The 60948-nt window shown below is 49.0% G+C and overlaps 3 protein-coding genes and 1 pseudogene across 5 annotated transcripts; 3 read left to right on the forward strand and 1 right to left on the reverse strand.

Moving 5' to 3' along the window:
• The first annotated feature begins 10859 nt into the window (after nt 1-10859).
• On the forward strand, nt 10860-60457 carry CYP4B1 (cytochrome P450 family 4 subfamily B member 1). 2 transcript variants are annotated; one of them, XM_088791123.1, is made up of 14 exons: nt 10937-11155; nt 21793-21934; nt 22117-22161; nt 22711-22838; nt 23633-23757; nt 24054-24205; nt 24359-24465; nt 25265-25455; nt 27195-27328; nt 28927-28991; nt 29092-29174; nt 58581-58699; nt 59401-59555; nt 60431-60457. In XM_088791123.1, exons 1-14 carry the CDS (start codon nt 10976-10978, stop codon nt 60440-60442), a joined length of 1638 nt encoding a protein of 545 aa, XP_088647249.1. In that variant the 5' UTR covers nt 10937-10975; the 3' UTR covers nt 60443-60457. The 2 variants fall into 2 exon arrangements, with proteins under 2 accessions (XP_074190785.2, XP_088647249.1); XM_074334684.2 differs by lacking the exons at nt 58581-58699; nt 59401-59555; nt 60431-60457 and adding an exon at nt 29606-29993 and having other exon boundaries at nt 10860-11155.
• On the reverse strand, nt 32515-46338 carry CYP4A11 (cytochrome P450 family 4 subfamily A member 11). 2 transcript variants are annotated; one of them, XM_019749370.3, is made up of 13 exons: nt 46058-46338; nt 41503-41644; nt 40729-40773; nt 40125-40252; nt 39019-39143; nt 38504-38658; nt 37933-38039; nt 37657-37847; nt 37424-37557; nt 36077-36141; nt 35856-35932; nt 33208-33398; nt 32515-32951 (listed from the first exon to the last, which is right to left on the reverse strand). In XM_019749370.3, exons 1-12 carry the CDS (start codon nt 46250-46252, stop codon nt 33230-33232), a joined length of 1533 nt encoding a protein of 510 aa, XP_019604929.2. In that variant the 5' UTR covers nt 46253-46338; the 3' UTR covers nt 32515-32951; nt 33208-33229. The 2 variants fall into 2 exon arrangements, with proteins under 2 accessions (XP_019604929.2, XP_019604928.2); XM_019749369.3 differs by having other exon boundaries at nt 32515-33398; nt 46058-46337.
• Nucleotides 45688-45758, forward strand: LOC141572518 (U6 spliceosomal RNA; annotated as a pseudogene).
• Nucleotides 50170-58136, forward strand: LOC141572094 (cytochrome P450 4B1-like). The gene is made up of 7 exons (XM_088791125.1): nt 50170-50311; nt 50494-50538; nt 51088-51215; nt 52010-52134; nt 52431-52582; nt 52735-52841; nt 53649-58136. Exons 1-7 carry the CDS (start codon nt 50170-50172, stop codon nt 53841-53843), a joined length of 894 nt encoding a protein of 297 aa, XP_088647251.1. The 3' UTR covers nt 53844-58136.
• Nucleotides 60458-60948: the final 491 nt, after the last annotated feature.

Raw genomic sequence — 60948 nt, forward strand, 5'->3', positions numbered from 1 at the left:
TTACCTCCATCCCTCGTTGATCCTGTTGTTTGCGACACCTCCACCCCTTCTATCATTGCACACCACTGTCCTGTCAAGATCAAGCTGGACGATCCACCCTTGTTTCTGAGCCAACCCCAATACCCCATCTCTCTCACTCATCAAAAGTGCCTACAGCCCATCATCGACCGACTCCTAGCTAGGGGTCTTCGCAAGCGTACACACTCCCCATATAACACGCCTATCTTGCCCGTCAAAAAACCCAATGGATCCTATAGACTCGTTCAAGATCTTAATCAAGTAAGCTGTTCTCCTAACACATCCCATCGTTCCCAATTCCTATACCCTTCTTTCTCACATCCCTCCTGATACCTCTCACTTCACTGTCCTGGACCTCAATGACTCCTTCTTTACCATTCCCTTACATCCTCACTCCCAAGAACTCTTCTCCTTTACCCGGACTAACCCTAACACCCTATCTTCCAGACAACTAACATGGACAATCCTTCCCCAAGGGTTCAAGGACAGCCCCCATTTATTCAGCCAGGCTTTAGCGGGTGGCCTAGCCTCTCTCGACCTCACTGCCAACACACTCCTACAGTATGTGGATGATCTCTTTTTATGCAGTCTGTCTCACTCAGTCTCTCTCCACCATACCACTACCTTTCTTAACTTCCTCGGTAGCAAGGGCTACCAGGTATCCCCACACAAGGCACAACTCTTCACCTTCTTGGTTAACAATGGGAGTCCAACTCACTCCCACCCACAGGGCCATCACGGCTGACTGTATCTCCCTTATGAATACCATACCTGCCCCCCCACGAAAAATGAAATCCTCTCCTTCTTGGGTCTCACTGGTTTCCTCTGTATCTGGATCCCCAACTGTGGCCTTCTAGCTTCCCCTCTATATGAAGTGGCTAGAGGCCCCCAGAGGAACCACTAGACCCCAGGCTAAACCTCAACCATGCTATACTCCTACCCACAACCACATGCACCTCCACCCACTCTTACTGGAGTCCTAGACTTCATCAAGCCTCACTTCTCCAACATAACCCCTGACTCTCTCCCCAATTCGGAACACACCTGGTCCGTTGATGGCAACCCCACTCTTTCTGAGGGTTCCTGTATAGCTGGCTATGCCATTGTCACACCCACCACTACCAGAGAGGCATGTCCCCTCCGATTGGGGACGACCTCACAAAAGGCAGAACTCTTTGCACTCACCCCAGCCCTAACACTGGCCAAGGGAAAGATTGTAAATACCTACACAGACTCCAAATATGCTTACCGTATCCTCCACGCTCATGTCTCCATCTGACAAGAATGAGGGCTTCTCACAACAAAAGGCTCTCCCATCTCCAATGCCCCCCTAATACTTCAACTCCTCAAAGCTACCTGCCTTCTTATTGAAGCTAGAGTCATCCATATAAGGGCCACCAGATGGAATCTGAGGTTGTCATGAAGGGCAATCGCAAAGCAGATGAAGAGGATGAAACAGGCTCCTACGTTCCCTCAGTTGCCAACCAATTCATCACTATCCCCTCTATGGATCCCAATAATACACCTAACGAGAGACAATCTCTTCTCTCTCAGGGAGCTCAACCCCAAGCCAAGGGGCTTCTTTCAGAGAGATGCTACATCCTCCCCAATAACCAGTCAAGAGACATTCCCCAATCCTTCCATATAGGCTTTAGGGTCCTAGGTCACCTCCTACAACCCCTCCTCACCTGTCAAAACTATCCGTCCCTTCTTCCAGACATCACTAACACTTTCTACATTTCTTCGTCAGTTTCTCCCCAGGGCGCTTTACGGCCCCCCTCCTTTCCCACACACCAGGCCAACTCCCAGACAAAACTGGCATATAGACTTTACTCATATGCCCCCGATCAGGAGAACCAAATACATCCTCATCTTAGTCGATACTTTCTCAGGGTAGGTAGTGTATTCCCCATTACCTCAAAAAAAAATCTTCTGAGGTTACTAACATCCTCCTCACACAAATAATTCTTCGATTTGGCCTCCCTATGTCCATTCAATCTCATAATGGCCCAGCTTTCATCTCCCAGATCACACAGCAAGTCTCACAAGCCCTCGGTATACACTGGAAACTCCTGATCCCCTACAACCCCAACCCTCAGGTAAAGTAAAAAAGCCAACTCCATCATTAAATTGCACCTTACCAAACTCTCTCCCTAGAGGTTCAACAACATTAGACGACCCTCCTATCCCTCATCTTCTGCGGTATCCATGCCACCCTTCAGGCCCCAACCTATCTCAGTCCTTTTGAGCTCATGTTTGGCAGACTTTTTCTACCAGACAACTTCTCTCCTAATAGCTCACCAATGGTAGAATACCTCCCAGCCCTTAGCCTCATTCATAGATCCTTAGGGAACATGCAGACTACATTCTTCCCCGACCCCAAGACACTTCTCTCTCTCTCTCTCTCTCTCTCTCTCTCTCTCTCTCTCTCTCTCTCTCTCTCTCTCCCTCCCCCCCACCTGGCCCCAGGAGACTGGGTCCTTCTCAAAGACCTCAACCGCTCAGACTTACAACCATGGTGGAAAGGGCCCTTCCGGGTCCTTCTCACCGGCCCCACTGCAGCCAAGCTGCTGGATCACCCCCCTCCCGGGTTCACTTCTCTAGGCTGAAAAAAAAGGGCTGGACTGCCTGTCCTACCACTCGACAAGACCACCATATCACTGCTCAGTCCTGAGCCCCACCCGGCTACAACTTCACAAGATCCCTGAGGAAAAACCGGAAAACTCATGAACACTGACCCCTACCCCAGGCCCTGTCCTCGCTGCACAAACCAGACACCCCCAACCTCACTCCTAGCTCCTTCATCCCCCCTCCAAATCCTCTCAGTTATTTCCACCTTTCCCCTTGACTTCTGCAGGTCCATTTTAGAACTCCTATTCGATGATTCTATCACCCGTCTTCTCAACCCCAGAGGAGATATAAGCCCCCCAGGGTCGTCTTCATAATATTACTCTTCCCTCTCATAACACTTTCCCTACCATTACCCCCTGATTTCCTCCGGACCCTCAACCTAACTCATCATGTTTAAACCAGTCATCCCCCTTACTGGCTCAAGACTGTTGGCGCTGCCTATTCACCTCTACTCAACTCTTCATTGCCGTCCCCATAACGGCTCAAATATGGACTAATAACCCCTCTGCCTTACTCTTCTACAAAGTCTGACATGGACCTGCCTTCCACTCTAAATCCACCACTCATTACAACTCCTTCCTGAGCCACTACCAGCTCAGAGCAACACAATACCTAAAAACCTTCATCGATGCTCTAGACCAGGCGCTAGACAAATTCAGGTCCATCATAGGACCCCTAATACCTCTATCCACATCCGCACTGGAGCCCCCAGTGCATCTCCCGCTCACAGGACCAGAGACAGCCCCATGGGAACCTTAGACCCCAATCTCTATAATATCACCATCACTATCTCACCCTCTCTTACTCATTCCACCTCCTCCACAGGTTCCTTCTTCCAACAACCTCTCTGCTTCTCCTCACATTCCAGCCTCCACGCCACCGGAACAACTAATATCAACACGCTACACTGTCAGGGGAGGCCTCAAACCCCAATAAGACTCCCTCTGGTTCCCCCATACCGGCAAAAAGGGATCCAACTGTCTCAAGCTACCTATTCCATCTGACCCAACTAAGTTTCACCTCAATACACTCAAATTTCATCTCTTTAGACATCAAAACTCTACACCCGACACTCCCATACAGCCCTTCACGGGGGCCAGAGGGTAGGGCGTGTTCGGTATTTGGGACAAGGAAGTCTCCCCCGAAAAATATGTGGGAACCCTAGCCCTTTTATTCTCCTTCGACATCTTCACCTGTCTTGTTCCCTCTGGCCTCTTCTTCCTCTGCAGAACCTCCACATACACCTGCCTCCTAACCAAGTGGACAGGCACCTACACCCTAGTTTTTTTTCTTTCTCCAGATATTCAGATCACCCCCAATAATCAATCTCTACGTGTCCCCATATACACTCTCACGCACCAAAAAAGGGCCGTCTCCCTTATTCCACTCCTAGTGTCACTGGGCATCTCTGTGGGGGTAGCGACAGTGTCAGCAGGGCTAGGAATCTCCTTACACACTTTCAGGCCTTATCACAGGACCTCGCCCAGGCCCAGAAAAACAGAGACCACCACAGGAACCAGTGGAGCTCCTGGTTTATGGGTGGCTTGGGCCTTTGACTTCTCCCCCTCATAGGGCCTCTAATCAGTATCTTTTTGGTCCTGGCTTTCGGTCTCTGCCTCCTCTGCCTTTTCATCCAATTCCTGCAGAGCTGACTCCAGGAATTCACAAATGGAACTGTCCATGAAATGCTTCTCCTACAACAACATTCCAGCTCCTTCCACAATGTCCCCTTCATCTCACCACCCGTATTCAGCCTGAAGCACCTATAGAAGAGAGACACACCGGCCCCTCTCCTTTTTTTATAACAAACAAGGCTGGAATGTTAGGTCTCCGAACGTCAGGTCTCAGACAGCTTGACAATAGACAGTCCCATGTCTCCAAGAAAATAACAAAATTTGGCCTGGACCTGCAGACAGAGCCAAACTTGTGATAACAGAAAACGCCTCAAAACAGCTACTGGCTTGCAGGCAGTCAGCATTTTCTGTTCACACAAAACTGTCAGCACTGCCCCTTTATAACCCTCCTCACCCCCTCTCTCGGGGCTGTAGTCTCTTTTAGACTCAGACTGGGCTGTAGCCGTCTTTGCTCAGGCTGATAGACTCTTTCTTAACTTGACTGATCATGTGCGTTCCTTTATCGGTCCACCTATCAGGAAACCATAGATGAGTTCTCTCTGGAGAACAATGACTAATACAGGATGCTTTTCTGCTGTCACATGAGGGTACCATGGCTAGAGCTCAACGTAAAGATACAACCAAGGGAGTGGCCAGCCACTGTGACCATCCCTACCAGACTCTCAGCTCTGATTCACTCAGTCTCCTGTGGGCTTTGTGGCACTGGCCATGTGAACTTTTACTCTGTCCTCACCTTTGCACCGTCCTCACCTCTCCATTGCTTTGTTGGAGCTGGAGGCTTGCTTTTCCCCTTTGTCTCTAGGTTGTACTCTCTCAGCAGACTAGAGAATTAGAGAAGGTCCTGGAGTTTGTTCCTAGGACCCCTGCCCTCTGAGCCACAGAACTCAGGACCCTCTGGCTGCTCTCAGTTGCCAAAGACCCTGTCCAGTGGGCCCTGCTTCCCCACTCTGGGCTCCATCCCCGGAATAGCTTAGACTTCACGCCCTCTTCCATGTGCATTTTCCTTGGGGCTTCCAGACCTACCAGGGACTCAGATATTGCTCAAATCTAGAGGGGAAAGATCTCTTCCCAGCTCTTTTAGTCACTTGCTGGTTAAGTCCTTCTCTTCTCTAGGATTTATCTATAAATGAGGACTTACCGCTAAGGTTCCCAGCTCTGAGCTCTGTAGTTCTGATGGCAGGACACTGATAAATTGACCATAGCCAAAGAACTGGGGTGTGAAGCTGGGGGTATTTTCCTGTGTGCTACAGGAGACACAGCACATTTGAGGGAGGGGTCTCTGATTTGGAAGAAAGCTTCAGGGGCTTCAAGGAAGAGAGAGGTGCCTTCGTTCCTCGAGGCTATACCTGGCAACTCTAGGCAATCTTCCCACCCCGTTGCCAAACCAGAACTTCCCTGATTCTGGGGCCTGTGCGCTGCTGGTGTTTGCTGAGCTGGTAGCAGTGGGTCAGCCAGGAGCCAGAAATGTGACCTCTCTGCTCTGCCCAGGTCCCTCTGGGTCATATCAGCCTGAGAAAATGGTTCTCAGCCTGGGGTCCTAAAGCCAGGAAGAGTATCTTCTAGCAATTTCCATTCAAAAAGAAAAGTAGAAGTGGCACTGTTTTCTTTATACCTCTTCTTAATATTCCACAGAGATGCTGGATTCCTGTTCCCCCGCCACGCCCACCCCAGCCTCCCTCCAGTCTGAGAATGCCCTTTGCTCCTCCTTGAGTTTTCTGCTACTATGATCATCTCAGGAAATCTCCATTAGCTTGCTGGGTCAAAGGACCACTTCTGGCCGTGATTAATTCAGATGGGTCCTCCTGGACCCAAATGGACACCATAACTATCACTGGAAGTTCAAGAAACCACCTCCTCGCTTCACTGCCGCTGCCGTTGTGGAAACCTGCCACAGCATCATGCCTCAGGCTGCTCCCACACGGCTCCAGCCCCTACCACAGAGCTGCGACCTGTCACCCCTTCCAAGCGATGTTTTAAATTTAGATTTTAAATTATGAGATTAAAGTTCAAGCAGACTGAAGATATAGACAGTAATATAACAGAACCTAAGAACTTACCTCCCAGATTTAACAGATGTGAATATTTTGCCGTATTTGTTTCAGATGCCTCTTTCTCTTTTACAATTAAATGCTACATACAGCTAAAACTCTACCTTGATCACCCCTCTTCCCCTCCTCTCTCCACTAAAGTCTGACCCCCAAATAAGCATGTTTCCAGATATGTTTTACAGTTTTAAGATATAGTATTGCTTTTTGTGTTTCACAATGATATTGAAACATCATATATGAAAAAAGCACAATTACAAATGAGTAGGAATAAATGAAATACTCACATGGGGCTATGATTACTGACCGTCCACATGGAAATGGGAAAATTAGACTTCTATCTGACATCATGCACAAAATTCCAAATGGATCAAAACCTTACATATCCCAAACTACTTCTTCCAGGGACCTGATCCTGGTCCTCAGCCAAAGTCCCTCAGGCCATGGCAGAGGCAGAACCCTGACTTGCCTTACTGGGTGATACTTGAATGGAACATGGAGTCCTTCCAGGCTTCCTGATCCCGCCCTGCCCGACCCACATTCCAGTCCTCTCCCTCTCCTTCACTTTACACTCGCCCGGTATTGGCAGCAACAAGGGGCAACTGAGATTACTGTGAAGCAAATCTATCTCAGTAGGACAAGCCATCGAGAAGACAAAGAAACCCCAGAATCCAGTCTAGAAGTTGTGTCATCCATTCTGCTTTTACTGATCACCATGCATCCAAAAGCAGCTGTGAGAATACTAAAATGTACTGAACACTCCATGTGAAAGCTGGGTACTTGACGTGTATTCTCTTATTTAATCCTTCCCACAACCTTATGAGGTGGACACTGTTATAAACTTTGTTTTACTAATTAGCATCCTGAGATTTAGAGAGGTAAAGAGATTTGCCCAAAGGTGGGTGTACATCTCAGGCCAGTCAGAAACCCAAGATGAGGTTCTTAACTGAAGCTCCTGGCTGGTCCAGGCAGCTGGTATGTCTGATGAGGTAGTAATGGGTGACGTTTTCTACTGTGCCCTTGAGGGCAGAACTAAGAGCAATAGGTGCAAGATCCAGGGAGGCACATGTCGACTTCTAAGAATCACACTGCCAAGGGGGAGACATGGGTAGCTGGTAGGATTAGGGCCTGAGAGTGGGCTACTGCCCAGTCTCCGATTCTGGCCACACAATGACCTGCCTTTGGATCTAGAAGTGTGTATGGCTGCCACATTTCAGTAAGTTATTGGAGAGCAGGGTGTTCAGAGGTGAATCGATTGTAAGTTGGGCCATGTTGCTAGCAGGTGAAGGTATGCAGAACCTCAAAGGCTGTAATCAACATCTATCCTGCTGGTTGTCCCTCTGACTTTCTCTTCCTCATTGTCAACCCAGGCTCTAGCCCCTTCAACATCAGGCAACCTCAGAGCCACTGCACACACGCAGAGGACGTTATCCTGGAACACACCCTTTGTTCCTTTGTTTAAGACCCCTCCATGGCCCCCTGCAGCACAGAAGACAAAGGCCACTCTCCTTACTTCTCCATTAGAGGCTCCATGCTAATTCTGCTCTTGATACTGCAGTTTCCTGACATGGTCCTTCCCTTGTGGTTTCTGCTTCATAACTCATACTTTGGATGTTTGCTTCTCCTCTACGCCATGCCCTTCAATTTCACCATAATCAGATTATCTCTTGCTCCCTCTTATGAGAGCTTTGCAAGGCTAACCTCACTTAGAATTACTCTATGAGCCCTCTCAGGACTTCCCAGCCTAGCCCCACTACTCCTAGCATATCAGGTTCATCCCACGTGTCCCTTCCCAGGTTATTCCATTCAGTTTGTCACAGGTTAGACCCCTAAATACATTTCAGCCCAACTTAATCAAGCCTTTCCCACTTACCTGGGCTTTCCCCCGTATACAACTCAGGAGTCCTTTGGTTTCAAGTAATTAAAAAAAACCCAACTCAAATGAAACTTAAACAATAGTGTGGATTTATTGGCTCCTAATGAAAAGATCCAAAGGCTTGACTAGCTCCAAGTGAAGCTTGATTCAGGAGTTCAAACAATATGACTGGTCCTCAGTCTCTCTCTGTTCAGTTCACTTCCTTTGGCATTGATTACCTTCCTGTGGGGCCCACCCCACATTCATGACTCCTGAGAGCACATGTTTTCCGGTTCAAACACAATAGCATAGTCTATTTACAGAGAGCTAAATTTGAAGGCCAAACACGAGTTTCATTAGCCATAATTGACTGACTTTGGTCAGTGCCTGTCCTTGAAACAGTTGATCACTATGGGCAAGGTGAATGCAGACTTTCTTAAGAAATATGGGCCCATGCTGCAGTTGAGAGTGAGGTCAATCCCAGTGTACCCCCAAACCAATAAATTCACGGTACTGGTTACAAGGCAGAAGCTGGGAATGGATGCTGGGAGTGATTCAACCAGCTCTTTCAACCACTACACCCACTTACCACCTTCTAGACTAACCCTACTCACTTCCCAGGTGAGTCCTAAATGGTCCTTGGCAGGAGCCATGGCTCCTCCATCATGTGGGAGCTTCCTCAGGCTCTCCCCAAACACTCTATCACAGCATCAGGCTGAGACTACACTGATAAATGAATTCACCATAAACGATGGAAGGCTACTGATAGCTCTTCATGCCCCTTACTCTCTGACCTGAATGACTTGCATTTAAATAGGGCACTCAGTGTGTTGGTCTAATGAAATGGAGTACAACTGCAGAAATTTCAGGAGCTCTTTTGGATTTCCTTTTATTGTGCTGCCATCTTGCCTTCTCTCTCTATGGGTAGGGCAGGACAGGGTATGCTTCCAGTGGAGATGGACACCATTTTGGCGTTTTACCATTCTCTGAGTCAATACCTGTGACATGAGTCCTGAGATCAGAGTTCCAGGCTCACCCGTTCACTGGTTTGCCCCCTACCACCTCCATGCCAGTCCCAGCCTTTGCTCTTCTCTGCTCTGCTGGGAAACAGACTTCTGCATGCTGACTTCCTCAGGCTCCTTTACCATCTCACTTCTGGTTGGGTTTTGCTGATAGGAGATACCACAAGGAGAATAGAAGGCGGGAGAGAAAAGATGCTGGGACATTCCTTCTCTCCTCCTTCCCTGCTCTGGCATCATTTCTCTGGCAATAGCTGCCTCTACCAGGGTCCAGACATGCTATTTCCTCCCCTTGTTCCTCCAGCCTCGGGATGTTGATGGGTTTCCCACTGATGCTGATCTCTAGAACTCCATCAACCTTGTTTGATTCCTTAACTCTGCCTACCCCTCTGAAAGGAGTCCTGCATCCACGTCTCTTTGATGTAGGAAATTTCTGTGAGTGTCGGGAACATGGTTTCCCGAAACCGAAGAATGGAAGCACGGACCAGGGAGAGGCGAGGAGTTGCAAAAGAGGACAGTTTATTAAAAGTAGAGTCACAGCTCTCAAATGAGAGGGGGTCCCGACTAGGGTGCAAAAGCTCTTATTTTTATATCTTCCCTTGCCTGATTGGAGAAGGTAGTTGGCACCTTCTAATGGAATTCATCTACTAGTTTTGTTGTTTGCCCATCCTGAAGGGATTAACAAAATAACCCATTTCTATCCAGTATCAGATCTGCTCCCTTTGTCTGGCCAAAAGGGATTCACGAGATAACTTACTAACCTCAAGGTGCCATTACAATTTGTGCAGGAGTGAATGAGCCATTTCAGAACCTGGAGTTTCAGGATGTGGCTGTCTTTGTTTATTCCACCAGGGACCTTCCTGTCTACCTAACAACATGCTAACTAACCTGTCTCATCTTCATCTCAAACATCTGCAGTGAATTCTGTTTCTGTGGGACCCTGGCAGGGGAGAAATAGCGCACTCTCCCCAGGCAAGACTGGGGCATGGCCAAGTTTGCTCTTCAACAGAACCCTGGGCTGGGCAATTGAGAGCTGCCACTGCCTTACTGTCAGGCTTTGGATAATTCCCTGCCCTCTCTTGACCCAAGTGGCTCATTCCATCAATGTAAAAGGAATTGAATTTGATGGTCTGTCATCTCCCTGAAAGTAATGTTCTATGTTCCTTAGTGTCAAGTTTGTACTATGGTCTTGAGGGTGGCGTTGCTCTTTTTCTGACCCAGGATCTCCTTCCTGGGGCTACTACCTTGTCCCTGAAAGTGCCTCACAAGAAAGGACTCGAAGTGGCCCATATTAAAAGAGTCAGTGGAAACACAGGTTAAGCTGAGCCTCAGTTTCACTACCTGGAAAATGGGTATATAGAGTGAGTACCTATGACCTCCTTGTTTGGGTTAAATGACATACCGGTAGTGTGTACAAAGCACCTGAAACATCCTAGGAGCTTATATGAAAAGGCAGTCCTTATACCAACAATTATACCAAGTATTGCCTTCTGTTTACTCCTCCAAGAAACCAAGGCAGGGTCCTGATTGCCTGGTTTCTTTGAAGCTCAGCACATGGTTTCTGTCCAGCTGAGTTTTGGAAGTGGTCAGCCAAGCTGTCTCCTCTGAAGTCTGTGATTTTTGTTGTTGTTTTCTCTGCCCTGTGAAGCTCAGCCCACTGTGAGCTGCTGCTGGCTCCAGGGCTTGGCTGGGGGAGGGACCTGGCAGGGTTCCTGGATCCAGAACATAAAGCCACCTAGAGGCACCAGGAGGCAGGAGCCTACCTCTCCAGCCATGGGGCCTGTCCTGTTCTCCCTGAGCCTATCCCGTCTGGGCCTGTGGGCTTCTGGACTGATCTTGGCCTTAGGCTTCCTCAAGCTTATGTGTCTGCTGGTGCGGAGGCAGTCACTGGCCAGGGCTATGGACAGCTTCACAGGACCACCCACCCACTGGCTCTTCGGGCATGCTCTCGAGGTACGCAGTGGGTACAAGGAGGGAGGGGTGGAGAAAAAGAACAGTCTCTTTCTCTTTAGAGAATCCAGTGCAATCCCTGGGAGTCATGGTTCCCACTCAGCTCTCCGACCGGTTCTCCCTCTCACTCCTGCCTTCTGAGCCTGACTGGGTGAAGGGCACTTTAAAGTTGGAACCCAAGCAGACCACGAACTCCTTCCCATAATTCTCAGGTCCAGGGTTCAGACAAAGCTCTGCTATGGGCTGAACGATAGCATTGGGGGAAAAAACCCCTGTGCAGTTTGATAAAATTAGGCAATACCTTTTAAATCTTAACCAGGGTCCTCTTTGTACTATGTGTGAAAATATTTCAATTTCTAAGGCAGAAAATTAAAGTGAAGGTAGAGATGAGTGCTGTCACCTGAGAGACCTCCTGGAGCGTCTAAGTGGTTGGTGCCCCCAAAGGTGGGGTCCTCCCATCCATGCCTATGGGCTGGCTCAGGAGCTGTGGCATCTTCCAGGGTTCAGATCCTAACTTGTCCTCCCCCTCATCGTGGGGGAGACCACTTTACCATCCATTGTCAGGAACCCTTCTTAGGTCCCTACCTTCATGGGGATCTACACCAGAGGTTTCCTAACAAAGAGCAAGGAATACCTGCTTTGGAATCAACTGGGTGTAGCTTCCTGGGCTCCCTGCCCCTTGACATCCTAATTCGCATAGTGAAACTAAGAGCGTGAATTTAAAAACGTCCCAAGTGTTTTGCTCTGTGGCCAGGTTGGGAACCCAGGTATAGATACCAGAGATTAAGGGTCAGAGAGAGGCATAATTACTTCTTCTATTCTCAGTCTGGGGAATTGTCTTCAGGTGACGATTGCCCATGCTTCTTCTTGACCCTGCAAATAACTACTTTCTCAGGCATGCTGGAGACACCCAGGAAAGGAAAGGATGCACTGGGGAGATGAATTAGACCCAGGCCCTGCTGTCAAGAAGCTCACTATTTAGATGGAAAAACAGACACTAGAGCCTTCCCTGTCTCAGGCCAGGGCGGGTGCCCAACCAGGAGTTTGCATCAACCCCATGCTCTGTATCTCAGTACTTGTCTCATTGCGTTGTTATCTTTTGTTTACTTATTCATCTTCCCCACTAGATCATGACCCCGAAAGGATAGAGATCAGGTCTGATTCATCCCTGTACACTCAGGGTCCAGCACAAAGTCTGCCACAGAGCTGGCATCACTGAAGGAACAAACAGTGAATGTTGGAGAGTAGGAAGGGCTATCAAAAGAGGAGAGAGAGTGAAAGAGAAGGCAAGTAAAGGGACCAAGAATGGCTTGGATGAAGCTGTGCTAAGTACAGAACGAGGTCATGGGAAAGTTGAGGTCTGACACTAATGGTGGTATGAGAAGTATTTGGGAGACCTTCATTCCCTTTTCTATTGCATCCCCTCTACTTCCTCTTGCCTCCGTGAAAGCATCAAAGCTGGCTTTTCCCTTAGCCCATGGGATTCTCTAGGACAGGGACCTTGCTCCCCTTTCCTCTTGTCAGAGCTAGCTACATTTTCCCTCCAACCACCCTCCCCTACCATCCCCCACCCCTTGCAACCCACTTTGAGAGTGGATAGAAGGCCTGGAACATGGCTTGGTTCTGGCTTCTTGGCTCTAACACAAGTATGTGAAAGACTTTGGCACCAGGAAGGGTGTCAAAGGAGTGGTTTCTCTCTAGCACTACAAAGGTTTCCTAGGGAACCCATGGCAGGCCCAACACCTTTGCATTCTCTAGGGCTTGGCAGCTGTGCTCTGGTTAGATCCACAGCTGAACTGAGAAATAGGGAGGGCTGTGTAGGGATTATTTTTCCTAATATAAAGACGAGAAAATTGAGGTTCAGAAAGAGCAAGGAATTTTCCTATGTGCATGTAATAGCTCAGAAATGGAGTCAAGGCTGAGCCCACGTCCCCTGCCTTTTCATGCAGCACCTGATCAGTGTTTTGCCATTGGAATTACCCCCTGGTGGTTGGTAAAAGGTGAAAGAATTCACATCCTCAGAAGCAATTGAAGTTAGAAAGTCTATTCAAGAGGAAAGACACTGGCGTCCAGGTTGCAGGGGACAGAAAACTGCACCTAACTTTAGGTTAGCTTTTTCTTATATAGGCAAGGGCAGGTAAATTTCCTTACAGCAGGAGGTGTGACTTATAGACTGAGGTCATTTGATTGACATATGTTGGTTATATAACTAGTTTCTTTCTGCGCTTGCTCTTACCCAGAATGCAAAGAGAAAAACCCACGGGGTGGGGTGCAAGCCTTAATGTTCACTTTATTTTAATTGTATTATTGTTGTAATAACGGACAGGTTTCAGCAATTTGCGCATGTGTCAGTAACCAGCTTACTCCGGTAGGGTATTTTCTCCCTGAAGTAATAACGGACAGGTTTCAGCAGTTTGCGCATGTGTCAGTAACCAGCTTACTCCGGTTAGGGTATTTTCTCCCTTTTTCAGGGGTGTTTGGACAGCTTGATTGATCTCTGGGCCACTTGGCGCTAGACGCACTCATGAAGCACACATTTGGCAAAGGAGATGGTGGCCTGGGGTCAGGTCAGAGGCCACTTGGGGTTACTAGGATGAACCCACACAAGTTCAGAGGGGACAGTTGGCAGGACTCTTGGGCCATGCTGAGAGAAGATAGGGTCTGCCCCTAAGGGATATCCTGTTGGTGGGAGCAGGTTTTGTTCATGGCAGGTAGACAGAGTCTGGCTTGAGTGGGGAGGCTCAAGGGCAGAGATAGGAAGGGAGAAAGCATTGCAGTTAGGGCTGGATTGCTGGAATAGAGCTGGGGGGAGCCATGCTGTGAGCCAGTGTCTGATAACTCAATTCTCAGACTATGTCCCCTTGAGAAGGGATTATGTCCTATTCTATTAGAGTCCTGCCCATTCCATTCTGGGGCCCAGGAACAATTTTCCATATAGTGGGTACTCAGCCATATTGTTGACCTAAGGTTGGGGCCCCAGGGAAGGACCCACAAATCTAACCTGTGTTTTGGGGTAGAGGCAGGGAAACCCAGCTCCCACGCAGGAAAGGTAATCCTCTGAGATTGCATAGTCCTCTTCCCTGGCCCTCCTCACTACTGGGCTGTTCCCTTGACCTTGTGCTATGCACTGAATAGCCCTGGTATGGAGCTCTGGCCCATTTTCATTCAGCAGTCATTGATCTTGGGCCTTCATTGTGCTTCCTCTCTGTGCTCCCCTTTCTTTCATTGTCAATAACATGGACACAGGCATCTATCCTCACTTTGCTGGGTTAGAGGAGGATCAAAAGAGTTCAAGTACAGGTACTTTGCAAACTGGTCAGCGGGTGTTAACCCAAGTCAAGAGATTGTTGCAGCAAAACACCCTGAGGCATTTGATTCCTTTTCCCTCTTCCAGATCAACTCAGTCTTTGGGAGCCAGATAAGATTCCTCTTTCCTAGAAACTAGCATTGTGTGGTCAACAAATGCAGATGGGGAAGGAACCCGTAGAGCTTGGGGTCTGTGATTTGGGAGAAGCCTGTTTGATGGGTGAGGCTCCTGAGGGGAGGGGAGGAATCCAAAGGGATTAGCCTTGGACAAGCCTTGGAGGCTTCCTCCTTTGGAACAGAAGGGAAGGTGGGGAGGCTGGGTACAGGGCAGGTGAATTCTCAGGTCTGGTGGCTGACTTGTAGAGATTTCTTGTGTGACGACTTCTATTTTCCCTGTGAAGAGGAGCAAAGCTAATTTGCTGAGAGCAAGGAAGAGAAGGGTGGAGGGGACAGTTGAAGAAAAAGAAGTTTTTGAGGAGCAGACTGTGGCCAACGCTTTGGGGCTTTCTAGAAATGTTTCTGCTGATCTCTGCTCACATGTCACCTCAGAGAAGGCTGCACTGAGCCACCGAACCTTGTCTACAGTAGCAGTCCTGACTCTTATCCTGCTTTGTTTTCACCTTAGAGTTATCACTACCTGGAATTATATTACTGATGTATTTGATTCTTATTTCCTTTCTCCCCACTTGCAATGTAAACTTGGGTATGGCTTTGTCTTATTCACACTGTGTCCCCAGGAACTAGCACCATACCTGGCATTGAGAGTGGGTGCTCCATGCCCATTTGTGAAATGTGTGAATGAATCTCTGGGAGGCCTAACTTGGGGCAGCAAAGCCACTGACCTGGGTGAGGACCAATGTCTGCAACCCCTGGAGTGGGGCACTTCTTGGGCCCTTGCCCTCCTCTCTTCTTAGGCATTTGTTTGGTCATTCCTGGGGCTGGAGTTCATCTTTGAAGCTGAAGATAGAGAGGTGCATGGGGCAGAGAAGACACTTGGGAACAGAAAGACCTGGAATCAAAAATTGTGTGACTTTTGTCAAGGCCACCATTACATCCTAGCCAATATGTGGTGTCTAGGGGAGTTGTGGTGACTCATGTCAATCTCACCCAAAGTCCGTCTGCTGCCTTTATTGATCCAGAGGTTCCTTCTGTCTGTGTTGTGTGTTCACATGTGTTCACATGTACATGTGTAGCAGTATACTTGTCTCTGGAAGGATGGATGGAGGATGAACTCACCTGCTTTTCACTAGAGTAGGTGTGTGTGGGGAGGTAATTCTCTGCTTCTTGCAGCATTATCCATTAGATACCCTCCCTCCAGGCTCCTCATGGCTTTCTGTTCAATCCCACAGTAGAATCCTCAAAGAATTTGTATAAATTGAAGCCATTTTTTTTTCACTGATTTTTATCGTTATTTCAGAGGTGCCACCTCTTCTCAGTTTCAGTTGCTTTTTTTTTTTTTTGGCAGGCGCTCCTAACCCTTTAACTTTGAATACATACCTTTGCTGTCCTTGACACTGGCTGGAGTTCACACACATGCCGGGTGCTGACCAATCTTGTGTGTGTGGAGCAGTGCCCACAGGAGGAAATGACTGAAAGTAGATCACCCAAGGGCATCTGAGAGTGTCCATCCTGGAGAAGGTCAGACCCAGTAGGATGTGGCCCCCAGTTCCCAGGCCCTGCAGAATCTCCCTGAGAATGGGAGCCTGTACGGGCCCAGAGAGCAGAGCAGAGACTCGTGGGAAGGACACAGGCAGGTGGCTTTCAGTTTGGTGACTAAGAAGTCTTTGTAAGAATTAGGACAGTCCAAAGATATTAGGGTTGCTTTGAAAAGTACTAAGTTTCATACTGCTAGAGATGTTTGAATTCTTGGGGCTAGGATTTGCACGTGGTGAAGGAGCTGGGCCAGGCGACTGTGGGTGCTGGGAATCTGAGATTAATTAGCAGAGCCTGCATCATCAGAACCCAACATGCTGGGGGAGAGGGAAGTCCTGCCCCCGCCCCTTCCTAACTGCTTGTTTTTCTGAACTCCTACCCCGTTTTGTGAGATTTGTTTTTGTTCTCAAGCAGCCCCCCTGGGAGAGCTGTGGCTGCAGCAGACTCGCAAAGCAGACAGCTTGTTTCTTGAATACCCACGAAATGAACTTCAGGTCAATGACTGATGGCTTGGGCAGGCTTGCTAACAATGAAACAGGACTCCGGTCCCCAAAATGATATAAGATTCTGGTCTCTGGTGCCAGGAAATCTTGGTCTCACGTACCCGACGAATGAGACCGCAGACTCAGAAGGAGAAATCAAGGAGCAAACATTTTTATGAAAGCGAAAGTACAGCTCTCTTGCAAGTGGTACCGAAACTGGGATGCCCACTGGCTAAGGCAAAAGTCTCTCAACTTATACTTTTCCTTGTATGGCTGGGGAAGGGAGATGGTGCCTTCTAATGGATTCTGTCTATCAGATTTGCTCTGTGTATCCAGCCTAAAGGAGTGTATGATATAACCCATTTATTCCCAGAGCCAATTACATTTTGTCCTTGCAGTGAATGAGTCATTTCAGAAGCTGGAGTTCCAAGATGTGACTGTTTATTTTACCAGGGACTTTCCTCTTTACCTAACAACATGCTAAATAAGCTGTCTCAAAAGGAGGGGAAGCAGATAGAACTTTATTCAGGATTCCCAGTGTGCCAGACTCATGTGGGACAGTTCTTTGGTCCTGGGGGTGCACTGCTCTCACTTATAAAAGGGGGTATGGTTTGACCAGGAGTTGTTGAAGTCCCTTTCAGATCTGATCCTCAGAGCAGAACTTAGACTGTGGGAAAGCAGAGGAGAGTAGTAACGTATGCTTGCTCCTCCCCTTCCCTCCTATTGGTCATTCTTGATGAGGTAAACAAAGAGTGCAAACATGAGGAGGGGGAGTTATGGCTGGGGAGCTGGGGTCAGTGAATTATCTCCATGCCTTTCTCTCTCCTTCTTCTATCTTTCTGGGGAAAAACAGTCTGGCCTGCACCTCAGATCTCTGTAGGTGTCCCAGTTTGGAGCATCTGAGGAAGGGTCTGAGGCATCTCGATGTGCTACTTAGAGGAGCTGGCCAGGCAGGCTTGTAACCCCCAGAGAAAGGAAACCCAGCACTTTTGATGGGGGTGCAGGTCCAGGGGTGGGACCTGGTGTCCAGAGCTGGCCTCACTTCTACCAGGTGCCTGGGGCAATCAAGGGCATGAAGGAGAAAACTGGGCACAGGCAAGCAGAAGCTGGTTCAGGCTGCGGGTGAGGTCCGGGTCTCCTGTCCCAAGTGGGGTAGCTGCAGAGGGGCACACACATGGCCGATGAGGAGGGGAGTGGAGCTCAGATGAACTAGATCAGCCAAGGGTCTCTTCCACCCCTGTTATCCTGTGAGTCTAGCATCTCTGTGACTTAAGCCTCTCCCTGCCTCCTGTCCAGTTGGGATCCGTGGACCTGGGAGAGATGAATAGAAGGGGAGCAGCCATGGTGATCATAAAGTTGGCAAAGAAAACCCTGGACAGCAAATGGGAATAAAAGAGAGACACAGGAGGAAGGGGACATTTCCAGCAACACCATCCAAGATAGGAGGCAATATAGGGCTCCAGGGACACAAGAAGTTCTTTCGTACCAGCAGATGGAGACGATGTTTGTCGGTTAGTGTAGTGATAAACTTTTTGTGTGCACCAGGGCAATGAAAACTCTTACAGCCTTCATGGGTGGAACTCAGGATGGTGAGTTCCGAGGCAGCAAGGGAAGAGATCCATGGGGAAATTAAACTGGACTGTGCAGAGGGTGCAAGGAGAGGAGCCCCAGAGAAGGCAAAAGATGGCTGGCAGGACACCAAAGTAACCAGGCCCAGTAGCCAGGGCCCTTGGGGGGAGTGGCTTAGGTCAGACAAGGATCCCCGGGGGCCACATTAGCATGTGGTCACTGTCCGTCTTCAAGGCTGTGTCCTGGAAAATAAAACGTGGATTAGATGAGTGGGTGAGGACTATGAAAGGGAACTTTACAGGAAGAAAAAGAAGGGCCAGCGCTTGCACAGACCTCAACACAAATGTCACAGCTTAGGCCTGTGCACTGCACAATTTGTGCAACTGAACACAGCAGCCCTGACAGACTGCGATGTGCAAAAGAGAACGTGGGGGCTCTCACCTGAGTTAGAGTAGTAATACATTGCAAGCAATGGGAAATCAGTTCACTTTCTGAGCCTCAGTTTTCTCATGTGTAAAACGGGAGTAATTATCCATTCTCTGTGAGGCAACCTATGAATTCACTCACATAATACCTGACATATAGGAGATACTCAGTACATATCTGTTCCCTTCCATTTCCCATGTCAAGATATAGAATGGGAAAATGAGCAGCAAATCTGGACATTAGCCAGAGTGGGCGGATTTGGGCTGGCTGGGAAAAACAAATGGAAATCTGCAATGCTGTTTGGCACACAGAGAGTGCTGGTGGTGGCCCTTCTCGGGCTCCCCAAATTGAGCAACAACCTGGGCTGGTTCCTAATGAAATTGACTATCTCTGGTCAATGTTCACATTAGCCAACTGCTTTGTGTGTTCTCTGCCCTGCTTTTTTGTCTTCCTTCTTTTTCATTTCCTTTATCCATTCCACTCATTCAACACACAGTTTATCCAGTACGTACTATTTCCAGGGCACTATGCTGAGCTCCACGGTGACTTGGAGATGCCACAGATGTGATCTGTGCACTCAGGAAACTCACAGCTTATGAGTGGAGTCAGGACTCCTGGGTGTGAATCCCAGTTCTGTCGCTAATTAACCATGTAACTGAGCTTCCTTTTTTCATCTATGAAGTGGGAATTATGATAGTGTTTATATTGTAGAATTTTCTGAGGATTAAATGAAAGAACTTATATAGCAGGATGACTGCAGTGTCTGAACACATTGAATGCTCAATCCATGCCAATGTTAGTATTAACATTTTTGTCGTGGACGCAAGCCATCATAACATAAGCAGAACATGGGTAAGGTACAAAGAGTGCTGGAGAGGCCCAGAGAGGCAGATTTCAGTCCCTGGAGGATAGAAAGGTTCTGGAGCAGGGCACATTCAAGCTGGATGTCAAGGAATGGGCAGTGCTCGCATACAGGGTGTACGAGGACCAGGGATGGTATAAGCAAAGGCACAGGGATGATGCTCACCTAGGAGGACGTCTTAGTTTTCACGTTCAGACTCACAAGGCTGCCATAGGCACAGTTAGCATCCGTCTACTCTGACGATATGGGAGCTTGCCAGGAAGGCCACGTCACACATTCCTCACAATATGCACACAGCTGTCAGCGAGGGGCTGGCCAGGGGCAAGGAGATAAGCTCCAATGTGTGGGTCCTCCTTGTCTTAGAATCCCCAAGCCCCATGGATTCCCCAATGTCCAGTGACAGTTGCAGGGTTCCTGCAAGGGCCATGCACTCACACTCAGGGAAACCCAAAGCATGGTGTCTCCATCGGGTGTTTATAGTTCATTTATGGTTCTTCCCAGTCTAGATGTTATTTACCAACCAGGGTTCATTTTGGCCATAGCCGTGTTGTCTAGCAACACAGTTGACATCCTGCAGTTATGAAGTTTCCAGGGAAACAGAGTTGAAGAGTGTAAGCCAAGGTCATCTTCCCATGTGACTGGGGTTAAGGTTTGGTCAGGCCTTTACCCACAGATGGAAGTATCTTAGGGCATGTTCAGAGCACATTCTCCACTGCATTTTGGGGGCATTTGGGACTAGGATATGTCAGAAGATGAAGGGAGGAGGCCTGGAGGAAGATGTTGAGGAAAGGTAGGCTTGAAGGTGAGGGAACCACCAGCTGAGGATTCACTATGTGCAAAATCCAGCTGTGGGTCATTTTATGCCTTGGATCAGTGGAGGGCCTTGAATGTCATATGACCTCAACTAATACCACACGCAATCTAAATGATGTACTAAGGTCGAAGCAATCCTAAAAGCTAAGTACTACCCCCATTTTATAAGTGAGGAAAGTAAGTTTCAGAGAGCCTAAATAATTGCCGTGGTCTTACATCTAAAAAATGTGGGAACTCCATATTCAAAGTAGGTTCTTTTTCGCTAAAACAGGGATTCAGAGAGTTGTTGTGAGGATTGAAAGAAGTCAAAATGCAAGATGCTTAGAAGAAAGCCTGGCTAACAGCAGTACTCAATAAAAATTAGATATACCTCCTCACAAATTATAGACCTCTGACTCTGTTCTGAGAATCCCACAGGCAGGTCACTGCAGGGTTTTAAGTGTGCCTCTGAAAGAGTCCCTCTAAATAGGGAAAAATGAGTAAGTACATAATGCTACATCCCTATAATGGAATACTAGGCAATTGTTAAAAACAGTGAGGGACAGCTAAATGAACTAGTTTGAAAAGAAGGACAAGATATTTTAAATGAAAGAAGGCAGGTTTTGGAAAGTATTTATTATATACTCTATTGTTACATACAATAACTCTGGGTAAGTAGATGCGGCTAGAAAAACCCCCAAAGGGCACACAAACTCATCTGGATGATCTCTGCAAACACATCTCAGGCCACTGTCCCACCAAGAGGCAGCTCCTGGAAAGCGCCACACTTTTCCCACCCCAGAGCCTCTGGGCTTGCTGTTCCCTCTACCTGGGTGTTACTCGCATACTCTTCACGTGGTTAGCTCCTTATCACCCTTCCGGTTTTACCTGAAATGCCATCTCCAACAAGAGGCGACCGCAGATCACTGTATCGCAGCAGGTCGTCCCTGTCAGTGTCTCTCCTAGCACTGTTTATTTCCTTCTTAGCACTTACTACTGTCCACAATCATTTTACATAATTACTTCCTTCTTTCTTATGAGTCTACCCACAGAATGACAGGGCAGGACCATGTCTTTCTCATTCCTTTGAGACATCTAGACTGTGCCCTGTTTATAGTAGGTCCTCAATAAAAACTTGTTAAATGACTTACCAGAGGTGGAAACCGAGGTGATTTCTTTGTTGCACAACAAGCTGGTAACATCCTTCTAATAAAAACCTTCAATGCTGATAAGAAATCTCTTTGGCTGTAGGGTAGATAGAGGGTTGGGCAGGCAGCAGATGGAATCAGGGTGATCAGTTTGGGGTGTTAGGAAAGACAGGTACAATAACAGGGTGGCTTTGACTTAAAACAGCGGCACTGGGGCTGGAAAGGGCACTGAGCCGAGACAGGGATTGCACTGGGTGACTAGCTGGAAGGGAGGGTGCAAAAGGAGGAAGGGACATTCCCAGGGCCTGTCTGGGCAGCCTCCTCTCTTCCCTGATCAGGAACTTAGGGCCTGAGTGATGACATTGGATCTCTGAGTGGCCGGCCCTTCTATCACTATTACAGATGCAGAAGACAGGGAGCCTGGACAAGATGGTATCCTGGGCCCACCAGTTTCCTTATGCCCACCAACTGTGGATCGGACCATTTCAGGGCTTCCTGAACATCTACGAGCCAGACTATGTCAAAGCTGTGTACAGCCGAGGGGGTGAGAGTTCTCAGGAGAGGGCGGGGCTTCCTGAGAGCAGAGGGCTGAGGACACCATGTGGGGCAGAGTCCTGGGCCCACAGCTGAAGTCTGGGAAGCTGATGTCCACATCCTATTTGTCAGTAAACCTCCTCTGGGAGTTCCCCAACCCTCACTAGACCCCATCTTCTCTGTCTGCTGCAGACCCCAAGGCCTCGGATGTGTATGACTTCTTCCTCCCGTGGATTGGTGAGTGGGCACCTTCCCTGCCCTTAGTGCTGCGTGACCAGGATCCTTCCCTGGTTTGTTCTTGCTCAGTCAGTTATCCATCCACCAGACCACCTGGTCCCATGTGACCCTCCTAAGCTCATGTGTTGAGTGAGGAGAATGGGGAGGAGGCAGGAGAACACCTGATTGTTCAGGGAAGTAGGACCCAGGTGCCTTCTCCTGTTGAGTGTGTCTTCTTCCCTGAGAAGCAGGGCAAGGGCTCTGGAAAATGTGTGAGTGTGAGGAACAGCCTCCTGGAGGAGGTGGCACTGGAGTTTATCCCAGGAGATATTATAGGCGGTCCTGGTCAGGGTAAGGGCTTGAGGGAAGATAGGGAGGTGTGCCCAAGGCTGGTGTCACCAGAGGCTGGGAGCCTCGGTGGCTGTAAGGCAGAGCTCAGTTGGGATATGAGGCTCTGCTGGGGGAACTGGGCTGGGGTGGGATAGGGTGGGGCTCGCCTAGGCCCAGGCTGCCAGGGGTGGGGCAGGTGTGTCTGGACTGACCAATACTCCCGCTTTCCTCCCTCCCCAGGGAATGGCCTGTTGGTCCTTCACGGACCCAAGTGGTTCCAGCACCGCAAGCTGCTCACACCTGCCTTCCATTATGATGTGCTGAAGCCCTATGTGGCCCTGTTTGCCAGCTCCACACGTGCAATGCTGGTGAGCTCCGTGTGTCCCGCTCCTGGAGGCTGTGGCTGCTGTCGACCCCCACCCACCCCAGTTTCCCAGTGGGAGGGCAGTGAGGAGAGTCACTGAGGCCCTGAGGTGGCGATGCTGAGCCTTGTGTTTCCTGTCACCTGCTGTGTGCTGGGTGCTGACTGGGTGCTGAAGCTCCGAGTGCCTAGCAGCCATAGCCCTTGTCACCAGCAGGAGACCCAGCCCTCCCTCACAGACCAAAGGGCCTCTGTGGGGCACCAAGGAGGCTCCTACTGTAGCAGATCTGAGGGATGCCTATATTTGAGAATATCAGGAAGGCTTTTCACATCTAAGAAGGGCCTCCTCGTTCTCTATGCCATGAGCACCTCATCCCTAAGAGGCACGCGAGGGATCATGGGACATCATCAGGGACAAGGCTCGGCATCTGAGGGCTGATAATCCCCTGGGGTTGCTCAGGGTAGACTTTCCATCTGCAGAAAACTCTTCCCCAGCATTACTGCAGGCCTGACTTCACACAGACCGTGCCGGGGAGCTCACCACCTCTCTGCCCTCCGCTTCCCTTATATATAGTCTGCCCTGAATGGAAGGAAGCATCTTGTGTGCTGTGCAAGGCCTGCGTCCTGGTCCTGCCCTCTGAGCCTGAAGGCCCTCCCCGCCCCAAGCCTCGGTCCAGCAGGGTGGAAGACAGGCCAGGGACTGGGTGCCTGGCAGGCAGAACAGGCTGTGGGTCCTGGGTGCAATGGTGGGACATCCAGCCCGGCTGGTGCCCCACATTACCTTCCCTCTCTGGGCTCCAGGACAAGTGGGAGGAAAAGGCTCGTGAGGATAAGAGCTTTGACATCGTCTGCGATGTGGGCCACATGGCGCTGGACTCACTCATGAAGTGCACGTTTGGCAAACAAGACGGTGGCCTGGGCCACAGGTCAGAGGGCACTTGGGGTGACCATAGGATCAACCCACACAAGCTCAGAGGGGACAGTTGGCAGGACTCCTGGGCCATGCTCAGAGAAGACTGGGTCTGGCCCTAGGGAATACCCACTTAGGGGGAGCAGGTTTTGTCCATGGCAGGGAGACAGATACTGGCTTATTGGCGAGGCTCAATGGCAGGGAGAGGGAGGGAGAAAGCATTGCAGTTGGGCTGGAACCTGGGATGGAGCAGCGTGGAGCTCTGCTGTGGGCCAGTGTCTGATCCCCCTTCCCCCTCCCTCTGCCTTGCAGGGAAAGTAGCTACTATCAGGCAGTTTACAGTCTCACTCTGATGATGCAGCAGCGCCTCGAGCAGTTCCTGTACCATAACGACTTCATCTACTGGCTCACCCCGCATGGCCGCCGTTTCCTGCGAGACTGCCAGGTGGCTCATGACCACACAGGTGGGCCTATGCCACAGGGCCCACCCACAGGAAGCCTAGGTTCTAGTCTACCTCCTCCCAGCCCTTCTGGGATCCTTCCCATTGCAGGACTTCAGTTCCCCTGTGGGCAGAGGATGAGTCCCCAGGCAGTAACACCCTGTGCTCTTGTCCCAGACCAGGTCATCAAGGAACGGAAAGCAGCTCTGCAGGATGAGAAAGAGCAGGAGAAAATCCAGAACCGAAGGCACCTGGACTTCCTGGACATTCTCCTGGGGGCTCGGGTCAGTGAACGGCTGCCCACCTCCACCTGAGAACCGGTCCCACAGGGGTCTCTATGCCATCCTCCCGGGAAAGGGCTCACTGGACAGCAGCAAGGGCTCGTAAGGATTTTCTCCCTCTGTCCCCAGCAAATTTGAGCTGTTCTTTGTCCCATGGCACTTAGCAGCAAAAGCTCAGAGGTGGGAAGGGGCAGGGTGTGGCTGGCTGTTGCACAACGGAGACTTGTATTAGCATGGAGACTGGGTCAAATACAGGAGGCCTGAAGACCAACAATGACTTCTAGGACACTGAAGAATCTCAGCAGCCTAGAATCTTAGAATCTTAGTCTTCATTCATTCATTCATTCATTCATTCATTCATTCCTTTACTCATCCACTCCATAAACTCACTGAGCCATACCCTGAGTTAGTTGCTGAGTTAGGGACACGGATGATGAGAAAGATCTGGCAGTGCCCTCCAGAGACTTACAATCTGGTGGAGAAGACGTCAGATGTATGTTGACAAAGATCTCTTCTTGTGCCAGGTGGCATTCTGTGTGTCAAGTGAGCAGAACATTTTGTTCAGGCTGGGTAAGGTCGTAGGTCTCTTGGCCAGAGGGATCAGGGAAGACTTCCTGGAGTAGGAGGCCTCCAAGCTGGGCTTGGGAGAACAGATAGGAACTGGGAGAAGGTCCTAACCTCCAGTGTGAAAGAGAGCCTTTACTCCCTCTCTTGGACTTTTGTCGGATAGCCCCTGTGAAGAGTCCTTTTTGGTCTCTACCTCAAGTGACTTGGCTTGCTCCATTACGCCTTCCCTAACCAGGATGAAAATGAGATCAAACTGTCAGATGCAGAGCTCCGGGCTGAGGTGGATACGTTCATGTTCGAAGGCCATGACACTACCACGAGTGCCATCTCCTGGTTTCTGTACTGCATGGCTCTGTACCCAGAGCACCAGGATCGCTGTCGGGAGGAGGTCCGTGAAATCCTCGGGGACCGGGACTCCTTCCAGTGGTGAGTGAGGCTGCGGGTGAGCCCCGTCTGTCCTGCTCAGCTCCAGGGAAGGGCTGTGCCCATACTGTGTGGTGTCATCACAGATGACACAGGCCCATCCTGGAAACCAGGTGAGGGTGGCAGCAGCTGTCCTGTTAGCTCCAGTGGGTGGGCGAACCCTTGAGCCATTCTCCCACAACAGCGTCTTTCAGATGTGAGTAACAGAGAAGTTTGTCAACAGGAGGCCGATTTTTTGTGTGCTGACTCTGACGGCAGAACCTGACTACTATTCTGGGTTCCATGATAGGCCTGGGGGTGCTGGGAGAGAAAGAGGTGGAAATTGGGGATGAACATAGTTGGGACATCCAGGGAGCTGACTCCTTCCCACCTGCCTTTATGTGGCCACATGCAGTATCCAGCCTCCTCTAGTGAAGGAGAAAAGGCTGTTTCTCAAACCACATCCCTAAAAACTTTCAATGATTTCTTTCTTGCTTCAAGTTGAACTCATTAACAAGACACAGGTTGATGCTGATCTCTCTTCGCCGCAGGCTGTCTGGGAACCGTGCACAGCCTCCTCTCCCACCTCTGTCCTCACTTCCCTCTCTCTCTGCCTCCTCCCTTTTGTCACCCACCTCACCTATAGCACAGGGCCCGGCACACAGCAAGGGTGCAAAAATGCTCAGTTGATGAGACACTTTAGATTCATTTCAGGGAGACTGACACATAATTACAGCATCTCAGATTTCAAGCACAAAATCTCCATTACTTATTATTTATAGGTGGATGTTCGACATCTACCAAGGTGTCCAGCCATTTGCCAGGTGCTTGCCAGTTGGTGGGGGGTTCGGATGCGTGGGGACAGGAGGAGGAGAATCCAAGTTGGGGGCCTTGGGAGTTTTCAGAGAGACAAAGACAAAGACTAAAAAGCTGAAGAAAACTGCAGACTGGGGTAAGGTTGAGTGGCCACAAGTTTTGGGCAGAAGAATCAAAAGGGGTGGGGCTCAGCCGGCTTTACAAGGAGCAGAAAACTCACATAGGCAAATGGAGACAGAGTCAGGCATTTTAGGTTGCGTAACAGTGTGAACACAGCCTGGAGGCAGGGAGTTGAAATATTTATTTAATTTTCATTTCGTTCTGTCTAGAATTTGAAGCCACTTAAAAGGTACATATTCACTAAAATAATAAAACAGATATGAGAAATGAGGATGCAGAGAGTGGGGTACACTAGGGCTTAGGGCTCTGTAATAAGGTGTTGCACAGTAGTTATAGATGCACCTCACATTTGGTCCTATTGGCAAAAGGGAAAACAAAAACATGTATTTTGCACCTGAGATTGCCGTTGTTCACATATTTGTTACCTAATTCAACCAATGACTATCAGCCCCTGATCCTTCGATTCCAGCTCCATAGGGGAAACTAAGCAGAACCTAAAGAACCGTCCCTTGTGGGGCTTCTATGTGGCTCTGAGAGACACAGGAGTGGCCTTGTCTTTGATGGCTGGGTGCACATATACCTCTACGGTCCTGTGCCTTCCCTTCCTGGCAGTGAAGATGAGGGAGGGATGGAGAAACGTGGAGTCAGAACCCCAGTGTCTGAGTGACCACCCCATGTGCAGTCTGGTGTGAACACTTGGAGCACTTGTGTCCCTCTGACTGTCGGGTGTGTGAGGGTGGTGAAGGGGGCAAGGTGGGGCTGGGGCCTGCCTTTCCACAGGACTCCATTGTTTCCCACCCCCAGAATAACTGGTTGGTTGTTGGCAGGGATGATCTCAACAAGATGACCTACTTGACCATGTGTATCAAGGAGAGCTTCCGCCTCTACCCACCTGTGCCCCAGGTGTACCGCCAGCTCAGCAAGCCTGTGAACTTTGTGGATGGCCGCTCTCTACCTGCAGGTGGGATGGGGTGGATTTGGGGGTGGAACTGGAGTGCTTGAGGATGCTTCTCTGACCTCTCTGTTCCTTTGGCCAAACTTTGCACCAATGGCGAAGAGCTCATGCTTTGTCTTGGCCTGGGTTCATGCTGGCTGTACAACAAATGAGTAAATCCCTCTGTCCCTAAGCCTCTGTTTGCTCTTGTGTAAAATGGGGATGAGAAGAGTAACTGCCTTACAAGGTGGTGACCAGGATTCAAGAGACAATGTTCGTCCGGGCTGTCATGTACCGCTCTGCAGGTTATGCCCTGAGCAACTTCGGAAGGCATCATTCCCAGAGACTGTGATGCTGTGCTGTGTACACCCTGTGCAACTGTGCGTGGGGGCTTTGTAAAGAGTGTTTAAGTCTGTATCTGGCACAAAGAAAAAAACCTCTGAATGGTAGCTGTTACTATTGATAGCATGTTATAAATACCCTGTTTCCCCGAAAATAAGCCCTAGCTGGACAATCAACTCTAATGCGCCTTTTGGAGCAAAAATTAATGTAAAACTCAGTATTATATTGTATTTTATTGTATTGTATTGTATTATATTATATTATATTATATTATATTATATTATATTATAGACCCAGCCTTATACTAAAATAAGCCCTGGTTTTAATTTTTGTTCATAAAGACGCATTAGAGCTTATGGTCCGGCTAGGTCTTATTTTCAGGGAAGTACTGTAACTTGCCGTGCGAAGCAGTCAACTGAAAGCAGAAAGTTAGTAATAATCCTTACCTGTCCTGGCCTGTAGTGGCCAGAGTTCTGCCCTCTGTTTTCTCTGTTTTACAATTCTGTGTATGGTGCTGTGCCCAGTGATGGGGCTACAGGAAATAGGAGGTCGGACAATTAATTTCCTGAACCCATCTTAGAAAAAGTGCGACACACCTCATTGCTGAATATCACTACGGTCATCTTCATAGTACTCCCCTTGGGAAGCGATGCACCACTGCCGGCACCTAGTCCCCCCTTCAAAGCAATTTTGGAACTCTTTTTCTGGAATGACCATCAGAGCTGTCATCATATTACCCTTGATATCCTAAATGTCATCAAAATGTTCCCCTTTCAATATTTCCTTTATCTTTGGGTAAAGAAAGAAGTCATTGGGGGCCAGATCAGGTGAGTAGGGAGGGTGTTCCAATACAGTTATTTGTTTACTGGCTAAAAACTCCCTCACAGATAGTGCTGTGTGAGCTGATGCATTGTCGTGATGCAAGAGCCATGAATTGTTGGCGAAAACTTCAGGTCGTCTAACTTTTACACGCAGCCTTTTCAGCACTCCCAAATAGTAGACTTTGTTAACTGTTTGTCACTTGGTACAAATTCCTCTGATTTCAAAAAAGGTCAGCAACATCATTGCACCAAGTTCACGAACTTAATGTCAGTCCTCGTATGTGTGATAATGATTAAAGGTACTTTTATATGTTGAGCATGGTCATGAATGGTCTGTCACTGGCGGCACTGAGGCAGGGGCTGCTGCCCAGCTTGGAGGACATAGGGAATTCTGGCCCTGTGAGGAGGTGAGCTTGGCTGTCCCAGGGGCACCCAGTAACTCAGCCTCTGCTCTGTCAACAGGCAGCCTGATCTCTCTGCACATCTATGCCCTGCATAGGAACAGCTCAGTGTGGCCCCAGCCTGAGGTACCCCATTCCTGAACCCAGAATTCAGATGGGTGGGAGGCTGTGGGGCTCACCCTCCCTCCGGACCTGGCAGCTATTGAAGCAAGGGCTGTTCTCTCAGGTCTTTGACCCCCTACGCTTTTCCTCTGAGAATGTGACCGGACGCCACCCGTTTGCCTTCATGCCCTTCTCTGCCGGGCCCAGGTAAGGAGAAGCCCAACATCTGCAGGCCCTCAGGGCAGGGGTGGTGAGGAAGGAGGATGGTGTGGGTCGGGCATCCTTTTGAGGAACTCAGTGGTGAGGGGACCGCGCTGGGTTTGTGGTGATCCTAATGCAGGGTAGGTTCCAGGGACCTTCATTTTGCCATTAGCATATTCATGTCCCTGGCAGGTGGGGTGGGTGAATCATTCCCAGAAAACCCTTCACCCGCTGAAGCCAGAACACCCCATGGGAATATACTCAGTCTGCGACCCTACCATGCTCCCAAGATCTGTTTCTTAAGTCCAACTCGCTCAATCAATCAGCCAATTCTTCATGCAAAAATCATTATTGATTTTCGTTGGCCACTGAGAGCGCTGGATTTGATCGCTCCGCACACGCCATAGCCTCATGCCTCCGTGTGCTGGTCTCTGCAGGAACTGCATCGGGCAGCAGTTTGCCATGAACGAGGTGAAGGTGGTCACGGGCCTCTGCTTGCTCCGCTTTGAGTTTGTGCCGGATCCCTCACGGCCTCCCATCAAGAATCTCCAGCTAGTCCTCAAGTCCAAGAATGGCATCCACCTCCACCTGAAGCCACTGGGCCCCGGCTCCGGCAAGTAGCTTTGCCAAGAGTCAGACCCCAGATAACTCAGGTTGTGGCCTGTCCTGGGCACCCCCATCCCCAGGCTGGATTGTGGAACAGCTGTGATTCCCTGCCTTTGGGAGGCTTGTAGTTTAGAAGGGGAGCAGGTACCCGCATAGACAATCACCCCAAAGATGATGCGATGTAACCATGTGTGTCCATAAATGCTTACTATGCATGTATTCTAGAGCTGACTCATTCATCCAACAAACACGTGGTGAGCACCTACTTGTTCCTAGGTTCCTCATTTTTCTCCCATAATTGGCAATCTTTCTAAGATGGTGCATGGACTTTCATTCCAGTCTGAGCGAGAAGTGAATGCAATGGAAGCTGTGCCCTGGGATTCACGGTTATGACCAGGTACTCACCCATTCCATATGACAGAGGGATGGCTTTCAGGGCTTACGCCTTGACTGAGATTGGTCTATTGGTTTAATGTTGTATAAGTGTGTTTGGAATATAATCTAAGGTAAATTTACCTGAAGCAAAAATACACAGAACAATGAATTTCTAATGCAAACAACCAAGCAACCACTGCCAAGATAAGGAATAGGGAATATGGTTTCACTGGTACGTCTTCTGCCCACCTGAGATAGGTTTCTGTGGCACTGCTGCCATTGCTAGTCAGTGTCACAGTCACCCAGTGCTCTGGGTTCAGGCTATGCTGGGGAAGGTGACAGAATGGCATTAGAGGGGGACTTTGTGGAAGAGACGGTGCTTGCACCAGGCCTTTAAGCAAGGTGAGGTATGAGGTACAGAGAAAGAATTTTGGGGACAGCCTCGGGCTAGGGTTGTATGATGAGCCAGAGATCCTTTCCCAGTAGTGTCTGCAGCAGCTGCCCGATGCCTGGGGTACATATGCCTCAAGTGTTCATGGTCTAGGATCATTAGGGAGCTTGAGTCCAGAAATTAGACGTGGAAGGGAGGGTACTGGGAATGGGGGGGAGTGGGCCAAGGGAGGGAAGTTTTAATGCTGGGACTTAGGGATGTCTCTATGATGCCCAGGAGATGTGCCATTTGCAGACACATCCTTTCTGTTATTGATGCTTGCCCTCTGAGGAGAAGACCACCGTCCTGGAGGTTGGCCATGGGCTATCTGCTCACTCTTGTTAAGACCTGTCAAGACGTAGACCTCCTTGCCCACCTAAGGCTGGGATGGAGAAGCCTTAGCCAGGGTGTGGTCCATGTCATCGAGGTCCCCCTCTGTCCTGGCTCTGAGCCAACATTTCTGTGCACGTGTGAAGATACGGTTTCTATAGCCATCACCTGAGAGCTGAGCCCAGTGGTCATAACCAACCCTGACCCATGGGTGGTGGTCAAGTTTAAGACATGTCTCCTTTTCTTATCTCTAAGGCATCTCAGGAGGCCTGTGAGGCAGGACTGCAGGAGGCCATTATCCCGCTTCAGTATTAAGGGAAGGAAGCTGACAAGATGCTCATCAAGGAGGGCTTGAGCTAAGCCTTCTGATTCTGGGCTTTTTGACCAAGGCACCACAGGGAGTGTTGACTCTCTCTTTGAAGGCATATGTTGGTAGGAAATAGAGCTGAGAGCTCTGGGGCCAGACGGAAGGAGGAGGTTCCTTGTGGGAGGGGAGGATAGCGGTGAGGGAACCACGGGCACCACAGATGAATTCCACGTCATCCTGCCAGCTCTCCAACACAGCTGCTGCCACTTCTGATCCCAGGTGCTTGTGTGCACGTGTGTGGGTAGAGTGTTGTATGAGAGGGGCACACAGAGGTGTGGCTGTACAGGAGTGTCACTATGTATGTGTCGTGGGTTAAACATGAAAGCGCAAACTCAGCCTAGGTCTGTCCCATTGCCTGAAGCCAGCAGTGTCACTTCTTGGTCACGCTCCTCACCCTCTGTGGAATCGTGTGATTGGAGCACATGTCCATGGCTGATGATTCAGAATTCCAAGTTCCCATCGTCCTGTGCTCTCTGAGTATAGCCACCGAACTCTTCTGCACCACATGATGTGAGGGGACTTGCCATACTTCCTGCCCAGGATGCATGCACGCAGCTTATTTTCTTGCTCTGTACCTCAGTCAAACACTGTGTCCACCTTGCCCCTTCTCAGAGCAGGGCTGAACTGGCCCAGTGACCTTGGAAGCCAGGAGACTGGGAGGGTGGCTGCTGGCACTGGCTGGGGAGAAGCCTTCAGGGAGGCAGAGTGAGGTATCCCATCACAGGGACAAGTCTACTGGAAGCTCTCTCTATGGCACCCAGGGCCCTGGGTTAGGCATGGCAGGGAAGGAGAAGGATGGGAGGAGGACCAGTGTTCAGAACCAGCCAGAGAACAGACCTGGGCTGAGAGAGGCTAGTGCAGGAGCACAAAGGGAACAGGCCCAGGGTCAGCAGGACCAGGATCCCTTCCAGTGACCAATGTGTCAGGGTCGAGGAAGCCTCTCCTCCTTCAAGGTAGCCGACCAAAGATGGAGGGGGATACCGAGGCTGTCTCGTGGGGAAGGCGCCACTGCTGTTTGCTGCTTCGCGTCTGACATCCTCTCCCACTGGCCACACCCATTTGCCCACCTTTTCTCCACCACTTCGTGGTGTCTGGGGTGATGGGCCACGTCTGGCCTTGCTGGGGTCCTGGCACCACAGAGCAGATATCATCTCCCTTCTTTTCTCCTCTGTCTTCCCTCCCCTTTCCTCTGTCTTCTCTTCCATCTATCTCCTCCCAAGAGAAGAGAGATGCTCATATGATGTTGTGAACTTTATTCCAGGGAGGAAAGAAGGAGAGGGTGAGGGAATGACTAACGGGTAGACAGGTAACACACAGAAGAGACTAGTGGTAGTCACATAGGGACTTATTAGAATTATGGCTGCCCAAGATTTCCTGATTAATCCCTACAAGCTGTGGCTATGTCCTGTTTAATCTGAGTGGGCCCATGTAATCACAAATGTCCCCACAAAAGAGAAAGCAACGTGAAGATAGAAGCAGAGACATTTGTAGGAGCTCCTGGATTGAATATGGAGGAAGGAAGGCTCCAGGAGCCGAGGAATATAAGCAATGCAGCTCTAGATGATGAAAAGGCAAAGAGTGGGATTCTCTCCCAGAGCCCTGGAGGTAGGGTAGTCCTGCCAACACCATGGCTGTGGTCCAGTGAAATCCATTTCAGACTCCTGCCTCCAGAACCCTAAGAGCAAAAACTGTGTTGTTTTAAGTCATTAAGGTTGTGGTAAATTATCATAGCAGCAGAAAGAAACAAATACACGGAATGACAAGCTGGAAGAAAATGAAAGACAGTGAAGAAGGGAAGACAGTCAGAGGACCGGAGACAAGAGATCAGGTAGAATGGCAGGTGGGCAGATAGAAAGCAAGAATTTGGAAGATAGACAGGGAATGAGGGTGGGTAACTGGAAGACAGGCTGGCAGCAAAGATTTCTTCAGACCTTGTCTTTATCTTAGCAAGGGTTACAGGATCTTCCTGAGCTGCAGGTGGATCCCATTCTTGGAACTCAACACAATTTCTTGTACTGGAATGGGAACTCTGGAAGGATCTGGTGCCAGCTCGAAGCGGAGCAGGGTCAAGGCCACAGCCACCTTCAGCTCATTCATGGCAAACTGCTTCCCAATGCAGTTCCTGGGTCAGGGAGGGAAAATGACATGAGAAATGTCTCACACCCTCTTTTGAGTGCAGTAGGCATTAAGCTCTGAACCCTTGTCTGGATGGGACATTCAGGGCTCTTTGTTATGCTGATCAACTCAAAGCTCTTCCTTTTAGGTCACACACACCTCTACCCCAAGCCTTGCTTCACACTCTCCCTCTGACCTTTGACAGATCCTGTCTCTCCTCCAGAAGAGGCTCCTAACTCCTACTTTTGTTCTCAGCAGACATACATCCTTTTAGGGAAGGGTCCGAGCTCTAAGCCACTGAGTCAATGAAGTGAATCATTGAAGGAGTTAATTGTTAGTGTGTTCACTCCTCCCATAAGCGGTTTCTGGTTTCACAATGTGGAGGCCAGGTCAAGGCCTCGTATGTACTGTGGTGGTTCACCCTCTCAGGCTCTCTCAGTCAAGGGGGACACACAGGGACCACGATCCTCAGACAGAAAAGGTTCACAGAGTAGGAAAGATTGGGTTGTGTAAGGAAGTCAGATGGCAACAGGGAAGCTTCCAGGAGGGGAGACAGGTTAGTGACTCTCAATCTACTGTGACACCTGCCTCTAATGAATGGTCCAGACTTCTGCCTCTCCCTCATCCCCTCAGTCAAGCAGCTTCTGTAGCCTTCCTAGTCCATTCCGGAAATGTCCCTCTTTGCCGTCTGTCAGTCTCTTCATCTGGACTTTCCTGTCTCCCTGCCTCCCGGCCCTCTCCACTCAGGCCACGGCTCAGCTCCGACCCTCCTATGGCCCCCATCACAGGTGGACATGTCCAAATGTCTCAGCTGACATAAAAGCCCTCTATGGATTGTTGCCTCTTCACCTCTTACATGTCCGGCTCCACTTCCTAACTCAGCTCATGTTGTTGAGATCATGGAGAATGCCCTCCCTCCAATCTGCCTGCCACAAGTTCAAGGCTAATTCTAATGACATGCTGCCCTCACAGCCTGTGTCGGCTGTACCTCTTCCTCCCCGCAGACCCCCAAAGCACCATTACTGTTTTATTCAAGTGCACATCACCGTCCAGTGCCCAGGACAGTGCAAGGAACATGGCACATTCAACAATCTGCTCTGTTGAGTGAGTGAGTGAGTGAGTGAAGGAAGGAATGAATGATGTCTGTCCTGAGTAGTGGTGTTCCTTTTTGACTGTGAATGCCTGGAGGCAGGACAGTTTCTTTTATCACTTTCTCCCACCTTCTAGGACAGGACTTGGCACACAGAGACAGGCTTAATAAATACTTTTATATTTGAACGAATGAAGTTAATTGAATTGAAAAAGTAAATTGAAATTGGACCAAAAAAAAGTAAACATGAGTCTGACTAGGGATGAGTAGCCTAGTCCTCGCCTGTGCTCTAGTGGCAGCCACATGACTTGCAGCCAAGGTGTATGAAGGAGGACCAACCGTGGGAGGAACCAAATGTTGGAGCCAATCTCGCTCTCTGGAAGAACTATTTCTTTAAAGCCTGTTCTGTGAAAGGAGATTCACCATTTGAAGAATTCACAGGACTATCGGTTCAGAAAAAGCATGTTTCTAGTAACCAAGTACAAAGTGTGTGGAAGTTACTGTTTCACAGGAGGATTTCTGGAGTCTTTGCAGATTTTCAAAGTGGCCGTTCTGGAGTGCTCGGGTCGAGCTCAATGGCTGTTTCAAGTATGTTTTATATTCTACACACCAGGAACCTTCCAAATGCTATATGTCATATACACAGTAGTGGATTTTCTCTAAAAAGCTGTTGATTGTTTTTATTTCATACTTTTGCCAACATTGGACTTTATAGACTGTGGGACTATAGTATATAAATTCCACTCATGTAAAGAATTTTGCCAACTGGAAAATTTGTCATGGTCATCTAACTATCCATGTGCAGTCAAACATTTGTAGGTATAGACTGCAAAAATAGACACGTATTGGTGTTAACTGTCTTCAAATGGCTACTGTACTGTTCCTGTATATGGCTGGCACAGTTAGGACAATGAAGGCAGCTGGAAATTCCAACACACGCAAACATCACAGTGAGTGGCAGATGGATGAATTAAGTACAAAAGGCACTGACTGGACTGAGCGTGTGGAAAGAGGAAAACAACCCCTTTTAAGACAACTGGTGATTGAGGAAAGGAAACATCTGAAGTTTAATTCATATGAGAAATTCTAATTCTGCCATGTCATACTTCTAAAGTAAGGAAAGCACCAGAATAAATTAACTTTGGAACAGCCACTGACACTGAATTTGGCTGGCCACTGGGAAAGTCAGTGGGTAAAAGTGCAAATGTCATGCCCTGAAATGAAACATTTCTTTTGTAAATATAGACAAATGACTCCTTGCCAACACACCAACAAACAAGGGCATAACTGCAGGCACCACATGCAAATGTAGGAGGTGACAAACTTCAGGGTAGCCTCCCACTGACCCCGGCCCCTCGGTACAGGACGTCTCACCTTGATCCTCCTGAGAACGGCAGGAAAGCATGGCTGTGTGAAGTTGTACCCAATGCAAACCGGGAAGGGTCAAACACCTGCAGAAACAGCATCAGGGTCAGGACAGGTAAGGTTAAGGCTTTTCTTCCAATTAAAGAGGGCACAGGACTCCCAGAGGTGGGAACAGAGGAAGGTGTCGGTCTAGGGAGATCAGCCCATCCTCCCTCCCACAGCCATCGTACCTCTGGGTTGGGCCACACCTTCGGGTTATGGTGAAGGCCATAAAAGGAAAGGGAGACCATGATTCCTGTGGGGCAGGGAGAAGAGAGAAGGCTGATCATACATGTGCCAGCAGAGGGTAGATGCATGCACAAAAGGCCTGGAAGCCACAATGAGAGCCACTTCCCATCCCTCTAAGTGGACATCATCATGTTGCAAGAGAGGTGGGGTGGACCTGGCAAAGCACATGCGCACACATTAGTAAATAACGTTGATTCAGAACTGAGAAGAATTGGAAGCTTACTTTTTGGAGCGACTGAAGTGAAAACACGTTTTTCAAGCACCATCCATGAGTCCTCGGGGATTATGCATTAATTCATTTAAACTTCACAACAACCCCCCAAGCAGGGCACTCATATCCCTATTGTTCAGATGAGGCACCTGAGCCTCAGAGAGGCTGACTGACTTGCCTTTGATCACACAGCTAGGATGCAGCAGGACAGGGATTCAGACCAGAGGTGAGCCAAGGGGTGGCCTCAACCATGGCAGGGGTCTCAGATCTGGTCATCAGCTGCTCTCTGCCATCAACCTGAGGGCTCCTCAGAGACTGGACCCTCTGAACCATGACCGCGGATTTCCTGATCTCCCTCATTTGCATAGACCCCATAAGGAAGAAACCACATCTCCCCCTAACTTTGTGTGATTGTCACTGCAAACCTTACATCTCAGAGAATTAGAATTTTAGGGGTGAATTCCTGAAATTGCATCCAGAGTCCCACATCTGCTTACAGAGAAGATTCCACGCATGAGTCATTGTTAAATTAACTGGCATGCCCATAGTTCCTTACATTTGTCAGAAAGGAGTTATGACACATTACATCAAATACAGAGAATAGTGAAATAGATGTGGCAACAAAGACAGAATGGTCCCTGTTATCTGGAGTCAGGATTGGAACGTGGAGTATTATTAATAGAAACCTAGAACGTTAATGTCATCCAGAATGAGTGTAGCGTTAAAAAACCATGGATTGTAGACGTGATGGAATGCTAGTCTCCAGGAATGATAGAAGCTTAGGATTCTGTTTGTGTGAGATGTCAGAATTGAGATGGTACTTATACGTTACTAAGGTGAATGTACCAAAATGGAAAATTTCCTTGAGTGGGAAGTGGAAATAACATTTATTGACCTTCTGATGTGATCTGACTCTGTGCCAGGTATTTCATATTTTTCATCCAAACACGAAGTCAGCATCCATTTAATGATGAAGAAACAAGACCAGAAAAGTTCAGAGCTGCCCTAGGACACGTGGATCTCTCCTCCCTGTGTTCTTGCAGAGCGCTTAGGTTAGTGAGTGTGGGGAAGTTCAGACCTTTGGGTAAGGAGCGACCATCAGGGAAGGTGATGGGCTTGCTGAGCTCTCTGCCAACTACTGGGACTGGCGGGTAGAGTCGCAGAGCCTCCTTGATGCACATGGTGGTGTAGGGCATCTGATCCAGGTGGTTCCTGAAACGAAGCCCAACATGAGGGCAGGCAGGGTCCAGACAGGCCAAGGGTTCTTGTCTAGCTGAGTGGGCAGGGCTCTCCTGTCTCGTGAGCACTCACCAGGTGATGGAGGCGTCATCCCCCAGGAGGCTCTGGATCTCCTCTCGGCACCTCTGCTGATGCTCAGGGTGCGTAGCCAGAGCATAGAGGATCCAGGAGATGCCAGTGGCTGTGGTGTCATGGCCCTCAAACATGAACGTGTCCACTTCCGCACGGAGGTCCTTGTCAGACAAGCTGCTCCCATTCTCCATCTGGGAACATATGGCAAGAGTGCAGGGTTTGCCCCTTCCTCTGTCGTTCTGGGCAAAGCCTCGGGCCTCTCCTACACACACTCACTCTGGCAAAGAGGAGGATGTCCAGGAAATCCAAGTGCCTCTTCCTTCTGACCTTCTCCAGCTCTCTGTCCTCCTGCAGAAGCACTTTTCTCTGCTTGATAACTCGGTCTGTCCCAGAACAGTGGTTCACATGCAGAGTGAGGAGCTCTGCGTGCCCACAAACAGCAAACCACAGTAGCCCCATCTGCCCCCACCTTCCTTCAATATGGGTGTCAGTGAATAGGATAAGTATGGGAGTGGGTGTGCACGTCAGGGGTGGGAGCTCCAGTAACATCTGTTTGCAGGTCAGGCTTCCCCTCAATAGCACAGTCCCTGGAGTAGGCTCAGCTCGAATGCTGCTCAGAGGGGGTCTTATTCACCATCATCAAAGGGGTGACACATGTAAACCCCGCACAGTCCCTCCCACCCTAACATCTTGGTGCCCAGGCCCTACACCAGGGAAGTACTCAGTGTGGGTAAGCCCCAGTTCCTGAATGGGCAGCAAGCAGCCAGGCTCATCCTGAGGGTCAGGGCCAGTCCCTTTGAAATGTACTTGATGAAGAAGGGGAGCAGCCCAGGAGGTAGAGTCCAACCTGTGTGTTGATGGGCGAGCTGGCAGGCTCGGTGGTTCTTGCGGCCATCAGGGGTCAGACTATAGATGATGTCGTTCTGGTAGAAGAAATTCCTCACTCGGAAAAAGAAAAGATTTTTTACATCCCCAATGGCCTGGATGTAGGATCGTAAGTTCCTAAAGGGACAAGATACAGAAAAGACTGGAGTTTTGGGAGGCCTCTGACATGGAGGTGCAGTGGGGTTCTAGGTGGGAGTTTCAACAGTAAAGACAGGTGACACTGTGGCATTTGTCCCTCTGTGTTACAGTCCTGGAGACCCTCAGTCCTTAATAAGGGACATGCACAGGCTTCTCCCTGTACCAGGGGTCAGGGATCTGCGGCTGAGTCACAGTTGGTTTGGACTGGGATTTGTCTGTGGTCATTCTTGACAGAATTTTGCTCTTTGTGCTGGTAACCATCCAAGCTGCCTGAGCTGCCTCGCAGGTAAGTCCAACCCAGTTGGTGAAAACAAAAAGCCCTGAAGGACTATCACTGACCTGTGTGTCTGCTCGCTGTCCTGCTGGCTGAAGGCACACTTCATGATGGTGTCCAGGGTCATCAAGGAGATGTGTCCGTAGATGTCCAGATGTGAGTCCTGGCTGATGAGCTCTTCCCATTTATCCTGTGGTGGGAGGGGACATTGACCCTAGTCTAGTCCCCCAGAGGGCCTCTGCTGATAAGGCTACACTCTCTCTGTGTCTCTCCAGATGTTCTGTTTGGAATCCCTTACTTTCCAGAACAGATGCGTTACGACATATGAAATCTCTAAAGCAAATTCTGTAAAGTGAGGCCCGTATTCTCAGAAACTTTTATTACACAATTAAACATGTTCTTTCATAACAGTTTGAAATAGTTTTGAAATGTAGGAGTAAGTTATGATGATCACAACCTTGTAGCAGACCAGCAAACATTGTTTCTCAGGGGATAAGGGGGAATCTTCTCTGTCCTGGGGCGGAGCTACATCTGAGGGACAGGCAAACACCAGTGTTAGGGAACAAACGTGTCAAGCAAGAGGGAATCTAAGGGGTCAGTACTGGGGCTTCCAAGGGAGGGACATCAGGGACTTTAATTCCTTTCATTCATCAAATATTAGCTGATCACAGTTGGTGAGTCATAGACCTGATGGGAGGTGATGTGATGGCAGGATCCAGCTCCGAGAGTGCAGCGTGTTCTCCATTTGCTTCCATGGAGTGGCTCGATTCCATGCAGAAGCCCTGCAGCCCAGGCCAGAGCCCACCTGAGTGGCACCCGGAAGCTGCCAATGCCCAGGCCAGCCAGCAGCAACATATGCTGTTGTCCAGAGGCATGACTCTTGCTCTGTATAGCCCACTGTGCTAAAGATGTGGAGATGGGTGGAGAGCAGACCCGAAATTCACCACAGTTCCACGTTCTCATAGCAATGACCAAAATGTGGATCCAAGCTGGTGCCTGAGGGCTCTCCTGTCCTGTCTACTTTTGGTAAGCTCTGTCACACAGTAAGTTCTGAGCACGTTATTCTGGCAGATTATGTCTGATGGATATCTGAACGACACACGTATCTGACAGTGGCCTTTGTGAGTTGTGCTGTCAGGGGTATGCCCAGGTGAGAGAGGGATGGACTCACCAGCATCACTCGGACAGAGTTGGCCATGAGACCCACATAGGGCTTCAGGATGTCATAGTGGAAGGCTGGCGTCAGCATCCGCCGGTGCTGGAACCACCTCTGCCCATCCAACAGGAGCAAACCATACCCTGGATGACAGACAGATGTGTGGGGAAGGGGAGATGGAATCAGAGGGATGACTGGGGATAATTTGGGAGGAACCAAGGGTGTTAGAAGAAGGTACATCATGGGCAAAGACAGGAAAGGCTGGTACATTTTAGGAATGTAAATTTCCCAATGTGGCAGGTTCATAGGATATCATTTTGACAGCTACGTGATGAAAGATGAAATAGAGTTGGGGGAAGGTCATTGAAAGACTTAAATAGTTGCCACTCTGAAAACATTGGAGAACACTGAGAAGTGGTGTGGAAAAAGATAAGCGTCAGGAGGGCTCTCATCACCACTAGGGAAGGGGTGAGGTTTTATCAGAAGAAAAATATGGCTTAATGCATAGTTGTGGATGGTGACATGGTGCTGGTTATCTATTGTTCTCTGTAAGCCAAAGAATAGTTCTTGGTAAACCTACCTGGCACGTGGACTTACAGTCCTGGTTAGATTGACTTACCAATCCAGGGAGCCAGCAATCTGTATGAACCAAGAGACTTTGGGTCTGAAAGGTAAAGAAGGGCAATACAGGAAACTGTAGGGGACCAAACTAGGCAGGTGGCCCCCAGGATGCAGCTCTGGCACTGAGCTACACCCTGGGGATCAGCTGCCTAGTTTGGTCCATGTACCACCATTGCTTCCTGATAATTGTCACCTGGCAGTTGGCCTCAAGTGACCTCCCAATTGCCACCCATCCTCAAGTCTCTTTGTCCTGATAGTCACTGTAGGTTCACAAAGGCAGACTCAGTGTCCCAGCAGCAGAACAGAACACCCACAAGACTAGGATGGTGGAATAGCATAAAATACAGGCTTTATCTTCAGTGCCAGAGAAAACACAGGGGCCTGTGGTGTTCCTACAATTTGTGGGGGCTTAGACATCCCATGACCCAGGAGGGGCAACAATTAGAGGTGCCAAGGCCAAGTCAATGTGAATAGGAAATGTCTTTCATGTCTGTAGCAATTTACATAATAGATTGTATCAATTCAGAATGGGGGGTGGGGAGAGAGAAGGAAGGAAGGACGGATGGAAGGCAGGAAGGAAGGAAGGAAAGGAAGGAAAAAAGTGGGGGGAAACTGTGGACCTTGAATTTCATGTTGTGAAATGAGAGGGTAGTTTGTAGAAATTTCAGCTAATGATGGCAGAATTCCAAGTCTCTTCTAGAATTTCACAACCCAAGGGCATGTATCCAAGAGGTAAGAGCTGCTCTAGCCATGATATGGGTTTCACTCTCACCTGATCTTCCCAGGATCACTTTCATGTAGTCAGGGTCATAAACTGTGAGCCTGGCGTTGCTCCCCCATAGCCACTGAGGACAGGCACACGGGAATTCCTCTACCCTTTTCTTAAGCTGTTGTAGCTCCTGGTCCTTTTGGAACTATAACAAAGAAAAAGACAAAGCAATAAGACCTTTCTCTTTATGTCCAGTGCTTGGAGTGGTAGTGAAGGGTAGGACTGCCACAGGGAGATAGCTCTGGATCTATCACCTGAGAGGTGATTAGGATTTGGAGTTGTTTCTGATGAGCTGGGCTCTGATCTGATTCTTGCTCTTGATTAAGACTTGGTCTAAGGTCAGATTCTGGCTTCCGGTTGGACCGTCTATGGGCCCTGACTCAGAATAGCCTTTAGAATGTTACGCAGAGTATGTGCTCGAGAAATGTTCAGTAATGAACTGCATGAGTTAAAACACTTTTCCATAGACTTTCATAAGAGTTATTGGTTGAATTGTATCCCCCTCAAATTCATACATTGAAGACCTTAGCACCAGTACATCAGAACCTGACTTTATTTGGAGGCAGGGTCTTTACAAGGATAATCAAGTGAAAGTGAAATCATTAGAGTGGGCCGTAATCCAATACCACTGTTTCTTTATAAAAGGGGTGAAATTTGGACACAGAAACAGTCACTCATAGAGGGAAGATGATATGAAGAGACACATGGAGAAGACAATGGTTTACTAGCCAAGGAGTGAGACCAGGAACAGATGGTTCCTTCAGAGCCTGCAGAAGGAAATAACCCTACAAATAACTTGGTTTTGGACTTCTAGTTTCCAGAAGGAACGTGAGACAACAAATTTCTGTTGTTATGCAACTCTAACAAAGTAATACAATTGTGTAATGCTCAAGGTACACCAATGTTTGGGGACAGATTATTACCCTATCACATTTTACTGAAGAATGAGGAAACCCATGTTAAAGGATATGCCCAAGTGAGCTATATTACACCCAAGCCTGCTTACCCCGGGTTTCCCACAGCTCCTCTGGTGTCTCTGTTACCATATTTCAACTCAACGTTCTAATTGCTGTGCCCCCATTTGCAAACTTACTTTCAATACCGATAATGTCTGTGTTCTTAGAGCCAGCAGAGAGGATATGGCTCAGAGGAGTTATGCCTTATTTTTAAAACAAGTGTGAGAAGGAACGAATGCATAAAGGTAGGAGAGTGAATGAATGAGTCTTGATTAAAATTCTCATTGCAGATGACGGACAGAATCTTGAGCCAATGTAAGAAAGAGAAAAGGGACAAAGAGAAGGCTGGGGATCCAAGGGTGTCTCACAGAGCCCAAGGGCAGGAAGCAGAACAGGGACTGGAGAGCTGCCTGGACAGTGCCTCATTCTTATTCTCTGTATGTACACGTGTTCATTCTCTCATCGAATGTTTATTGAGGCTCTACCTTGTATCTGATGCTTCCTAGAATCTGGCAATATGGTCACAGATAAATAGACAACAGTCCCTGACCTCATGCAACTGGGTCCACATAGGGAAGAAGAACACTTGGGTCCTTCCGGGACTGGCACATTACCATTCTACTCCGCATCTTGTCTGAGTGGCTCTGTACACCTTATTTGAGAATCTGATTGAAATATCATGGCAAGGTGTTCACCTGCTACAATCCCCTGTGACTGGGGTTGAATAGGGTATTCAGGTACCTACCCTGCGTAAGGGAAGAGTTCTCAGAGCAGGTGAGCTGGGCTGACATCCCAGTGTTTACACTACAGTGAATGAGCAAATACACAAATGAGTAGATGGAGTCCCTCATTCATTTATCTAATACGTGTGTATGAGCACTTAATTAGGTCAATTGCCTTCCTAATTGTTGGGGACCCAGCAGTGAATAACAGAAGTCCCTGCCATCATGGAGCTCATGTTCTAGTGGGCGGTGTGGGTGGGCAGACAATCCTGCCATGACCTGAGAGGTGTCCTGCTGAAGTACATAAGGAGGCGGCTCTGTGCTCCCAGGTCATGTTCATCGTCGGTGCTGCCCTTCCCCTTTGATCCAATGTGGGTTCTGACCAGTGGGAGACTCTTACCACCCCAGCTATGTTACCTGATCCTTTAGGATCCCTCATACCGGCGTGGCAGGGGCCTGAGGGACCCTGCTTCAGCACAGTAGCATGTCTCCTTCTTGATTGCTGAGTGCCCAAGCCAGTCAGCTTCGCTCAAATTCTGCTCCTGTCATTAGTGCCCTTTGGGGACCCAAAGGAGCTTAACTGTGTTCTGCCTTTCCATTCTTCTCTCTAGGCCATTCTGGCATCCACTGGTCTGTCAGCCCTCCAGTTAAATGGTGGGGCTGCCCTATATCTCTGAGCATGTGTGGCCAGAGCCAGTAGAAGGGATGGTGCCCATGGTGACAGTGATGACAACCATGTAGGCAAATACCCAGTGCCCATCTGGGCTCCAGGCTTCAGCCACTCAATGTGGGCAGTGCTCTACTGGGGTTGTCCTCACCTGGTTGCTGCTAAGAACTGCAACCACAAAGAAATTTACCCAAAGGGAAATAGAAAGAGAGTGGGTGGACAGGTAATAATGTCCCCCACAGGCAATCATCAGATGTAGCTGTGCTAACATGACAGGTACGCCTGATTTGGAGGTGGTCATGGGGGGAAACGGGGCTGTTTGGTTTATTTGAATCCCAAAGATGTGGGTTCCCCTTTCCACAGTCCATGTTGGCTTTCACCCCAATTTAATGCACCGAGTCTGCACCTTCAACATGGTTGTCTTTCATAGGCATTAATGTTATTTTATATTCATACAAATTAGAGTGTAACTGTGGGCCTAGGTCTATGCCCAGCTTAATTCTCACATTATAACAGCTCACTCGAGTGCTATAATGATCACCACCATCCCTAACTTACAGATGAGGAAACCAAGTCATAGAGGGGGTATTCAAAGCACGTGGCAGAGCTGGGATATGAATCTTGGTAGCTCAGCAACAGAACCTATATGCTTGTCTGCCCACCTTGTCACTTGTCATCTGGCCTGAAAGAGTAGCTTCAATCTGGATGTAATAGGTGGCACTCAATTCCCCACTTAGCCAATAACAGACATATTACATAAATGAAAATCTCAGATATACTATAAAAGCAAGAAAACTGTGGCTGCAGAATCTCTCCACCACCAAAGTTGACAGACAAGCCACATCATGCATAATATTAGTTATGTAAATAGAATGACGCACTTAGGGAGTTTACATATCATCTAACACCATCTGTGCAGTGTGGGCAAGTCACTAGAGGAATTTTCAGTGGTTCCTTCTGTCAAATCCTATCTCAGAACAGTGACAACTGCATCGAAAAAGGTTGCAATTTCTCTCAATGAGCAAATAAACTGGAAGTCAATAGTAACCCAATTTGCATGAACAAACTGGACTTTCGCTGTCTCTCTGCAGCTGATACTGTAAACAGTCCCCATCGATGGCTCCACTGTGCTGGTAATCACTTGGCCTCCTTCTCTGAAATCGAGAAGGCTCAGGTGTCTGCAACACTGCACCTCCTAAGGCTTGTTTAATCCACAGACCCTTGGTGAACCCTGCTCCAAGCCGTGCCCTCACCTTGCTCTGCACCCTCCACCTTAGGGACTAGCACTAACAGAGCTGGCTGGGTAGCACTGTCTCACCCAACCTGCAAGCTGCACCTTCCCCTGTCAGTACACATCCCTTTGTCAGGCTCTGCGCTGGGTACTGGGGTACAGGAAGGAGGATGATGTCCTCAGCCCCAAACAGCTCAGTGCAGGGGTTTAGGGAAGGAGAGCTGAGAGGTAAAGAGATTCTCTTTAGTGGTGCAACTCAAATGTCAATACGCCTTACCTGGGGCCATCCTGGAAGCCTTCTTGTTTATATGTGCCCGTAACCTGTCAGGATTTTAGCATTGCAATCACCAGTCTGGAAAAATCCCATGGTCTCCGGCCAGCTGAGCTAGTTGGTCCCCTATACCTGACATTACCCCCGCCTGCCCTATGGGTGAGCCATTCTTCTTCTGACCTGATACCTTTTTAAAATTCCTGTCCATTGTCTCCACAGACTGGAAACTCCACAGGTCCATGAGACTGCTGTCTGCATTCCCATGCAAGCTCAGGGCCAGGCAGAGAGGATGGGATTGAGTGGACTGGGGCAGGGAAGCATTTAGAAGTTCTGTTTGTTCCCCGATACAGAGAAGATTAGCATGGCCCCTGCGCAAGGATGACAGCAAATTCGTGAAGAAGTTCTGTTCGTTCCCAGTGTGGAGCTGGGAGACTCAGCAAGGAGTGGCCATTGTCCTCAAAGTTCTGGGCTGCCAAATAGCCTGCAGATCTACCTAAGGAAGCAGGGTCCGACGGACTGAGAACACCAGCGCAGGCTTACTGTGAGGGAGTGAGCTCCCAGCTGGGATAGGAACCGAGACCTGGGCTTTGCCCCAGGGCCATGAGCTCTGCACACCACAAGGCTTTGTCCGATAGACTTGCTGACCATGCCCGTGATCTAAGAGCCCCGGCACCCTCTGCCCTCCCACTCTCCAGTGCCGCTCCTTTTTACCTCCTGGTTGTGCCCGAACAGCCAGTGGGGAGGAGGGGACGGGAACTGCTGGAGGGCTTTGAGCAGCCACTGCCTGTGCAGGTAGAGCTGGGCTGCCTTGAGCAGCAGTAGAACCAGGCCGAGCAGGGCAGCCACTTGTAGGAGCCCAGAGATACTGCCCAGGAGGCCGGTAGGGCTCAGCACAGAGACACTCATGGTGCAGTACCTTCTGGATTGCTGACTGTCTCTGACCACTACAGGCCAGTCTGGAAGGATTGTCCCACCCACCTTTTGGCAGGGTGAAGGATGAGGGCAGAGCTTAGGGCTCAGTCACCAGAGTTGATTCATTGTAAATGATCCACCTTGAAAAACAGGGAGAAAAGCTGGTTCAGCTAACGGTGACAACAGTTGTGTACATTGTAACTTTCCATTCCTCGGTTTCCTAACAAACATTTCATGAGCACCTACTATGTGCCGGGACCTAGCTGCAAGTAAAACAGACACAGACTCTGACTTCTCAAAACTCCAGTCTTGTTGACCAAATGTTCAGGAGGTGTCATTTTGTTATTATCCCCATTTCAGTGATAGAAACTAGTTACAGATAGGTAAAGTGAAGTGGCCAGTGGAAAACAGGCATTGAGAGTGTGAGTTGGGTTTGCAGTCCTTCTCTGTTCTCTCCAAAACTGCCTGTCTAGCTGCCTCTGCAATTTTCCCCAGGGCTTGTCCTAGTCGGCTGTTCAGTTGTGGGTCAGGGTGGACAGTGCACTGGCCTTGGACTCAGGAGGTTTGGCCCCAGGTCTGGCTCACTACATATAAAGGCAGCAATTGATACTCTCTGAAACTCAGTTTCTCCTTTTGTAGGTGGAATAATAATCCCTTTCCTAAGATCCCCCCTTCCCAGGAATCTTCATTCATTCATTCATTCATTCATTCATTCATTCATTCATTTTTTCATTCACTCATCAAATGTTTCATGAGTGCACAGTCTAGTAAGTAAAGTCAGAAAACTAATTTAGTGCAATAAAATATGATAAGGCCTTACTGGAGGACTGAATAGTGGGCTGGGTTTTAGTTTCAGAAAACTGAAAAAAAGGGAAAGGATCCTGAAGGATGAATAGGAGTTCAGCTGATGGAGTGTGCTAGGTACAGGGATGAAAAATTCATGGAAATCATGACTGATTTCACAAAAGAGCAAGGAATAGGGGCAAGTTAATCTGTCGCCCTCACTGTTTTAATGATTCTCTCCCCAATATCAAATCCAGGGCCCATAATTCAGAGTAAAACACAATACATTTCAAGAAGATTCATTGGCAGGCAGCCTTCCAGGAGGCACCATTTGCTCCTGACCTGCTTACTCACCTATCTAAACTCTTACCCTGAATACCCTCATCCTTTGCCCTACCTCGTGACCGGGGATTCGTGACACAACCAGAGTTCTTTTCTTTGTCCCGTTAATCCTGGGCTCCTGTTAAAACCCAAGGGCAGTGGCATGTAACCATTCCTCCCAAGTTTCCCCCAGTTCTGTGGTTATTTTCCATCCCTCTGGCTCCAACCCCAGGAAATCTTGAACTCTGACTCTCCCTTACTTGGCTCAGCACTAGTTTTGCACCCTCAGCATGAAGGGCAGTAGTGGAGAGACTTTGAAGTCAGAAAGTCTGGGTTTCTGACTCTTTCTTTGGTTGTAACTCTTTCTTTTTCTGCCTGAGTCCTCAGTTTCTTCGTTATATTTGAGCTCATAATGCTTGGTAAGAGCTAACATTTAGTGAGCACTTACTATGTTCTAGGCCCTGAGCAAAGAATTTGTATGTTTTCTCCCACAACAACCCCGCAAAACAGATTTTTTTAAAACCCCACAACTCTAGGTGAGAAAACTAAGGCATGGAGAGGTTAGCTACTTGCCCAAGGTCATCCAGCTGGTAAGTGTTGAAGCCAGGATTCACACCCAAGCAGTCTGGCTTCAGAGACTTTGCTGTTAACCATCAAAGTAAAGAGATGATTTTGGGGTTGAGACTCAGGCCACATATGGCAGTCCTGAAACTTCCCAGGAAGCGTGTCATGTTTACTCTGTTTTACCCACTGTTTCCAAGTAGCAGACGAGGGTTTCATCAGCTCCATGTATTGGTGTGAATGCAAGCCTCACTATCCAGGGCAGCTTTTGTGAGAAAGTGTTGGGCAAACCATGTGGCTAGATGTAGCATTCATTGAAAATGATATTTATGGAGAATTTTTAATGATATGAGAAAAGCCTATAACCAAGTGACCAAAACAGAATGTACAATGCTCTGCAAAAACAAACAAAAAAAAGCTTACCTCTTAGTAAGTTGTGCTTGCGTTGGTCAATATTGATTAACTGGTAAATACCTTTTTCATTCATTTGGTATCCAGACACACCAACCAAGGGCTCCACAAAAGGTGTAACTAGGCATTGTATGTCCTTATGCTTCCCATTGCATGGAACAGACAAAATGGGGAACAAGGGAAACCTCGGACGGGATTAGATCACCATCTTACACAGATTAGATTCAGTTCAGGTGCCACATCTTAAAAAGGAAATTACTATTTTTATGCCTGGGTGTTTCTTGTTTCAGCTTATATGCAACAGAAAGGCAGAGGTGGGAGGTGTGCAGTCAATCCCCAAAGCAACAGCTTGAAGTATTACTCGTGTGAGTCGATTGCCCCAGGAACTTCCTGTGTTCTGGGTCTGATAAAACTGGGTTTAATGCTGATACAATTTCTCATATCTTGTTTACCTTTACTCCTCTACAAAGATGGCACCTACGAGGCAGAAGCTTTTTAAACTCAAATATTTTCTTGCTTGCTTTTCCCATCAAAGGCAAGCACAGAGCTATATTGTGTATTACCGGCTGGGGACATTCTGTATCACCACCTCCTACCTGGAATGAGAAACAGTAAGGATTGTGAGAAATTACTCATTACCCTGCACAGTGCTGGCGTGCAGCAAAGCTTCCAAAAATGTCTCCTTAATATCTGTGTAGCACTTACATTTTTTAAAGCATAACTACATTACTTGTCAATTCACCAGGCATTACAACCTTACTCTATAGACAATAGAATTAAGACCCAGAGATGTAAATTGACTGTTTCAAGGTCCCAAGGCAAGTAAGTGTTAGAATTAAGATCATCACCTGAAATTTCTAGTCCAGGTTTCCGACAACTCGGTATCATTTATTTTTGCAGAATACTTCCTATGTGCTGATATGGTGCCAAGTGCTTTCATATATTGTCTATTTTCATTGTTATAACACCCTGTCATAGAGCACACACCACCATCTGGATGCTCTCTGCAAACACATCTCAGGCCACTGTCCCACCAAGAGGCAGCTCCTGGAAAGCGCCACGCTTTTCCCACCCCAGAGCCTCTGGGCTTGCTGTTCCCTCTGCCTGGGTGTTACTCGCATACTCTTCACGTGGTTAGCTCCTTATCACCCTTCCGGTTTCACCTGAAATGCCATCTTCAACAAGAGGCGACCCCAGATCACTGTATCGCAGCAGGTTGTACCTGTCAGTGTCTCTCCTAGCACTGTGTTTCTTTCCTTCTTAGCACTTAACCACTGTCCTCATTTTACATATTATTTCTTAATAACGTGTATTGCTTCTTATCAGTTTTCCCCACAAAATGACAGGGCAGGACCATGTCTTTCTCGTTCCTTTGAGACATCTAGACTGTGCCCTGTTTATAGTAGGTCCTCAACAAAAACATGTTAAATGACTTACCAGAGGTGGAAACCGAGGTGATTTCTTCATTGCACAACAAGCTGGTAACATCCTTCTAATAAAAACCTTCAATGCTGATAAGAAATCTCTTTGGCTGTAGGGTAGATAGAGGGTTGGGCAGGCAGCAGATGGAATCAGGGTGATCAGTTTGGGGTGTTAGGAAAGACAGGTACAATAACAGGGTGGCTTTGACTTAAAACAGTGGCACTGGGGCTGGAGAGGGCACTGAGCCCAGACAGGGATTGCACTGGGTGACTAGTGGAAGGGAGGGTGCAAAAGGAGGAAGGGACACTCCCAGGGCGTGTCTGGGCAGCCTCATCTCTTCCCTGATCAGAAACTTAGGGCCTGAGTGATGACGTTGGATCCCTGAGTGGCCGGCCCTTCTATCACTATTACAGATGCAGCAGACAGGGAGCCTGGACAAGATGGTATCCTGGGCCCACCAGTTTCCTTATGCCCACCAACTGTGGATCGGACCATTTCAGGGCTTCCTGAACATCTACGAGCCGGACTATGTCAAAGCTGTGTACAGCCGAGGGGGTGAGAGTTCTCAGGAGAGGGCGGGGCTTCCTGAGAGCAGAGGGCTGAGGACACCATGTGGGGCAGAGTCCTGGGTCCACAGCTGAAGTCTGGGAAGCTGATGTCCACATCCTATTTGTCAGTAAACCTCCTCTGGGAGTTCCCCAACCCTCACTAGACCCCACCTTCTCTGTCTGCTACAGACCCCAAGGCCTCGGATGTGTATGACTTCTTCCTCCCGTGGATTGGTGAGTGGGCACCTTCCCTGCCCTTAGTGCTGGGTGACCAGGATCCTTCCCTGGTTTGTTCTTGCTCAGTCAGTTATCCATCCACCAGACCACCTGGTCCCATGTGACCCTCCTAAGCTCATGTGTTGAGTGAGGAGAACGGGGAGGAGGCAGGAGAACACCTGATTGTTCAGGGAAGTAGGACCCAGGTGCCTTCTCCTGCTGAGTGTGTCTTCTTCCCTGAGAAGCAGGGCAAGGGCTCTGGAAAATGTGTGAGTGTGAGGAACAGCCTCCTGGAGGAGGTGGCACTGGAGTTTATCCTAGGAGATATTATAGGCGGTCCTGGTCAGGGTAAGGGCTTGAGGGAAGATAGGGAGGTGTGCCCAAGGCTGGTGTCACCAGAGGCTGGGAGCCTCGGTGGCTGTAAGGCAGAGCTCAGTTGGGATATGAGGCTCTGCTGGGGGAACTGGGCTGGGGTGGGATAGGGTGGGGCTCGGCTAGGCCCAGGCTGCCAGGGGTGGGGCAGGTGTGTCTGGACTGACCAATACTCCCGCTTTCCTCCCTCCCCAGGGAATGGCCTGTTGGTCCTTCACGGACCCAAGTGGTTCCAGCACCGCAAGCTGCTCACACCTGCCTTCCATTATGATGTGCTGAAGCCCTATGTGGCCCTGTTTGCCAGCTCCACACGTGCAATGCTGGTGAGCTCCGTGTGTCCCGCTCCTGGAGGCTGTGGCTGCTGTCGACCCCCACCCACCCCAGTTATCCTGGGGGAGGGCAGTGAGGAGAGTCACTGAGGCCCTGAGGTGGCGATGCTGAGCTTTGTGTTTCCTGTCACCTGCTGTGTGCTGGGTGCTGACTGGGTGCTGAAGCTCCGAGTGCCCAGCAGCCATAGCCCTTGTCACCAGCAGGAGACCCAGCCCTCCCTCACAGACCAAAGGGCCCCTGTGAGGCCCCAAGGAGGCTCCTACTGTAGCAGATCTGAGGGATGCCTATATTTGAGAATATCAGGAAGGCTTTTCACATCTAAAAAGGGCCTCCTCGTTCTCTATGCCATGAGCATCTCATCCCTAAGAGGCACGCGAGGGATCATGGGACATCATCAGGGACAAGGCTCGGCATCTGAGGGCTGATAATCCCCTGGGGTTGCTCAGGGTAGACTTTCCCCCTGCAGAAAACTCTTCCCCAGCATTACTGCAGGCCTGACTTCACACAGACCGTGCCGGGGAGCTCACCACCTCTCTGCCCTCCGCTTCCCTTATATATAGTCTGCCCTGAATGGAAGGAAGCATCTTGTGTGCTGTGCAACGCCTGCGTCCTGGTCCTGCCCTCTGAGCCTGAAGCCCCTCCCTGCCCCAAGCCTCGGTCCAGCAGGGTGGAAGACAGGCCAGGGACTGGGTGCCTGGCAGGCAGAACAGGCTGTGGGTCCTGGGTGCAAGGGTGGGACATCCAGCCCGGCTGGTGCCCCACATTACCTTCCCTCTCTGGGCTCCAGGACAAGTGGGAGGAAAAGGCTCGTGAGGATAAGAGCTTTGACATCGTCTGCGATGTGGGCCACATGGCCCTGGACTCACTCATGAAGTGCACGTTTGGCAAACAAGACGGTGGCCTGGGCCACAGGTCAGAGGGCACTTGGGGCGACCATAGGATCAACCCACGCAAGCTCAGAGGGGACAGTTGGCAGGACTCCTGGGCCATGCTCAGAGAAGACTGGGTCTGGCCCTAGGGAATACCCACTTAGGGGGAGCAGGTTTTGTCCATGGCAGGGAGACAGATACTGGCTTATTGGCGAGGCTCAATGGCAGGGAGAGGGAGGGAGAAAGCATTGCAGTTGGGCTGGAACCTGGGATGGAGCAGCGTGGAGCTCTGCTGTGGGCCAGTGTCTGATCCCCCTTCCCCCTCCCTCTGCCTTGCAGGGAAAGTAGCTACTATCAGGCAGTTTACAGTCTCACTCTGATGATGCAGCAGCGCCTCGAGCAGTTCCTGTACCATAACGACTTCATCTACTGGCTCACCCCGTGTGGCCGCCGTTTCCTACGAGACTGCCAGGTGGCTCATGACCACACAGGTGGGCCTATGCCACAGGGCCCACGCACAGGAAGCCTAGGTTCTAGTCTACCTCCTCCCAGCCCTTCTGGGATCCTTCCCATTGCAGGACTTCAGTTCCCCTGTGGGCAGAGGATGAGTCTCCAGGAGTAACACCCTGTGCTCTTGTCCCAGACCAGGTCATCAAGGAACGGAAAGCAGCTCTGCAGGACGAGAAAGAGCAGGAGAAAATCCAGAACCGAAGGCACCTGGACTTCCTGGACATTCTCCTGGGGGCTCGGGTCAGTGAACGGCTGCCCACCTCCACCTGAGAACCGGTCCCACAGGGGTCTCTATGCCATCCTCCCGGGAAAGGGCTCACTGGACAGCAGCAAGGGCTCGTAAGGATTTTCTCCCTCTGTCCCCAGCAAATTTGAACTGTTCTTTATCCCATGGCACTTAGCAGCAAAGGCTCAGAGGTGGGAAGGGGCAGGGTGTGGCTGGCTGTCGCACAACGGAGACATGTATTAGCATGGAGACTGGGTCACATACAGGAGGCCTGAAGACCAACAATGACTTCTAAGACACTGAAGAATCTCAGCACCCTAGAATCTTAGAATCTTAGTCTTCATTCATTCATTCATTCATTCATTCATTCATTCATTCATTTCTTTACTCATCCACTCCATAAACTCACTGAGCCATAACCTGAGTTAGTTGCTGAGTTAGGGACACGGATGATGAGAAAGATCTGGCAGTGCCCTCCAGAGACTTACAATCTGGTGGAGAAGACGTCAGATGTATGTTGACAAAGATCTCTTCTTGTGCCAGGTGGCATTCTGTGTGTCAAGTGAGCAGAACAAATTGTTCAGGCTGGGTAAGGTTGTAGGTCTCTTGGCCAGAGGGATCAGGGAAGACTTCCTGGAGTAGGAGGCCTCCAAGCTGGGCTTGGGAGAACAGATAGGAATTGGAGGAAGGTCCTAACCTCCAGTGTGAAAGAGAGCCTTTACTCCCTCTCTTGGACTTTCCTCGGATAGTCCCTGTGAAGAGTCCTTTTTGGTCTCTACCTCTAGTGACTTGGCTTGCTCCATTACGCCTTCCCTAACCAGGATGAAAATGAGATCAAGCTGTCAGATGCAGAGCTCCGGGCTGAGGTGGATACGTTCATGTTCGAAGGCCATGACACTACCACGAGTGCCATCTCCTGGTTTCTGTACTGCATGGCTCTGTACCCAGAGCACCAGGATCACTGTCGGGAGGAGGTCCGTGAAATCCTCGGGGACCGGGATTCCTTCCAGTGGTGAGTGAGGCTGCGGGTGAGCCCCGTCTGTCCTGCTCAGCTCCAGGGAAGAGCTGTGCCCATACTGTGTGGTGTCATCACAGATGACACAGGCCCATCCTGGAAACCAGGTGAGGGTGGCAGCAGCTGTCCTGTTAGCGTCAGTGGGTGGGCGAACTCTTGAGCCCATTCTCCCACAACAGCGTCTTTCAGATGTGAGTAACAGAGAAGTTTGTCAACAGGAGGCCGATTTTTTGTGTGCTGACTCTGACGGCAGAACCTGACTACTATTCTGGGTTCCATGATAGGCCTGGGGGTGCTGGGAGAGAAAGAGGTGGAAATTGGGGATGAACATAGTTGGGACATCCAGGGAGCTGACTCCTTCCCACCTGCCTTTATGTGGCCACATGCAGTATCCAGCCTCCTCTAGTGAAGGAGAAAAGGCTGTTTCTCAAACCACATCCCTAAAAACTTTCAATGATTTCTTTCTTGCTTCAAGTTGAACTCATTAACAAGACACAGGTTGATGCTGATCTCTCTTCGCCGCAGGCTGTCTGGGAACCGTGCACAGCCTCCTCTCCCACCTCTGTCCTCACTTCCCTCTCTCTCTGCCTCCTCCCTTTTGTCACCCACCTCACCTATAGCACAGGGCCCGGCACACAGCAAGGGTGCAAAAATGCTCAGTTGATGAGACACTTTAGATTCATTTCAGGGAGACTGACACATAATTACAGCATCTCAGATTTCAAGCACAAAATCTCCATTACTTATTATTTATAGGTGGATGTTCGACATCTACCAAGGTGTCCAGCCATTTGCCAGGTGCTTGCCAGTTGGTGGGGGGTTCGGATGCATGGGGAGTGGAGGAGGAGAATCCAAGTTGGGGGCCTTGGGAGTTTTTAGAGAGACAAAGACAAACAACTAAAAAGCTGAAGAAAACTGCAGACTGGGGTAAGGTTCAGTGGCCACAAGTTTTGGGCAGAAGAATCAGAAGGGGTGGGGCTCAGCCGGCTTTACAAGGAGCAGAAAACTCACATAGGCAAATGGAGACAGAGTCAGGCATTTTAGGTTGCATAACAGTGTGAACACAGCCTGGAGGCAGGGAGTTGAAATATTTATTTAATTTTCATTTCGTTCTGTCTAGAATTTGAAGCCACTTAAAAGGTACATATTCACTAAAATAATAAAACAGATATGAGAAATGAGGATGCAGAGAGTGGGGTACACTAGGGCTTAGGGCTCTGTATTAAGGTGTTGCACAGTAGTTATAGATGCACCTCACATTTGGTCCTATTGGCAAAAGGGAAAACAAAAACATGTATTTTGCACCTGAGATTGCCGTTGTTCACATATTTGTTACCTAATTCAACCAATGACTATCAGCCCCTGATCCTTCGATTCCAGCTCCATAGGGGAAACTAAGCAGAACCTAAAGAACCGTCCCTTGTGGGGCTTCTATGTGGCTCTGAGAGACAGAGGAGTGGCCTTGTCTTTGATGGCTGGGTGCACATCATTCCCAGAAAGCCCCCCCCCCCCCCCCAGTCAGAACCACCAATGGGAATATACTCAGTCTGGGACAGGATCTTCCTGAGCTGCAGGTGGATCCCATTCTTGGAACTCAACACAACTTCTTGTACTGGAATGGGAACTCTGGAAGGATCTGGTGCCAGCTCGAAGCGGAGCAGGGTCAAGGCCACAGCCACCTTCAGCTCATTCATGGCAAACTGCTTCCCAATGCAGTTCCTGGGTCAGGGAGGGAAAATGACATGAGAAATGTCTCACACCCTCTTTTGAGTGCAGTAGGCATTAAGCTCTGAACCCTTGTCTGGATGGGACATTCAGGGCTCTTTGTTATGCTGATCAACTCAAAGCTCTTCCTTTTAGGTCACACACACCTCTACCCCAAGCCTTGCTTCACACTCTCCCTCTGACCTTTGACAGATCCTGTCTCTCCTCCAGAAGAGGCTCCTAACTCCTACATTTGTTCTCAGCAGACATACATCCTTTTAGGGAAGGGTCAGAGCTCTAAGCCACTGAGTCAATGAAGTGAATCATTGAAGGAGTTAATTGTTAGTGTGTTCACTCCTCCCATAAGCGGTTTCTGGTTTCACAATGTGGAGGCCAGGTCAAGGTCTCGTATGTACTGTGGTGGTTCACCCTCTCAGGCTCTCTCAGTCAAGGGGGACACACAGGGACCACGATCCTCAGACAGAAAAGGTTCACAGAGTAGGAAAGATTGGGTTGTGTAAGGAAGTCAGATGGCAACAGGGAAGCTTCCAGGAGGGGAGACAGGTTAGAGACTCTCAATCTACTGTGACACCTGCCTCTAATGAATGGTCCAGACTTCTGCCTCTCCCTCATCCCCTCAGTCAAGCAGCTTCTGTAGCCTTCCTAGTCCACTCCAGAAATGTCCCTCTTTGCCATCTGTCAGTCTCTTCATCTGGACTCTCCTGTCTCCCTGCTTCCCGGCCCTCTCCACTCAGGCCACGGCTCAGCTCCGACCCTCCGATGGCCTCCATCATGGTGGACACGTCCAAGTGCCCTAGCTAGCATGAAAGCCGTCTATGGGTTGTTTCTTCCTTACCTTTTACCTGTCCAACTGTACCATGTTTCCCTGAAAATAAGACCTAGCTGGACAATCAGGTCTAATGCATGGATTTCGGAGCAAAATTTAATATAAGGCCAGGTTTTATATTATGTTAGATAAGACCCGGTCTTATATTATAGTAAAATAAGACTGGGTCTTATATTAATTTTGGCTCCAAAAGATGCATTAGAGCTGATTGTCCAGTTACGTCTTATTTTCAGGGAAACACGATATTCCGTAACTCAGCTCTTGTTGTTGAAATCATGGAGAATGCCCTCCCTCTAATCTGTCTGCCACGTGCTCAAGGCTATGTTCAATGACAGCCTGCCCTCACTGTCACAGTCAACTATATCTCTTTCTCCCAAGAACCTTAGGCACAACTAGTGTTTCACTCAAGAGCATATCACCACGTATGTCCCAAGACAGTTCAAAGAACATGGAAGTGAACAATCTGCTCGATTAGTGAATGAACATGTGAAAGGATGAATAAATGATGTCTGTCTATAGTAGAGGTATTTGTTTCTTGACTGTGAACTCTCGGAGGCAGGAACAGTATCTTTCATCGCTGTGTTCCCATCTCCTAACGCAGGACTTGGCACACAGAGACAATTGTACTATGTGTTTGGTTGAAGTGAATTGAATTGAAAAAAGAATGGAAAAAAATAAAAGTAGCAACAAGTTCTGACCTAGGAATTGAGCGGCCTAGTACTCTACTCTCCTCTAATGGCAGGTATATAACTTGCAGCCAAGTCTATGAGGAAGGACTCAATCTTGGGAGAATCCAAATTCAAGAGCCAATTTCTGGAAGAACTATTTGTTTAAAGACTGTTCTATGAAAGTTGATTCACTATTAGAAGAATTCACAGAATTATCAGTTTAGAAGATGTATTTCTAGAATTGTGAAGCAAGAAAGAATTGGAGGCTTCCTATTTGGAGCAACGCAAGGGACAACTCACATTATTCATGTGCCATCCATGAGTCCTTGGGGATTATGCATTAACACATTCAATCCTCACAACAACCCCCCAAGCAGGGCACTCATATCCCCATTGTTTAGATGAGGCACCTGAGCCTCAGAGAGGCTGACTGACTTGCCTTTGATCACACAGCTAGGATGCGGCAGGACAGGGATTCAGACCAGAGGTGAGCCCAGGGGTGGCCTCAACCATGGCAGGGGTCTCAGATCTGGTCAGCAGCTGCTCTCTGCCATCAACCTGAGGGCTCCTCAGAGACTGGACCCTCTGAACCATGACCGTGGATTTCCTGATCTCCCTCATTTGCATAGACCCCATAAGGAAGAACCCTTTTTCTCCTGCCCCTGACTGAATGTCTCTGCAGCCCTCATATCTTGCGAAAATAGAAGTTTAAGACTAAATCACAAGGCCACATTCAAAGGCTAGCATTTGTTTATTGAGCTTTTGCTATGTTCAAGTTTTGTGCCAGGCATTTCAGATTTTTCATCCAAACATGAAGTCAGCATCCATTTAATGATGAAGAAACAAGACCAGAAAAGTTCAGAACTGCCCTAAGACACATGGATCTCTCCTCCCTGTGTTCTTGCAGAGCACTTAGGTTAGTGAGTGTGGTGAAGTTCAGACCTTTGGGTAAGGAGCGACCATCAGGGAAGGTGATGGGCTTGCTGAGCTCTCTGCCAACTACTGGGACTGGTGTATAGAGACACAGAGTCTCCTTGATGCTCATGGCGGAGTAGAGCATCTGATTCAGGTGGTTCCTGAAACAAACTCACCATGAGGGCAGGCAGGGACCAGACACAGCAGGGGTTCTTGTCTAGCTGAGTGGGCAGGGTTCTCTTGTCTCTTGAGCACTCACCAGGTAATGGAGGTGCCATCCCCCAGGAGGTTCTGGATTGCCTCTGCTAATGGGAGAGCTGGAAGTCCTGTCCTTCTGGTAGTAGACATTTTTTTTGCCTTAAAAAACAAACAAACAAAAAACTGTCCTATTCTTCAATGGCTTGGACGTAGGGCAGGGAGAAGGTACAAAAGAGACTGGAGTGTTGGGAGGCCTCTGACCTGGAGATAGAGCGGGGTTGCAGGAGGAAATTTTCCCAAATAGTGGCGACAGAAACACTGAGGCATTCGTCACTTTTGTCTTACACCTCTTGAGACCTTAATCCTTTATAATGGATGTGATCAACTAGACTTCTCCCTGTGCCAGGGTCAGGGATCTGTGGCTGAGTCACGGTTGGTCTGGACTGGGATTTGTCTGTGGTCATTCTCGAAAGAATCTTGCTCTTTGTGCTGGTAACCATCCAAGCTGCCTGAACCGCCTCGCAGGTAAGTCCAACCCAGTTGGTGAAAACAAAAAGCCCTGAAGGACTATCACTGACCTGTGCGTCTGCTCGCTGTCCTGCTGGCTGAAGGCACACTTCATGATGGTGTCCAGGGTCATCAAGGAGATGTGTCCGTAGATGTCCAGATGTGAGTCCTGGCTGATGAGCTCTTCCCATTTATCCTGTGGTGGGAGGGGACATTGACCCTAGTCTAGTCCCCCAGAGGGCCTCTGCTGACAAGGCTACACTCTCTCTGTGTCTCTCCAGATGTTCTGTTTGGAATCCCTTACTTTCCAGAACAGATGCGTTACGACATATGAAATCTCTAAAGCAAATTCTGTAAAGTGAAGCCCATATTCTCAGAAACTTTTATTACACAATTAAACATGTTCTTTCATAACAATTTGAAATAGTTTTGAAATGTAGGAGTAAGTTATGATGATCACAACCTTGTAGCAGACCAGCAAACATTGTTTCTCAGGGGATAAGGGGGAATCTTCTCTGTCCTGGGGTGGAGCTAGACCTAAGGGACACACAAATGCCAACATTAGGGAACAAACATGTCAAGTCCAGAGGAAACCTAAGGGTCTAATAATGGGGCTCCTAAGGAAGGGACATCAGGGACTTTAATTTCTTTCATTCATCAAATGTTAGCTGATCACAGTTGGTGAGTCATAGACCTGATGGGAGGTGATGTGATGGCAGGATCCAGCTCTGAGAGTGCAGCGTGTTCTCCATTTTGTTCCCTGGAGTGGCTCGATTCCATGCAGAAGCCCTGCGGCCCAGGCCAGAGCCCACCTGAGTGGCATCCTGGGATGTCCACCCTTCTACTGAAGCTGCCAATGTCCAGGAAAACCAAGGTCAGTTTGTCCTATTGTTCAGAGGGATGACACTTGCTCTAGCCCACAGTGCTGATGACATGGAGGTGGGAGGAGAGCAGACCCCGTATTCACCACGGACCTCCTTGCATTTGGCAATGACCACAGTGTGGGTCTATGCTGGTACCTTCTGTCCCATCTACTTTTGGGACTAAATGTTTTCCTGAACAAAAGGGTTTTTTGAGCCATATGCTAGCCAGAAAAATGGCCAGGTCCTGGGGTATGTAGTCTAAACAACCAGCAGCAGCAGGGGTGGATGGAGAAGAGAAACATGTCTGCCATCCTGGGGTTGACAGGGCACTTTAAACAATGAATTTGGAGAAGAAAGATGTAAGTTGTTTCAAAAGAATTTACATTGGCTATAGATAAAGAGTGGGAAAAGGTGAAGCAGGGAGAGATCTGGGATAGGTGAATAGTCCATAAGGAAGAAGTATTTGATGCTTCTGGATTGATTGTGGGCAACAGTCCAGAAAGTTCATTTGTAAGCAGGATGCAGTGGTGTCTATTTGTTAGCTATTCCTTCCAACTGCAATAGACACCAGGAAGTTGATTTAAGTTTCAACATATATTCAGGACTGAGCAGTCTCCTGTTGATTTCAGCCTCCAGCTATTAGCTGATTAACATTCCTTGTCTCTTTCGTCTACCCTCTGGGCATCTGTAATTTAATTTAGGACATCTCAGAATTTTTCCTTTGTCACAGCATTGCCTTATAGTAAGTTCTGAGCACATTATTCTGGGTGGCTGTGTCTGATGGATGTCTGAAGGACACACGTGTCTGAAAGTGGCCTTTGTGAGTTGTGCCGTCAGGGTATGTGCAGGTGAGAGAGGGATGGACTTACCAGCATCACTCACACAGAGTCGGCCATGAGCACCACATAGGGCTTCAGGATGTCACAGTGGAAGGCTGGCGTCAGCATCCGCCAGTGCTGGAACCGCCTCTGCCCATCCAACAGGAGCAAACCATACCCTGGACCACAGATGAGGTGTGTGGGGAGCGGGGATGGAATCAGAGGGATGACTGGGGACAATTTGGGAGGAACCAAGGGTGTTAGAATAAGGTACATCATGGGAAATGGCAAGAAAGGCGAGTGCATTTAATGAATGTGATTTCCCCCAAATGGCACGTACATGATGTCTTTGTGATAATTGTGAGACATAGGCTGAAATGGAGTAGAGGTACAGGTCATAGTCACACTTAAATAAATGTCACTCCGAAAACATTAGCAAACACTGAGAAGTGATGTGGAAGAAGCTGAGCTTCAGGAGGCTTTCGTCACCATTCAGAAGGGGTGAGGGTTGTATTAGAAGAGAAGTGTGGATAATTCAGAGATGAGGGTGGTGACATGGTACCAGTCATCTGTTGTTCTCTGTGAT

Source organism: Rhinolophus sinicus, chromosome 14 (genome assembly GCF_057876585.1).
Source record: "Rhinolophus sinicus isolate RSI-liver-muscle chromosome 14, RSI-T2T, whole genome shotgun sequence".
NCBI lineage: Eukaryota > Metazoa > Chordata > Mammalia > Chiroptera > Rhinolophidae > Rhinolophus > Rhinolophus sinicus.

Bases quoted from the DNA above. Each gene is read 5' to 3' on its own strand.
- CYP4B1 (XM_088791123.1), top strand. From the start codon at position 10,976: ATGGGGCCTGTCCTGTTCTCCCTGAGCCTATCCCGTCTGGGCCTGTGG. The intron at 22,839-23,632 runs GTGAGCTCCGTG...TCTGGGCTCCAG, and splicing joins GCTCCACACGTGCAATGCTG to GACAAGTGGGAGGAAAAGGC. The intron at 23,758-24,053 runs GTCAGAGGGCAC...TCTGCCTTGCAG, and splicing joins GACGGTGGCCTGGGCCACAG to GGAAAGTAGCTACTATCAGG.
- CYP4A11 (XM_019749370.3), bottom strand. From the start codon at position 46,252: ATGAGTGTCTCTGTGCTGAGCCCTACCGGCCTCCTGGGCAGTATCTCT. The intron at 40,774-41,502 runs GTGAGAGTGAAA...TTTACCTTTCAG, and splicing joins AGTGATCCTGGGAAGATCAG to ACCCAAAGTCTCTTGGTTCA. The intron at 37,558-37,656 runs GTGAGTGCTCAC...GCTTCGTTTCAG, and splicing joins GATGACGCCTCCATCACCTG to GAACCACCTGGATCAGATGC.
- LOC141572094 (XM_088791125.1), top strand. From the start codon at position 50,170: ATGCAGCAGACAGGGAGCCTGGACAAGATGGTATCCTGGGCCCACCAG. The intron at 51,216-52,009 runs GTGAGCTCCGTG...TCTGGGCTCCAG, and splicing joins GCTCCACACGTGCAATGCTG to GACAAGTGGGAGGAAAAGGC. The intron at 52,583-52,734 runs GTGGGCCTATGC...CTCTTGTCCCAG, and splicing joins GGTGGCTCATGACCACACAG to ACCAGGTCATCAAGGAACGG.